Raw genomic sequence first — 72,089 nt, 5'->3', positions numbered from 1 at the left:
AAGTCGTGGGAAATTCATCACTGGTGTATGAAGAAGGAAGCAGAAGAATAGAAAGGAGTGAGGCAGGGGCTATCTGCGGAGGAGAATTCTTGTTCTCACTGGCAAGACTGAAGCAGGAGTGATATGTGTTCTAATGCCCATGATAGGAAATCTGAGTGCAGGTCACTGCAGCTCTCAGCTCCTGCAGTGCAGCCACTGCCTGCCCCATGAGCTTCCCAGACCGTGTCCAACCTCGAGCGCACCTTAATTGCCATGAAGCCACACGGTGTGCAGTGGGGCCTTCTGGGCAATGTCATGAGGCACTTTGAGCTGAAGGGATTCCACCTTTGGGCCTCTGAGGAACACCTGAAGCAGCGCTACCCTGAACTGAAAGACTGTCCGTTCCTCCCTGGGCTGGTGAAGTACATGAACTCATGGCCATGGAGGAGGGACTGAGTGTAGTGGAGACAGGCCGAGTGATGCTTGGGGAGACCAATCCAACGGATTCTAAGCCAGGCACCACTGGTGGTGACTTCTGCATTCAGGTTGGCAGGGACATCATTCATGGCAGTGACTCAGTAAAAAGTGCTGAAAAATAAATCAGCCTATGGTTTATAGCTCCATGTCCCCAAATACCCTCAGCCCTGGGAAACCAAGACAGTTGATGGCACTAAATATTTCCAAGGTCAGAGTCTGTAGGTGGAAAAAACTTAACCTGAAGAGCTGGTTGATTACAAGTGTTGTGCTTATGACTGGGCCTATGAACAAGAGGTGGACACAGCAGCAGTCTCCATCAGCACCGCTTGGAGTGTCCCTGGACACGGCTCTTCATTCCATTGACTTGGAAGCAACAGGATTGATCATTCTTTTCTGAAGGATATTTACCAATAAAGCCTTTGGAAACTGGAAACAAACAAACAAAAAGGAATCTGAATGCATATGTGATGTAAATGGGTCAAAGATGGGCCCTGTTTCTTGGTCCTCATGTGTTCACTTCTTCGCAGCAGGCTAGGACCATGAACTCAAAGCCCACCAGCACCAATTAAAATTTTTACACATATTACTTTAAATATAGCCCCAATAAGCCTATTTTTAGACAATTAGAGCCTGACTTCTTTGCACACCCCACAAAACTGCACCCAACACCTGCTAGCCATATATAAGATACATCCTGTAGCTACTAAAAACCCCAACAGACCTGCTGCTCTTCAGAACTCTCTGACCCAGAAACTCCCCACCTTGCTGCTGAATGACATTGCCTAGACCCGTGTACCCCCTCTCCCATTTTCCTCTCCACTCAGAGCTCCCTTGCCCTCTTCCCTTCCGGGTGGTGGCCCCATGCCCACAGCTCTCTCTAGACCAGCTCTTGGTAGGAGGAACTTCCTTTCTTTCTTATGCAACCCTGTCAGAGCACTATTGAATAAGCTTGTTGTGCAATACTGCCATCTCATCTTTTCCTTAATCAGTCCTGAAATTTACAAACTTACCAGAGTACCTGTCTTATCTTAACCATGATCCAGGACTAAATTTCAATTATATCAAGGATTAATTAGGCTTCTGTGAACTAATCTGGAAACATAACCATCAGATATATGTCGTGTCTTCAACTATCTTGGTTTCCCAGGACTGAGAGTATGTGGGGACGTGGAAATTTTAGTACTAAAACTGGGAAGGGGCGCAGGCAAATCGCAATGAATTGATCACCCTAGGAATAACTGTTTCTAATAGCTGCACCCCCAATGACTGATTTCAAGTCAACTTAGAACCTTTGGAAACAGACTGTTGGAAAGTATTTGCGCTCACTTTACTCAACGCAATCCAGCTTTTAAGTACGGCAGATATGTATATCTTAATATGATTTTCTGAGAGCTTCTCCTGGAAATCTTTATGTTCAGTAATATTTTATACAGACCAAAGCTGGGATACCAAGGACATCAAGAGAATATTCATGACTTGGCTAAGAGTCAAAGAAAGATTTTATAGTGACCCAAGAAAAGAGCCGATAAATAGCCAGAGTCTTTCTTTAGAAATTCTTCTTTAAAAGCTTATTTCTGGTTTCTGGTCAAAATTTACTCCAGGAAGACTAGACAGGCCACGCTGGCCAAAAGCCCAGTTGTCAGGGCAGCTGCCCTTGAAGTTGGGAGAAATTTTACTAACAATAAAGTTCCAGGGTCAGAATCTGCAGGTGGGAAAAACTCATGGTTGAAAATTGCCAATAAAAGACAAGTTCAGTGGTCTGTGCCTGAAATCCCAGTGACTCAGGAGGCTGAGTTTGGAGGATCGCTTGAGTTTAGGAGTTCATGACCAACCTGGGCAACATATTGAGACCCTGTCTCTAAAAAACAAAAAGAAAAAGAAAAAAGAAAATTGTAACAAACACCAATGAAATCAAACTGAGTCATGCATATCAATTTGGGTGAAGCTTTCAGGAATCTCTAAATCTATTTTCTTCGTAGCCAGGAAAAACAGCAACAACAACAAAACCTTATAGGGGTGGACTTGTTCTCTAAATTTAAACTCCTTGGTTAATATGCTTTTAGCAGGAGATCATCTGAATCTGTTAAAAAGGCACACTTCTCATGATGTTTGTGTTAGTTTGGGTTCTCCCCAAAAACAAAGCCTGAGAAAAGAACTGAGGTGTAGAACATGGGAGGCGATCCCAGGAAACAGGAGAAAGGGAACTGGAAGAACGAGCAGGGAAGGAGAAAATCAATATAAGGAAGGGTACATTATCAGGGTTGCTGGCATGGGCAGTGTGGGCTCAGTTCTCTCAGGAACACTGAAAAAGAAAAAAGTTCCTGTGGGTCAGGAATTTGGGAGCAGCTTGTCTGGGCAGTTCTGGCTCTAGGTTTTTCACAGGTTGCTGTTAGATGTTTGCAGGGGCTATGATCATCTAAAGGCTCGTCTGAGGCTGGGGGATCCCTCTCTAAGGTGACTCACTAATGTGGCTAGCAAGTTAATGTTGGCTTTTGGCCTTAGGCCTCAGCTCCTCTCCACATGAGCCTCTCCACAGGGCTGTTTGATTGTCCTAGCAATATGGCAGCCAGCTTCCTCCAAAACAAGTGATCCAAGAGATAAAAATGGAATACACAATGCATTTTATGATGTGGCCTTGGAAGTCCCACACTGTCACTTCTTTCATATACCATTGATCACACAGACCAGCCCTGATTCAATGTGGAAGAGGCTATGTGAAGGTGTGAATTTCAGGGAGATAAGATTCTTGGTGGCCATCTTAGAGGCAGGCTGCCACCTAGCCTCAATTTCCTAGCCACCATTTTCTTGAGAGGATTAAATGAGATAATGCATATAAAGTTCTTGGTTCTTTTTTTTTTTTTTTTTTTTTTTTTTTGAGATGGTGTCTCGCTCTGTCGCCAGGCTGGAGTGCAGCAGCGCAATTTCGGCTCACTGCAACCTCTGCCTCCCAGGTTTAAGCGATTCTCCTGCCTCAGCTGAGATTACAGGCATGCACCATCATGCCCAGCTAATTTTTGTATTTTTAGTAGAGATTGGGTTTCACCATGTTGACCAGTATAATCTCTATCTCCTGAGTTTGTGATCCTCCCGCCTCTGCCTCTGAAAGTGCTGAGATTACAGGCGAGCCACTGTGCCCGGACTGCATATAAAGTTCTTAATACATTACCTGGTATAGTAAATACTCAATAAATGTTAGTTATTACAATTGTTATGAGCTTCTCTTTTCTTTTATCTTCTTCCCACCCAGAGACAGACCATCTTCATAGTAGCTGCCATGATTGTAAATTAGTGTACAGCTAATTGTTTAACTGAATTGAATGTTTAGTTTCAAAGCTTAATCTGAGCATAATATCTGAGTAGAAAACCCTAATGCAACATTTAAGTTTTTGAAGGGCAGCAGGTTATCTGAAAGCTTGAGAGCTCTTTCAGCTTGAGAGCTGTTGTCTGATCATCACCCTTTTCACTTTCGTAGCTCTGGACCCAATTGAAGCCCAAGGACTTAGCTCTACTTCCTCCTCCCCTGGCACATGCTTGTCATGCTAAGAATTGATCTTCTGAGAGAGGCTGAAGGCTATAAAAATTCACCTGTGTCCCTCACACCCTGGGGTGTTTCCTGGTGGGACTGAATCCCCCTCCCTAACCTACACCCCTAGCTTTCACCAGGACTCTTTGGAACCAGAAGAGCATTCTGCATATTTCTTTGGTTTGATTCCTATGTTTGAGGTCTGGCTGTGCGGACAGATTTTATTACTTTATGTCTCCCAAACTACTCAATTCCTCACCTAGGTGGCATTTTAATCTAGTTTCCTTTTTCCCATCTGGTGAAGCAGTGGTGTATGAATAAATCCAACATCCTTGGCAGGAGAAAAACTTTTTGTCTGATTACTAGAGCTACAAAATATCCCCTTTGTCCTGTTGTACTTTTGGGGTAACATGATAGTCCACTCTTTCCTGCTCTTATGTCTGTATTTGCTGTTATGGACCATATTTGCTTTCTCCATCCTTAGCCATGGCCGTGTTTGTTTTGACATCCATAATATCCTTAGACTAGGGCTGTGGTTCTTAGCCTTGGCTGCTCATTAGAACCACCTGAGAGCTTAAAAAATTCTCAATACCCTGGCTAAACACCAGAACAATTATATAGGGATCTCTGGGCGTGGAATCCAGGCACCAGTATTATTTTCAAGCTTCCTATGTTGATCCCAATGGGCAGCCAAGTTTGAAGACAGTGATTCTCAGACTTTTTAAACTTAGAACCCCTCACGTCTCTTAAAAATTATTGAGGAGCCAGGTGCGGTGGCTCACGCCTGTAATCCCAGCACTTTGGGAGGCCGAGGTGGGTGAATCACAAGGTCAAGAGATCGAGACCATCCTGACTAACACGGTGAAACCCCGTCTGTACTAAAAATACAAAAAAATTAGCCGAGTGTGGTGGCGGGTGCCTGTAGTCCCAGCTACTTGGGAGGCTGAGGCAGGAGAATGGCGTGAACCCAGGAGGTGGAGCTTGCAGTGAGCCAAGATCTCACCACTGCACTCCAGCCTGGGCGACAGAGACTCCGTCTCAAAAAAAAAAAAAAAAAAAATTATTGAGGAGCCCAGAGTTTTTGTTTATGTTGATTATATTTAGATATTTACTGTATTAGAAGTTAATACAAAAAGTTTAATTCATTCACTTAAAAGTAATAACAAACCTATTACATGTTAATATAAATAACTTTTTAAAAATGAGAAAGAGCTATATTTTCAAAAAAATTAGAACAGCAGCTTTTTTGTGTGTGTGTGTGTGTGTGTGTGACAGAGTCTTGCTCTGTCACCCAGGCTGGAGTGTAGTGGTGTGATCTTGGCTCACTGCAACCTCCACCTCTCAGGTTCAAGCTATTCTCCTGCCTCAGCCTCCTGAGTAGCTGGAACTACAGGCATGCACCACCACGCATGGCTAATTTTTTTTGTATTTTTATTAGAGATGGGGTTTCACCCTGTGGTCAGGCTGGTCTCGAACTCCTGACCTCAAATGATCCACCCTCCTTGGCCTCCCAAAGTGCTGGGATTACAGGCGTGAGCCACCGCGCTCAGCTACATTGTTTTTAAATAACTGTAATGTCTGGTTTAATAAAAAAAAGTTTGGATTCTCATATCTGCTTCTATATTCCATCTGTTGGGAATGCAGCATGTCATGTGGCCTCTGGAAATCTCTGTATATTCATAATGAGAATATAAAAGGCAAATTTTTATATTATCATGAAAATAGTTTTGACTTTGTGGCCACTTCTTTGGGTTCCCCAGGCCACATTTTGAGAACTGATGGGCTAGAAGACTATAGAGTGAATGATGCCAAGGGAGTTAGTTAACAAGCCTCTCTTTTCACCTCACTTTCAACTACCTTTCAGTTCTCCGTGACCTTATTACTGTCGGCCTCTGGAGGGAGCGCGAGGTCCTTTACTCCAACATCCACAGCTGCTGCCGCTGAGGCCAAATTTAAGTACCTGCAGGAGCTACAGGATTACGGAAGGGGGATCTTGGGTTATAAGAAAAGGAATGAAAGTTTTTATTTCTTTTCCTCCTCCTTTTTGTTCTCCTTCTTTTTCTGTTCCTCGCTCTCCCTCTTAGAATTCCTGAAGCATTTGACATTTTTCTTTGTTGAGCTTTCCTATTATTCCCATTCAGTTGGTGCCATAAAGAGCAAGACAAGCAGAGATCTGAGAGTACAGGCTAGAACCATGGTTCTCCCCCTTCATATTCAGCAGAACCACCTGAACAGTTTGTTTAAATGTAACTTCCGGTCGGGCGCGTGGCTCTTGCCTGTAATCCCAGCACTTTGGGAGGCCGAGGCAGGCGGATCACGAGGTCAGGAGATCCAGACCATCCTGGTTAACACGGTGAAACCCCGTCTCTACTAAAAATACAAAAAAATTAGCTGGGCGTGGTGGCGGGCGCCTGTAGTCCCAGCTACTCAGGTGGCTGAGGCAGGAGAATGACGTGAACCTGGGAAGTAGAGCTTGCAGTGAGCCGAAATCTCGCCACTGCACTCCAGCCTGGGCGACAGAGCGAGCCTCTGTCTCAAGAAAAAAAAAAAAAAGAAAAAGTAGCTTCCGCCGTCCCTACCACAAAAGCTGTTGATTTCATAGGACTAAGGTGAGACTCATGAATCAGCATTTCTAAGAGGACCCCAGGTGATTCTAATCCAGGTGTTCTGAGGACATGGTTTTGAGAAACAGTTACCGGACAGAAGAGGTCACCAGGGCCTACGTAGCTCAGGTGAAAGGATCCTAAAGCTAAGTAAACTTCGCGGGAGTGTAGAGTAAGCATGGCCCTCACCCAATGTGGCTAGAACCCTCTAGAACTCAGTATCCTGAATTTTAAACACATATCTCTCATTATGCCTAGAAAATTGCCTTTAAATTTTGCTTTTATCCCTGCTTCATCTAGAGTCTCTTCTTTCCAGTGGAAACACTGGAATATGTTCATTGGGACCATCTAAGAATCATCTGAGACCAAGCTGCATGACAAAGCAGCATCAGGTAAAGAAACCGGTGATATTTAACCTGTAGAAAGGAAAATTTGATACAGATTAGGGAGCCATCTTTCAATATATAAAGGCCTACAAATGTTTTAAATGACTTTAAAGGTAACATTCAGAAAGTCATTGGAAACTTGGAGACAAAACAATGTTATTTGTTCTACAGAATTTTCTGCAATCACAGCTGCCCAAACAAGAAATGGACTGTCTTGGAAAGGGTGAGTTTATCATCACTGGAAGTATATGAACACAGCTTGGATAATGACTTGGTAGGGATGACATGGGGGTGATTCAACCACAGGTTAGGTGACTGAAGAAGACTTTGAAAGTCCTTTCCAACCTGAAATATTTGATCTGTGCACTGAACAAAATGGAACGTTTTTGCTCCCTTGTTATCCTGCCTATTTCTCTGTGAAAGCCTCCCAGGCAAGGGACACACAAGACCAAGCCATGCTGCAGGTTTCAGTCATGGTGGCTGTGACAGATCTTGGACCTGAGTTGAACCAGAATCTATACACGCGGTTTGATTTGAGTCACTGAATTTCTTTTAACCTGAGAGTGCATGCATTTGTTGGTTACCCTGTTCTATCTTTTATCCCTACACCTGCAGAGTCCCTCAGTTCCTTATACTCATAGTGTGGTCTCGGGACCAGGAGGAGCAACGTCACCTGGGAGCTTCCTGGAAATGCAGAATCTCAGGTCCCACTGAAAGAGACTGCAATTAACCTCTACCTTTGAGGTTAGAGGCAAATTCAATATATTCCCAACACAAAGTAGTCTATAAATGGAAGGGTCTTTCAAGAGGGGAATAGTGGTTTGTTGGTCTTTGAGGGCCTTGCTCATAGCCAGCTCTCAGAGTGTGTTGATGTGAAGTGGTTTATCAAGCTAGATAAAGGAAGGAGGGGTAGCACTGCACCAGGAGAGGGTAAGTTGAAACGTCTCTTGGGAGTCTGGGAGGACTTACAAAGTAGTAGAAGGACTCTGAAGATAGTCTCCGATATAAGCTTGACCCACTTCTCTACTTGTCTAGAGCACATCAGGGTCTCCCTTGACATTATCACTTATGGCAGGCTGTCCCATAGGGCTCACCAGGTACACTCACTTTACCAATTTGTATAGATGTGAATCAGATCAATAGCCACCATGTGGCAGAGCCAGGACCTAGTCCTTGTGTGCTCTGCTCTGTCTCCTATACCTAGAACCAATGCCTCTCTTACCCTGTATTAGTTAGCTACTGCTGCATAACAAATTAGTTCAAAATTCAGAGACCTAAAACAATAATCATTTATTATCTCACATACTATCTGTGGATCAGGAATCCAAGGGGAACTTAGCAGGTGATTTTGGTTCGAGATCTCTTTAAGATGTTTGCCAGGGCTGTCATTGTCTCTACAGAAGTTGGAGGATCTCACTCACATGATGATTGGCAGGAAGCCTCACTTTGTTATCAAATGGACACCTCCATAAGCTGCTTGAAAGTCTTCATGATGAGGCAGCTGACCTTCTTCAGAGCCAGGGATCCACAAGAGAGCAAGGCAGAAGCTGCAGTGTCTTTTTTTCCCCACCAGAATATCCTATCAATTACACAAGTCAGCCCTATTCAGTGTGGGAGGGCATTTTACAAGCTCATGAATACAAAGAGGCCATTGGGGCCCATCTTAGAGCCTGGTGACTACACACTCTTAGACTCTGCTCTCTCACTTTGGTCATTAAGACAGACCACTTCTTCAACACACATGTCTACACATATATAAACAGTATGTTACACAAGCATGGCTCATGACACAATCAAAACACAATTTTATAGTAGCCTCCTACTATTCCTATAAAATTATTCCACAAAGGTGATCTTCCTAGCCCTTGGTAGGCCCATGACTTAACAGCTCACTCTTACACAACATTGAGAGCTACTGTCACTTTACAAGGCAAACATAGTTAATTCATAAGTTAGAATATCTACTCCAAAACAAATTAAAATGTCGAACTTGATTTAATTTTACTTTTCCCCAGATGTCATCTGGTCCTACTTTAGGCTGAAACTTATAGTTTAAAAAGGAAGTGTATCATACGGTGTCTGGTCAGAAAAATAGACACTGCTGTAGAGACGTCAAGAGAGAGGGATTTAATGCAGCACATTGGCTCCAAAGGGAAAAGGCTGAAGGAGCGAAAGAAGGAAAGTGATGAGGAAACTGTGAGCTGGAGCGCATAACCCCACACTTGCTGTTCATCTGCTAGAAATGGGACTGCTGCTGCTGTGGGACCTGCTGGTTCTGCTGAGCAGAAATTCAGAAGGCTGCACTCCCAGCGATGCTGCCAAAACCACTACCAATGCTGCTCAAGGTCACAGTTAATGCCAAAGCCTGGGGTTGTCCATTGCTGCTGCTGCTGTTGTTGCTGCTGCTGCTTCAGGTGTTGCCAGAGGAAGAAAAAATTGGCTTCTTCCCATTTCTCATTTCCTACTAATGCCTCCAGTTGACAGATCCTCACTGTAGGCTCCTAACAAGGGTATCTAGGAGATGTGGTTTGCAGAATTTCAACATGGAGGAATGGTAGAAATGATACTGAGGGTCAACCGCCAAATAAGTTTCTCTCTCCTTTTCCTAACCCCCTATTCTGACTTGCTAGTCATTTTGAGTGCCTTTTAGGGTTGGTGGAGAAAAAGAAGATTAGAAAAGGGAAGGAAAAGAAGTGGTCTTGCTTGAACTAGAACCGTAGAAAGCTGGCGTGCTGCTTTTTGGACCTGGCAATGTTTAAAGATGACTTTTTCTTTTCTGGAGTGGTTTTGTAGGCTTTCTGCAAGTCCTCTGCTGGGCTCTGCTTTCCTGAGTTTGTGAGGCTGAGCAGATGTTACTCTTTTCTGTATATAACTCATGGTTTCTCCAGTCCCTGGTATTTGCCCCAGCTTTTCAATACCATGGATCCTGCCCTCCTCATGGCAGCTCAGTTAGAAAGGAACCAAGATGACCCTTTGCCATCTCTGAGTCTTGTGAGGCCCACCTCTGGCCCAAAGGAAACACTTATTTATCTATGAGCTCAATAAATTTTGAAAGCTTTTGCCATTCTCCAGGAAGGCTACAGCCCTTTCTTGGCATGGCCACCAAAGCAGTTGGGCAAACTTTTTCACCCATTAATGTTCTGGCAGGAGTCAGACCCAAGTCCAGAGCACCCACAGACTCCCAAGAGAAACATCTTGGGTCTTCTGAGATTTTCAACTGAAGAGTCCATTGCCATGCTAGATTTGTCAGAAGAGGGCGTGTGGCAAAGAGTCCAGCTTTCTTCGAAGACAGCCTCTGCATCTCATGCCTTCCCCTGTATTCTGGAGTCTTGTATATCCCTGTTCTCAAAGTGGTGTGAGGTTGTAAGAATCATGTAACGAGTTCTCATTCATTCCTTCTAAACTCTGTACATGGTGATGTAGCACCACACATTGGAAATTCACAATTATATCTTGAGGTCTATCAGAACTTCAACTTTAACCTTCCGTTACATACATAGGTCTGAACTACGATTGTGGAAAAGGTCATGATCTTCCTGTGGGACTGTAGGACCCCAGACAAGTCAGGATATTTAAGTAATCTGCACAGATGGGCAGAAGGAGGAGTGGAAAAGCAATGAATGGGAAAGGTCGTTCTTGAACTAGGACTGTATTTTAAGGAGTGTTTGAGAATTCCCTGAGAGTTAAAAAGCTTTTGTCAACACAAGGTACACATAACACCACATCAGAGCTGGAAATGCGAATAGGATAGTGCTGCCTTTTCTGAGACTTGGTTCTGATCTAGTGAAGTCACTTCTCATAGGTGCCTTAGCATTCAACCCCAAAAACACTGAGTTAGTGCCCACTAAGTGTTGGGTACCGTGTCTGACACAAGGGGCTACTAAGTGTAGCCCACCTCAAGGAGCTCACAATCATTTAGCACAACCCTGAGGCCAGGTGTGAGCCTAAGCCATTTAGTGGAGGAGCCATGAACAAAATTCTTTCAACCCCAGTCAGACTTAGATTATTTTCCAAAATGGCTGCAGCATTTTGCATTTCCAACTAAAGTATTAGAGTCTCAATTTCTCCACATCCTTGCCAACACTTGTTATTGTCTGGGTTTTTTTGTTTTTTTTGTTTTTCTAAACCAAGTCTTGCTCTGTCACCTACGCTGGAGTACAGTGGCACAATCTCGGCTCACTGCAATCTGCACCTCCCGGGTTCAAGCAGTTCTCTCCCTCAGGCTCCCGAGTAGCTGGGATTACAGGTGCCTGCTGCCGTGCCCGGCTAATTTATTTGTATTTTTAGTAGAGACAGGGTTTCACCAAGTTGGCCAGGCTGGTCTTGAACTGCTGACCTTGTGATCCACCTGCCTTGGCCTCTCAAAGTGCTGGGATTACAGGCGTGAGCCACCTTGCCCGGCATTTTATTTTTTTTTTTTTGAGACGGAGTTTTGCTCTTGTCAACCAGGATGGAGTACAATGGTTCGATTGTGGCTCACTATAACCTCCACCTCCCGGGTTCAAGCAATTCTCCTACCTCAGCCTCCCCAGTAGCTGGGATTACAGGCATCTGCCACTACACCTAGCTAATTTTTGTAGTATTGGTAGAGATGGGGGTTTCACCATGTTGGTCAGGCTGGTCTCGAACTCCTGACCTCAGGTGATCTGCCCGGCTCGGCCTCCCAAAGTGCTGGGATTACAAGTATGAGCCACTGTGCTTTTTTTTTTTTTTTTTTTAATTATAGTCATCCTAGGAATGTGAAGTGGTATCTGTTGGTGGTTTTGATTTGTATTTCTTTAATGACTAATGATATTGAGCATCTTTTCATGTACTTAGTGGCCATTTGCTTATCATTTTTTCAGAGAAATTTATGTTGAAATCCTTTGCCTATTTTATTTTATTTTAGAGATAGAGTCTTTCTCTGTCACCCAGGCTGGAGTGCAGTGGCATGATCATAGCTCACTGCAGCCTTAAATTCCTGGGCTCAAGTGATCCTCCCATCTCAGCCTCCTGAGTAGCTAGGGCTAAATGTGTGCACCACCACACTAACTTTTTATTTTTTGTGGACATGGGGTCTCACTATGTTGACCAAGTTGGTCTTGAACTCTTGGCCTCAAATGGTCCTCCTACCTCAGCCTCCTAAAGTGCTAAGATTACAGACTCAGAACTGAATCTCAGAAAAGGTAGCAGTACCTTATTCCCATTCCCAGCCCTCCAGCAGTTTATGTGTACCTTGTGTTGACAAAACCTTTTTAATTTTCAGGAAATTATCAACTATTCCTTCAAATACAGTCCTAATTCAAGGATGACCTTTCCTATTCGTTATTTTTTTACTCCTTCTCTTGCCCATCTTACCCTGAGAAGGTAAATAGCCTGACTTGTCTGGCCTTTAACAGTCCCATGGAAGACTATGACCTTTTCCACAATTGTATTTCAGACCTATGTGTGTAACAGGAGGTTAAAGTTGAAGTTCCTCAAGATATAATTGTGAATTTCCAGTGTGTGGTCCCAAATCACCACGTGCAGAGTTTAGAGGAAATCTGGGCTTTGCCTATTTTAAAATTAGTGATTTATCATCCTATTGTTGTACAAATCTCTTATCAGACATATTATTTTCAAACATTTTTTCTTACCTTGTTGGTTGTCTTTTCACATTTTTGTTGGTGTCCTTTGAAGCACAAAAATTTTAATTTTGGCCAGGCGTGGTGGCTCATGCCTGTAATCCCAGCCCTTTGGGAGGCTGAGGCTAAAGGTCAGGAGGTCGAGACCAGCCTGGAAAATATGGCGAAATCCTGTCTTTACTAAAAATACAAAAACTAGCCGGGCGTGGTGGCAGCTTCCTGTAATCACAGCCACTCTGGAGGCTGAGGCAGGAGAATCCCTGGATTCTCTACTCGGGAGGCAGAGACTGCAGTGAGCCGAGGTTGTGCCACTGCACTCCAACCTGGTAACAGAGAAAAAAAAAAAAAAAAAAAAAAAAATTAATTTTGATGAAGTCCATTTTGTTTATTTATTTATTTAATAACTTGGGCTTTTGGTTTTGTGTCCAAGAAACCACTGCCTAATGCAAGGTCGCAAGGATTTACTTCTGTTTTCTTTTTATGCTTTTATAGTTTTAGCACTTTCATTTCAGTCTATGATACATTATGAGTTAATTTTTTATATGGTGTAGAAGTCCAACTTCACTCTTCTGCATATGGTTACCCAGTGGTCTCAGTACCATTTGTTGTCCCAGTACCACTGAATGGCCTTGCACCCCTGTTGACAATCAATTGACTATAAATGTGAGAGTATTTCTAAACTCTTTATCCTATTCCATTCATTTTTCTGTCTACCTTTATGCCAGGACCATACTATCTTCATTACTATAGCTTTGTAGTAGGTTTTGAAACTGCGACGTCTGAGTTCTCTGGCTTTGTTCTTTTTCAGGATTGTTTTGGCTATTGTGAGTTCTTTGAATTTCCGTATGAATTTTAGGATCACTTTGTCGATTTCTGCAAAAAAGGCAGCTGGAATTTTGATAGGGATTGCATTGAATCTGTATGTCAATTTGGAAAATATTTTTATCTTAACAATATTAAGTCTTCTAATTTGTGAACTTGAGGTGTGTTTTCATTTATTTCCATCTTCTTTCATTTCTTTCAGCAAGGTTTTAAAAGGCAGCTATGCTCACCGCTATACCATCAACACCACATGACAATAGTACTTTCTAGTTTTCAGTGTACAAGTCCTGCCCTTCTTTTGTTAAATTTATGGCTACGTATTTTATTCTTTTTGGTGCTATTATAAATAGAATTATTCTTTAAATTTCTTTTTCACATTGTTCATTGCTAATGTACAGAAATATAAGTGTATCTTGTATATTGATTGTACATCTTGCAACCTTATTGAACTTGTTGATTAGTTCTAATAGTTTGTGTGTGGTGTGTGTGTGTGTGTGTGTGTGTGTGTGGATTCCTTATCATTTTTTATATACATCATCATGTCATCTGCAAATAGAGACAGTTTTATTTCTTCCTTTCCAATCTGGATGCCTTTTTTTTTTCTTGCATAATTACTCTGGCTAGAACTGCAAGTACATTGCTGAACAGAAGTGGTGAGAGAAGACATCCTTGTGTGTTCCTGGTCTTAGGATGGAGCAGCTAGTCTTTCACCATTGGGTATGATATTAATTAAAGTTTTTCATAGATGTCTTTTGTCAGGCTTAAGAAGTTCCCTTCTATTTCTAGTTTGTTGAATGCTTTCATTATTAAATAGTATTGAATTTCATCAAATTTTTTTCCATATCTACTCTGATGATCATGTAATTTTTGTCCCATATTCTATTAATATAGATTATTACATGACTGAATTTTCAGATGTTGAACATTCACGGAAAAAAAATCACACATCATGGTGTATATTTGTATATGTTGCTGATTTGGTTTGGGTTTGCTTGTGTTTTGTTGAGGATTGGACATGGAGTCTTTGATCATATTTGTTGAATGAATGAATGAATGTTTAGAGAGGGAAGGCCTTACTCATATAGGCAAGACCTACAATACATGCACATCATTTTGGGAAATTCAAGGATATCAGATTAAGTAGCCCTGAAGAGCTTAGCAAGACACATTATTGCAGAATCACCATGTGGAAAGGAGGTAGTTATATTGAAGCAGACAGAACAGTGATCAGAATCAAAAGATGGGGATGATAGCCTTACTTTGCTAATTCCTACCTAAAAAAAACTTATGTATTTAACTTATTTTAACAGGCTCCGTTTCTTCATCTATAAAAGGGAGGTGACATGTTGGGGGTAAGCTTGGGAAAGAATTATATTTAATTTAATAATCTTGCAGATACCTTCTAGCTCTAATAATTTGTAATTATCTAAAATGCCAGGTGAAAAATAACAGATGTTGGTGAGGATGTGGAGAAAAGGGAACACTTGTGCACTTTTGGTGGAAACGTAAATTAATATAACCTCTGTGGAAAACTATACAGAGATTTCTCAAAGAACTGAAAATAAAACTGCCATTCAATCCAGCAATCCCACTACAGGGTATCTACCCAAAGGAAAACAAATATTATATCAAAAGATACCTGTACACATATGTTTATCATAGCACTATTCACAATAGCAAAGATACAGAATCAACCTAAGTGTCAATGGATGATTGGCTAAAGAAAATGTGGTAGATATACATAATGAAATACAATGCAGCCATAAGCATGAATGAAATCACATCTTTTGCCACAACATGGATGGCACTGGAGGCCATTACCTTACGTGAAATAACTCAGAAACAGGAAGTCAAGTACCACACATTCTCATTGACAAGTGGGAGCTGAATAATGTGCACTCATGGACATAGAGTACAGAATAATTGACATTGGAGACAGAATGGTGGGAGGGTGAGGTGGATGAGGAATGAGAAATTATTTTATTTTATTTTATTTTGTTATTTTTTTTTTGAGACGGAGTCTCACTCCACCGCTCAGACTGGAGTGCAGTAGTGCAATCTCGGCTCACTGCAAGCTCTGTCTCCCAGGTTCACACCATTCTCTTGCCTCATCCTCCTGAGTAGCTGGGACTACAGGTACCCACCACCTTGCCCAGCCAATTTTTTGTGTTTTTAGTAGAGATGGGGTTTCACCGTGTTGGCCAGGATGGTCTTGATCTCTTGACCTCATGATCGGCCCGCCTCGGCCTCCCAAACTGCTGGGATTACAGGAGTGAGCCACCATGCCTGGCCAGAATAAGAAATTATTTAGTGGGTACAATGTACACTCTTTGGGTGAGTTATACTAAAAACCTGGACTTCACGACTATGCAATATATACATGTTACAAGACTGCACTTGTACCCCTGAAACTTACACTAATAATAATAAAAAGAGAAAACAGCTTACGATGCATCTCCAAAAGTAAAATAAAAATAAAATGCCATGTGAAACTCAATTTTAAGGAGAACATTTTATATGTTTTTGTAGTTCTCATTTAATGCCTCTGGAGTAGTTATGGGGAGAAAGATGATAAATGATTTTAACACAGTATAAAAATGTAAAGTCTATTTATAGGAGCACAGAAAAGAAAGTGGCTAGTCCTCTTTAAGGGAGTATGATTAAAATTAAAGAAAAGATGGCACTTGAGTTGGGTCCTGAGACATGAATAGGAGTTTGCCAGCTAGAGAAGGCGGAGTAGAGAGACGATATTTTTCTATGTTTCTGCTACTACATCTCCTAAGTTCTTATTTTAAAATTTTTAAGAGGTAAATAATTTACTTGCCACTGAAACATTTTTATAAATACTTTGTGAAAGAAAATCCCTTGGTCTAGAAAGGAATTTTGTATCTACAGAGAACTCAATAATGTATTCTTATCTTGCTGCTGAAGTCTGAATTTTCTGGACTGGGTATGTGATGGAAGTAAATTTGAACAGGCAGTATATAAGTCCACTTTCATACTGCTGATAAAGACATACCCGAGACTGGGCAATGTACAAAAGAAAGAGGTTTATTGGACTTACAGTTGCACATGGCTGGGAAGGCCTCACAATCATGATGGAAGGCAAAGAGGAGCAAGTCATGTCCTACATGGATGGCAGCAGGCAAAGAGGGAACTTGTGCAGGGAAAGTCCTGTTTTTAAAAACCATCAGATCTTGTGAGACCCATTCATTATCACAAGAACAGCACAGGAAAGACCCACCCCCATGATTCAATTACCTCCCACCAGGTCCCTCCCACAACTTGTGGGAATTATGGGAACTACAGTTTTAGATTTGGGTGGATATAGCCAAACTATATCATTCCGCCCCTGGCCCCTCCCAAATCTGTTATCTTCACATATCAAAACCAATCATGCCCTCCCAACAGTCCCCCAAAGACTCAATTTATTTCAACATTAACTCAAAAGTCCAGAGTCTAACGTCTCATCTGAGACAAGGCAAGTCCCTTCCACCTATGAGCCTGTAAAATCAAAAGCAAGCTAGTTACCTCCTAGATACAATGGGGGTACAGGCATCAGGTAAATACAACCATTCCCAGTGGGAAAAAATGGCCAAAACAAAGCGGCTACAGGCCCCATGCAAGTCCAAAATCCAGCAAGGCAGTCAAATCTTAAAGCTCCAAAATGATCTCCTTTGACTCCGTGCCTTATATCTGAGTAATGCTGATGCAAGAGGTGGGTTCCCATGGTGTTGGGCAGCTCTGCCCCTGTGGCTCTGCAGGGTACAGCCTCCCTCTTAACTGCTTTCATGGGCTGGTGTTGAGTGTCTGCGGCTTTCCTGGGTGAACTGTGCAAGCTGTCAGTGGATCTACCATTCTGGGGTCTGGAGGATGGTGGCCCTCTTCTCACAGCTCCACTAGGCAGTGTCCCAGTAGGGACTCCGTGTGGGGGCTCCAACCCCACATTTCCCTTTCGCATCTCCCTTGCAGAGGTTCTCCATGAACGTCCCACTTTTGCAGCAAACTTCTGCCTGGACATCCAGACATTTCCATACATCCTCTGAAATTTAGGCAGAGATTCCCAAACTCCAATTTTTGATTTCTGTGTACTGGCAGGCTCAACACCATGTGGAAGCTGCCAAGGCTTTGGGCTTGCACCCTCTGAAGCAACAGTCCGAGCTGTATCTTGGCCCCCTTTAGTCATGGCTGGAGTGACTGGGACACAGGGCACCAAGTCCCTAGGCTGCACACAGCAGAGGGACCCTGGGCCCAGCCCACAAAACCATTTTTTTCCTCCTAAACCTCCAGGTCTGTGATGGGAGGGATTGCCATGAAGACCTCTGACATGCTCTGGAGACATTTCCCCCCATTGTCTTAGGGATTAACATGCAGCTCCTCATTATTTGTGCAAATTTCTGCAACTGGCTTGAATTTCTCCCCAGAAAATGGGATTTTCTTTTCTTTTATTTATTAATTTATTTTTTTGAGATGGAGTCTCGCTCTGTTGCCCAGGCTGGATTGCAATGGCACAATCTCATCTCACTGCAACCTCCACCTCCCGGGTTCAAGCCATTCTCCTGCCTCACCCTCCTGAGTAGCTGGGATTACAGGCACCCACTACCATGCCCGGCTAAGTTTTTGTATTTTTAGTAGAGGCAGGGTCTCACTATGTTGGCCAGGCTGGTCTTGAACTCCTGACCTCGTGATCCACCTGCCTTGGCCTCCCAAAGTGTTGGGATCACAGGCATGAGCCACCATGCCTGGCCAGGATTTTCTTTTCTATTGCATTATCAGGCTGCAAATTTTCCAAACTTTTATGCTCTGCTTCTCTTAAAAAACTGAATGCTTTTAACAGCACTCAAGTTACCTCTTGAATGCTTTGCTGCTTGGAAATTTCTTCCATCAGATACCCTAAATCATCTCTCTCAAGTTCAAAGTTCCACAAATCTCTAGGGCAGGGGCAATGTCACCAGTCTCTTTGCTAAAACATAACAAGAGTCACCTTTGCTCCAGCTCCCAAAAATTTCCTCATCTCCATCTGAGGCCATCTCGGCCTAGACCTTATTGTTCATATCACTATCAGCATTTTTGTCAAAGCCATTCAACAAGTGTCTAGGGAGTTCCAAACTTTCCCACATTTTCCTGTCTTCTTCTGAGCCCTACAAACGGTTCCAACCTCTGCTTGTTACCTAGTTCCAAAGTCGCTTCCACATTTTCGGGTATCTTTTCAGCAACACCCCACTTTACTGTTACCAATTTACTGTATTAGTTTGTTTTCAGCCTGCTGACAAAGACATACCCAAGACTGGACAATTTACAAAAGAAAGAGGTTTATTGGACTTACAGTTCCATGTGGCTGGGGAGGCCTCACAATCATGGTGGAAGACAAAAGTCAAGGAGGAGCAAGTCACATCTTACGTGGATGGCAGCAGGCAAAAAGAGAGAGCTTGTGCAGAGAAACTCCCATTTTTAAATCCATCAGATCTTGTGAGACCCATTCACTATCACGAGAACAGCACAGGAAAGACCCGCCCCCATGATTCAGTTATCTCCCACTGGGTCCCTCTCACAACACGTGGGAATTATGGGAGCTACAAGATGAGATTTGGGTGGCGACACAGAGCCAAACTATATCAGGAAGTAAGACATATAATTTGGGGGGGCCTTCATTTAATTTATAATTTTCCTTTTTTCAAGATGGGATATCACTGTATTGACCAGGCTAGTCTCTAACTTCTGAACTAAAGTGATCCTCCTACCTTGGCCTCCCAAAGTGCTGGGATTACAGGAGTGAGCCACTGTGCCCAGCCTAATTGGTGGTGGGGAGCGGGAGGCTCTTTAAATGATAATAAGGAGTTATCAGGTTGGTAATAAATAAGAAATAATAATAATAATAGTAATAATAATAAAGAGTTAATGATAATAAAGACTGTCAGGTTGGTCTTTAACAGAACGACATAGTTCTTTCCAATTTTATTTGTCATGTCGCCACTATTCCAGCAGGGGGCAAACTTTTTAAATGAAGTTCCTTCATAAATAAGATTTCATGTCCTTTTTCATGGACTTTAATTTTTGTGTATTTATCACTGTCATAATTTGCTTAGGGTGGAGGAAGTAGAAATTATGTAAAAGAAGGCTACTCCTTAAATCATAAAGAACAAGAAATCAGAGAACACGTTCCCCACCAGAATGAAAATAGGTAGTAATGAATGCTTAGCAGTAAGGCACCATCCACAAAAGCTGTGTTCAGGCATGAAGGGTAATGTGGAGATAAGGCAATGACTTAGAAAACCTAGAAAACAGAATGCCCTTTGAAAGCATTTTTGGACCATTTATGTTCAAGTGAAGATTGCTTTGACTTGGACCAAATACAGTAATTGCTTAATTTTTTTTGCCTTTAGATAGCTTTCCATAGATAAACAAATAATGAGCAGTGTATTAAAACTACATGCATTAAAACTACATCCATTATGACTACTTGTATACATCATGGTGGGGTAAGATGATTAGACAAGAATTTAAGGGACTCAACTTAGATTTTTCTCTTCCCTCTCCTTACTTGTCATTAATTACTTCCCTTTGCTGGGTCTTATTTTTCTCAAGCACGAAATGGAGATTTTGTCATTTGCTGACCTCACTGGGTTGTTGAGCTAATCGAGTGAAATAACACATATCAAAGAGGCTATTAAAATAAGTAAGTTGCATACATGTAAGTTGTTTTTAAAACAAGAAACACTTGATGTCGCAACCATCCTCTTGCTGGTAGGAGACCATACTCTCAAAGGCCACAAGTAGGAGTGCATTGCATAGCCTTGCATTTCTTGGAGGGATGCCAGTGGCACTCAACACTTTCATGTAAAAAACATTTCTCACTGAGGCACAAGATCTCAGCTAACCAAAGACTTTTTCTCATTGGAATGGCAAGTGCAGGTCTTGTTAGTGAACCGTGTAAGAGTCAGAAACTAGTCCCCCAAATTATAGCGGTATTTATATATACATTGTAATTCATGAGCACTTGTTCTGTGTCAGGCACTGGGTTTAGGCACAAGGAATACTTCAGTGAACAAAATAGATGAAAATTAAATGTTTACGAGGTTTCTTGTTTGCTCATTTAAAAGCCTATACTTTAGGGAAGTTTGCAGTTTCTCTATGTACATATTTACTTAGAAATAATGACATTTCTGAATCTTTAAATACAAATATTGATATTAAAAAATTTATCTCACTCTTGGGCAAAGTTTCATGAAGAAGTCAGTTTCATCTGTGCTCAATGCTAGTTATTCAGCATCCATTACAGAGGGTCTAAAAAGGTGGATATTAAATGGAGTAGCTTCTGGTTTAATCTGCATCTTCACCATTTTCCAAGATTTTTTCTCTTTTTTTCTGAAAGTTCTTCTCTATCCCCTTCTTACAAGGACTTGAGAATAAATGGCCTCGTTATAAGCATTTAATAATAACTAACACCAGATGCAGCGGCTCATGCCTGTAATCCCAGCACTTTGGGAGGCTAAGGCAGGAGGATTACTTGAAGGCATGAGTTCGAGGCTGCAGTGAGCTATGACTGTGTAACTACACTCCAGCCTGCGCAACAGAGAGAAACTTTGTCTCAAAAAACAAACAAAACAAACAATTTGCACAGTGCTTTTAATTCACAAAATACTTTTTTCATTCATAATCTCACTAGAGATGTCCAACAATCTTGTTCCTAGACAATATTTCCATTTTGCAGTTGAAGAAACAAAGGTTCAGGGATAGTAAGCAACCTACTCAAAGGTGCATAGCTAATGAGAGGCATTGCTCAAATTCAACATGCATTTTCTGTATCCAGATCTCAAGACCCTTTCCCAAGGCCACCTCTTTCCTGTTGCTTTAGAAAGTAAACACATCACCAGAGTCTTTGGTGTTTCAACTTCTTTTTAAGCATGCCTAAGGTCAGATTGTCAAGAAATTTGTTATAGTTATTAAAATGTTATGAGCAAGCCGGGCGTGGTGGCTCACGCCTGTAATCCCAGCGCTTTGGGAGGCTGAGGCGGGTGGGTCACCAGAGGTTGGGAGTTCAAGACCAGCCTGATCAACATGGAGAAACCCCATGTCTACTAAAAGTACACAATTTTTTGTATTGTGTTTAGGGTGTGGTGGCGCATGCCTGTAATCCCAACTACTCAGGAGGCTGAGGCAGGAGAATCGCTTGAACCCGGGAGGCGGAGGTTGTGGTGAGCCAAGATCGCGCCATTGCACTCCAGCCTGGGCAACAGGAGTGAAACTCTGTCTCAAACAAACAAAAAAAAGTTATGAGCAAGTTTTAAAATATTTCCTCCTTTAAGTTTGAGTAAGTTCCTCAATCTGAGAGTCTAAAGGTTAATGGAATCAATAATTAACACTGCTGGTATAAGCTATGCCCCAGATCTACTTCCTTATTTACCCTCCTCTCCAACCCATACTGCAAAAATGCATCAGTGTAAGAAGATTAGGAAAGGGAAGATTAGGAAAGGGAATTTCTTCCAGGTATTCTGTATGAAAGCTATGTTTAAGTGGAAGAACTTTTAAAACTGACTCTGGTTTTTATTTTATTATTTACAGTAAGAGATATTAACAGTCAATGAGGCAGCAGATAGAGATCTAGGAGCGAGGAAGAGCACTGATCATCCATTAAAATCACATATTGAGCAAACTGTACTCCAAGGCTAGGAATGGCCAACTTTAGAAAAAGACTCAGAAAACTAGGAAAAAAAAAAAAAAGGAAAACAACTGAGCTGGTTTAGAACGTGAGGCAGAGCTGGGCATTTACCTACCTTGGGGAATGTGTCGTTGGGTAATTCACATTTTTGAAATTCTGAGTAACTGGCTGGGTGTGGTGGATCATGCCTGTAATCTCAGCAACTTGGGAGGCCAAGGAGGGTGGATCGCGTCAGCCTAGGAGTTCGAGACCAGCCTGAGCAACATGGCAAAACCCCATCTCTACAAAAAAATACACACACACAAAAAATTTAGCTGGACATGGTGGTGCATGCCTGTAGAGTTACTCAGGCGACTGAGGTGGGAGGATCACCTGAGCCTGGAAAGTCGAGACGGCAGTGAGCTGTGATCATGCCATGGCACTCCAGCCTGGGCAACAGAGTGAGACCTTGTTGAATGAAAAAAAAAAAAGGAATTCTGAGTGACTGTGAGTGATCTTCACACACTTACTGGTGAGCACCTGAGCAATGCCCAAGGTGGACATTGGATGTGCATGGAAGAAATCAGATAGTAAGGAAGAAAATTAAAGAAAGGAAAGAAGAAAGAGAACAGAAAGACATAGGATTAGCCACGCACTCAGCGCTCACAGCTCCCCATCTCTGCTATGGATGTCCTAGCCCTGGATTAAGAGGAGATGGGATTGAGAATTTTATATCCTTGTCCTTTTTGCTTCTGTCAGACTCTTATGTTTCCTGGGCCCACAGCAAACATTTACAGGCCCAGGGCAAGAATACAAAGGGGAACCATATATGGCCAAATATGTTATGTCTATATATTTAAAATTTATAAATCAAGTGGACACCTGACAAATAGCATATCTTGAAAAATACACCTTTTAATGAACTAGCAGGTCAGGTTTGAATTGAGAATTGTCAGAATTGTCAAAGTTTTACGTTACAACATGGTGACATAGAGAGAGCTAGCCCAGGCCCTCACTAAGGTATAATGTTTACCTCCCTACTCCTGAACCCTCTGTCCTGAATCAACCATGAAGGAGAAGGACCCTATGTGAGTGGCATGGATACCCTGGACCATGCATTCGAGCTCTGTCTACACCACACAGGCAGCACCATCTTGGTTGTGCTATGGCTAGGGGTTTTTGCACCAGTGGCGCAATCTCCTCTGCAAAGGACAGACGTGAGGACAAGGTCTTCAGAGGCCCTGTGAGGGGACTTACGACATTTGGCCAAGGGTGGCAGGAGAGATTGCTGGATTCCAGGTGGGCACATCCATTTGGCCTCATTAATTTCTTGCTCCATTAGGAGAGATGTGGCTTGGGGAGAGCCAAAGCAGAACTCTCTAAATTATGTGGCCCAGGACAGGAACCCTCCTTGCCTGGCTCTAAAAGTGATACTGCTATGTCCTGGTGTCCACTTGATTTTCAAATCACACAAAATGCATAGAACGTTCTGTTTCAAATGGCCCTGAAGGCAGGAGCTTATGTGCTGCCATGCAAAATATGCTACCACGCGTGTCCTGCCCTGCTGCTTTAGATGGACGGTGCTGGAACAGCATTCGATCAAGAAAACCCAATTCCCGGCATTCTACATGGTCATACATCACCTAGTATAACTGCTTTTTATTGTCATTATTATTGTTTGACTTTTGCTGGTAGAGTGTTTAAGGTCAAGAATGATTCAATCTTAATTTGTTTTCAGCCATCATGGCTGGCTTCTTTCTTTTGTCTCATTTTTAAACCTTTGAACTAACGTCATCATTGGGTTAATGTAAAATTAACTGCACAGTTTCTGTTTGCTCTGGTAACATGTAGCCTATTGTTTTTAGACACTTTCAGATGTTAATATGTAAAAGCACACTGAGAAACAGTGGTACATTTCTATTCTCCCCAAGTATTCTTAAGTTGTTTTGAACAGAGATCCTTGGGCTGTGTGTCAAGATATTCATTCTTTTCAGCTCTTGAGCAGCTGGTGAGGCCTGGGTTGGTTACAGATCTGTGGCTGGTGGCTGTTATCTTCTAAAAGCCTCATTCATTTACTCCAATTACCAACAAAATCTTACTGTTTTCTAAATGTTCAGTGAACTTAAAGAGGTTAACGAGCTTTGCAAAAATAATTTTGCTCTGCATTTATCTGTTAATATATATATTTAAGGCCACTCTATATTAGTAATATATAAACGATATTGATATTTCCTCCAATTTATCAGTTCATTTGCTTACCTCAATCTCCCAAAATGCATTTCCTCCCTCCTTCTCTCAGTTTTTCCTGATTCTGCTTATCCTTCAATGCCTGCCTAATGTATTCGATCATCAAACATGAAGCTCCTGTGTTCCAGGCTCATGCCCACCTTCTTCACGATGCCTTCCTTGACCACGCTAGTTCACCATGGGCTTTCCCACTCCCTCTTCGGAACTCATAAGGTAATTCATTTCCACTATTTATTTGCACTCAGTGCCTTGTAATTTTAGTTCTGTTTTCACATGTATACACATCTTCCCAATAAAGCTATAAGATCCTTGGGGAAAAAAAACACTACTTCACACACATTCTTGTATTTCTCACTCCACCTACTAAAGTGTATTTACCATCTATATAAAATATGTTGACTAATTGATCGTGACTGATAAATATCACTTACTGGGTACAGTGGTTAAGAGCACAGCCTGTTAAGATCAAATGGAACTGGTCCTAATGCTGACAGTGCCACTTGATAACCATGCAGTCTTGGGCTACTGACCTAACTGTTTGCTCATCTGTAAAATAGAGATCAGAATGGTATCTCTCTCATGGAATTGTTTGAGAACTAAATGACATCACACCTAAAAGAAATACCTGGAAGAGTTAGCATTTGGAGAATGTTTGATGACAATGACTCTAATCATAACATCCCAGGCAAGGTGATAAACCCTTTACGTGAACAGTAGTCCCTCCTTATCTGCAGGGCATATGTTCCAAGACCCCCGGTGGATGCCTGAAATCATGGACAGTACAAAACTCGATTACATTTTGAGGTGCAGCAGCAAAACTAGCATGAATTTTTTTTTCCCTTCAAAATTTTAATGACAGAAGATTTATTGTTACAGTAGAACTTAGCAACTTCAGCCAGCAATTTTTTCTTTCTTTATTAAGTTGAGAACTTTCACCTTTTCACTTACAGGAAGCACTTTATCACTTTGGTATATCCAAATTGCCAGCATCACTACTCTTGTTCTTTAGGTCCATTAGTAAGTAAAACAAAGTAACTTGAACACAAGCATGATGATACCTCAAAAGATTGGTTGATCTGATAACTGAGAGGGCTACCAAGTGATCACGGATGTGGAGCATACACGGAGTAGACCTGTTGGACAAAGGGACGATTCTCGTCTTGGGGTGCGAGATTCCATCACACTACTCAGAATCACAAGCAATTTAAAACTTACAAATTGTTTATTTCTAGAATTTCTATTCGATATTTTCAGACCTCATGGACTACAAGTAACTGAAGCCTTGAAAAGTGAAATCACAGATAATGGGTGGGGAGACTACTGTATTAATGATTTAACTCATTCCTACAAGGTAAGAAGTATTATTATACCTATTTTATAGGTAGAAAAACCAATCACACCTGTAATCCCAGCACTTTGAGAGGCCAAGGCAGGCAGATCACCTGAGATCAGGAGTTCGAGACCAGCCTGACCAACATGGCAAAACCCCATCTCTACTAAAAATACAAAATTAGCTGGGTGTGATGGCACATGCCTGTAATCCCAGCTACTCGGGAGGCTGAGGCAGGGAAATCGCTTGAATCCGGGAGGCAGAGGTTGCGGTGAGCCAAGATTGCACCATTGCACTCAAGCCTGTGCAGAGTAAGACTCGGTCTGAAAAAATAAAAATAAGGTAGGTAAGTATGCAGTCCGAGGTCACAGAACAGGATTTAAACCCAGGCAATCAGACTTCAAAGTCTATTTCCTTAACCAGCACAGGATGCCAAGAAATTTTAAAAAGTAGTATCAGGAACTAATGTCATTGTTCCCTTCAAGGCGCACATCGAACAAATATGTCAAGAGAGTTCAAGGGTTTATATGTAAAAGAATCCCACCCACCGTAAACTGGAACTGGGATTCAGATTTGTCTGAGCATGTGAATGACCTAAAAGAAGGTCGTGGCCAGAAGTCAGAATCAATGAGGTTTTTGGCTGAACCTGGAGTGGGGAGGAGTAACATGCCCTAGTCCCTGATGCTAAGAGATAAGGGGAAGGAACAGAGCATGTCATTTGGTTCTACACTATCCAAACCCTGTAAGGAAAGGGGCTGTAGACAGATGATGAAGCAGCCGTTTTCACGAGGGCCTCGGAGGCACAGAGGTATACGCAGCCTGGCTGGAGGCCCGGTGACTGGATGAGACATGTTGCAGAACAAGTGGTGTTCTCCCCACTGGAGGGGCCTGGCTATGCTGCAGTGCAGGCTGCAAAGGGGACATCCTAGGCGCTAGGTAGAGCACCCTGGGCACAGACACTCAGGTGCCCACTGGGGTCTCAGGCAGGGCTGGTGGTGGAGACCGATCCCAAAGTGTTTTCCTGGCAGAGCAAGAGTGGAAAACCCTGAAAGTCTTGAGCACCTGAAAGATACTTCCTGAGATTGATATTGAGCCCTGAGTTATGCAGATGAATGTGAGATGGTGAAATCTGGGTTACAATCTGTCATGGGCTGAATTGTGTTCACCCCTTCAATTCATATGTTGAAGTTGCCATCCAAGTACTAAGCAGGCCTGACCCTACTTAGCTTCTGATATCAGACGAGATCGGGTGTGTTCAGGGTGATATGTCCAGGACATAGGTTGAAGTTCCAACTCCCAGTACTTCGAAATTTGAAGCTAAGGCTTTAACAAACGTGATTAAGGTAAAATGAGGCCATTATGGTGGAGCCGTGATCTAATATGACTGGTGTCCTTATAAGAAAAGAGCAAGACACCAGGGACGTGTGCACACACAGAAAAAACACAGTGAGAACACAGCCTGTGCAAGTCAAGGAGAGAAGCCTCAGGAGAAAACAAAACTGCCAACCCCTTGATCTTAGATTTCCAGCCTCCAGAACTGTGAGAAAGTTAATTTTTGTTGTTTCAGTCACCCAGACTGTGATCTTTTGTGATGGCAGCCCTAGCAAACTAATGTACTATCCCTAAGAAGATCTGTTTCATGCTGTGAGGCTGGTGAGGCCTGGGCATGAAGTCATGGTGAGGGCAACTTGGGCTAACCCCATTTGTAACTCTCACCACGTATATTTGAGCCAGGTAGTATCACTCTTTTGTAGAGTAGGAAATCAAGATTCAGAGAAGGTAAATAACTTGTCCAAGGCCACACAGCTTCTAAGTGATAAAGCCTGGTTTCAAATCCAGGTCTTTGTGACTCCCAAATTCATACTCCCAAATTCTACATGAAACTGCCTATTTATTATCTCCCACACTGTCAACAGAGATGTAATTTACCTACATACTAATCACTACATGATAACAGGACTGGCACATCTCATATTGCTCTGAGAAGGCAAAGAAAACTGGTTCTTCATTTACAAATTGACTACAATTGACTGTGAGGTAACATAAAATCCAGCAATATGTACTAGCAAACGAATATTTGCTTTCTTAAAAACACTTTTTAGGACTCCTAAACAATTGCTGCTTATTGCCACAAGATGATCTTACCAAAATGATGCACAGTGGAGCTTGAGGAAGGAAATAGATAAATAGGCCCATTCCTGAGTATGCGTGTACTGGGCAAACAGGGGAGAAAAAGGACATGGGGCAAGGGAGGCAGGGACATCGGGATTCCTCCACATTCCTCAAAGTCAGAGACTATGTCCTTATCACTGTCACATTCCCAAGGGTCTCGGAATATATGCTCTTTCTAGGTATACTTGCTGACTGACCGACGAAACAAATGATCACGCAAATGAATGAATTCAGTCTTCTAATAAGAAGAAAAAAATTCTTAGGCCTTCAGTGACCTAAATTCATCACAGCATTTTGGACTTTCCTAATTTACTTTCTGTTTCATTTATCAAGTGAGATGCAGCTTCAGGGGAAGTAAAGAATCAACTGAAGAATTAAACCATAGACTGAAGCTGGGCTGAAAAGGCATTCTTGCCTGTATATCTGAATAGTATTTGATATGGGTTGGTATTTGTCCCTTCCAAATCTCATGTTGAAATGTAACCCCCAAGGTTGGGAGGTGGGACCTGGTAGGAGGTGTTTCGATCATGGGGGTGGATCCCTCATAAGTAGCTTAATGCTCTCCCATTGGTGATGAGTGCGTTCCTGCTCTGAGTTCACACAAGAGCTGATTGTTGAAAAGAGTCTCCCATGTAACATGCTGGCTTCCCTTTCGCCTTCCACCATGAGTGTAAGCTTGCTGAGGTCCTCCCCAGGAACAGATGCCAGTACCATGCTTCCTGTACAGCCTGCAGAACCATGAGCCAATTAACCTCTTATCATTATAAATTGCCCAATCTCATGTATTCCTTTATAGCAATGCAAGAACAAACGAATATGGTGCTACTGAGAATGTGTCTCCTTGTCACCCCTTACAGTCATCAGAATAATTAGCTCTACCCTACTACCTCAGATGAGTGTGGAATGTATTTATTTCAGGCAGGTGTTCTTGGCCTGTATATGGTGAACTACAGAGACACCAATGCCTCAGAAGATGGAATACAGCAATAGTAAACACGGGCAGAAGTAATACAAATCTTGTAAGCCAAATGTAATTTCTTCAGGCTGCTGATTTTCAAGAACTGTCTTCAGAGCTTCTCTATTATTTTAATTATGTTAAAAATAATTATCTACTGAAAAAAATGCCACCGAGCCCCTGTCCCCACCTCAACCAAGAAAAGTGTCTAGTAAGGTTACAAACAGGGCAAAACAAAGCAAGATGTTCTTAAAATTTTCAGGACTTTACTTAAGTAAACACTTGAATATCATTTGCTATAATAAAATGCAACTATTCATGAGCAATCTATCTAGATTTTGATATAATACTGCAGGAAGAAGGAAAGTGTTTTCTCTCTCTACCTTGGCTTATTATAATTATTACTTATTGCAGTAGCAATAATATGTTGTTTTTCTTAGATGTTATTTATCAGTTAGCATGAAGAATATAATACTTTTTTTTTTTTTTTTTTTTTGAGGCTGAGTCTCACTCTGTTGCCCAGGCTGAAGTGCAGTGGTGTGATCTCTGCTCACTGTAGCCTCCACCTCCCGGTTCAAGTGATTCTCCTATCTGAGCCTCCCAAGTAGCTGGGATTACAGGTGCCCACCACCACGCTTGGCTAATTTTTGTATTTTTAGTAGAGATGGGGTTTCACCATGTTGGCCAGGCTGGTCTGGAACTCCTGACCTCAAGTGATCCACCCACCTCGGCTTCCCAAAGTGCTGTGGTTACAGGTGTGAGCCACATACCTGGCCTATAATACCTTTGAGTGAGTTACTTTGTGTTGATATCCCCCATTAGTCTTTAGGGACAGAGAGGTTCTAGTAATTGAATAATTTTAATAAATATTTTTCCATTTTTTCCCAATAAACTCATCAAGTGATTATCTTTTAACTCCATCTGGGAAATTTTTAAGGGGCTTTCAATTACAATGTATGTTTCTATTTAATTTGCAATCCGTCCTACTATCTGTTACTATTATAAACATAGCTTTAGGTCTGAACAATCCAATGCTGATTAGAGGTTTTCAGCATTAAGCATTGGTTGTGGTTCTAAAGTTTAACAAATAACACAATACATAATTCTCTGGCACGTCCAGCCTTTTCATGTCATGCAGTTGAAGCCTCCCTCTATTTACGAGACAAGCAAACAGAATGCATACTATAATCAATTGAGCAGGCTATGATTAACTTTGCACAGAGCCGTCCCCAAACTCCCTACAAACTCCACAGTGGTTCTTAGATAAAAATATGGCAAGGCATATTTCTCTAATGAAGAGAAAATTTCCAGTTAAGAGCATCTGACGTTTCTTATTTTTTAGGTGATTATAAATCAAATTAGCACAGGGCCTGTTCACAGCTGTCTGTTCTATATTATTTTCCCTTGCTTCTCCTACACAAAGAAAACATTTGTGAGGTGTTGTCCTTTATGTATTTATTTATTTTGAGAAGGAGTCTCACTCTTGTTGCCCAGGCTGGAGTGCAGTGGTGCAATCTCGGCTCACTGCAACCTCTGCCTCCCTGGTTCAAGCGATTCTTCTGCTTCAGCCTCCCAAGTAGATGGGATTATAGGGCCCTCCACCACAACCAGCTAATTTTCATCTTTTTTTAATAGAGATGGGGTTTCATCATGTTGGCTAGGCTGGTCTCGAACTCTTGACCTCAAGTGATCCGCCCACCTCGGCCTCCCTAAGTGCTGGGGATTACAGGCATAAGCCACCATGCCTGGCCAAGGTGCTGTCCTTTATAATGTGGTTGGGGCCATTAAATTAATTAATTGAGTAATAATGCAGAAAGCCCATTCCCATCATCTTAAATGCAGCACTACCCACCGATGTTTGCAAAATAAGTGGATATCGCAGTTATTTCCATGTTTCTTGAATGGCTGCAGGTAGTTCTAGGAGAAGAAGAAAAACAAGAATTTGGATTTTTTTTTTCTTCCGTGCTATGAACAACAATCAACACAGAAAAAATTTCCTTTGGGATTCTTGGGGAACACTCTTTATTAGGACAGGATCCTCAGGTTCTTGGAAGATAATTTTATCATTTACTTTTTGTTGAAAGAAAGATCTAACTTGGCTGGGCGTGGTGGCTCACGCCTATAATCCCAACACTTTGGGAGGCCGAGGTGGGTGGATCACGAGGTCAGGAGATCGTAGCCATCCTGGCTAACACGGTGAAACCCCATCTCTATTAAAAATACAAAAAGAAATTAGCCACGCATAGTGGCCTGTAGTCCCAACTACTCGGGAGGCTGAGGGAGGAGAATAGCAGGAACCTGGGAGGTGGAGCTTGCAGTGAGCCAAGATCGTGCCACTGCACTCCAGCTTGGGCAACAGAGCGAGACTCTGTCTCAAAAAAAAAAAAAAAAAAAAAAAAGAGACCTAACTTGACTGCCCTGCGTTCCTGAACATTAATAATATACTTGAAGGTACTTTGCAGAGTTGGAGCTGGTAACAGCTCTGTTAGTTGGAACTAACAGCTCTGAACTCAGGGTATCTTCACAAGTGAGGTCACTTGCTGTCTTCATGGATAGTAGACGTTCAAGTTGCAAATAGTCGGGACTGAGCTGCATTTCAGCTGCCTTCCTCTGACAGGCATTATCAACTATCTGGTGCCCCTATATACCTAAGGTCTAAGTGAGTCAATATATTCAGAGCACTTATTCCACTCCAGTGAAAACACAACCATTCTGTGTGACTCCAACTCCAAACCACTTCATTCTAATGTTAGTATTTTCATTATCAGCCCAAACAACATCCTGATCGTTATCTTTGGGCTAAAATGCTTACCTCTGTGGGAAAACTTTATCAGACGGGTTAATAAGGTGATTAAGTATGAAGCAGATTCCTGCTCAAGGAGAACCTACCCAGGAGAGCCACTCCCACCCTCCAAAAAGAAATGGGAAATTCATATGTTAGGGTATCACCAGATTAATTGAATTCCAAAACCTTAAATAATTTCAGGTGGTGTAGACACTGTGCACTGTGCCACTCAGATCTCTTTTTCAGGACTGAAGGATTTATTCCTCCAGATGTTTTGGGGAAGAATGCCAGCTGACAGTCTTCAGCACTCCCCCAACAAAGTCATACCCCTTCCTGGGGCAGTCAGCACCCCATGATTGGTCCATGTGGAGTTAAAAGCTCTAGAAGTCTCTTCCTGACTCAGAACAACTCTGAAAGGCTGTGCCAACTTCAGTGCTCCCTGAGGAGTGACCTCAGGTCTGGATTTAGACTGTCTCAGGCACTACTTCTTTTCCTACCCAGGCCTGGCTTCTTCCCTCCCACAGGTTTTGATCCTGGAACACTCTCTGATACACTATTTGCATACTAATCTCCGTGCTGGAGTTTATTTCCCTGGGAACCCAACCTACAATATCTGGCTTCTCCTTTTCCTTGTGTTATACATACCTATACTTAGCTTTCTTGACATTGGAATTAGCCAGTGGAGAATGTGTTGATCATCTATACGTGTTTTTCTCTTATGTAATTTCTAAGGGCATAGATCTTGCCTACTTTATAGTCTGTACAATACGTAACATCTAGTGCCAATTTAATAAATGTTAACTGAATGGAGAAAGTCCCAAGGTAGGGTGCGGTGATGGGAGTAGAGAAAGCACATGTTTTTCCCATTAAGTGGTAAATGTCTGATTTGGGGTTAGCTGGTAACTTCAGAGAACTGTGAATGAGTTACGTTCACGGAAGCCTAGCATTTTGCACAGGCAACCGCATTAAGCAAAGCAAAGTATATGCATTTTGCTTTCCTTTGGGTATGTTTGGCTTTGGGAAGCAGATTTCTTGCAAATCAGTAAAGTGAAAGAGTTTGTTAATTTTGAAGTTCCTTATTTCAAGACATTTTTGAAAAATATTTTACTATTATCTGTTTCTCACTCCCTGTGTAGATTTTTATTTGTTTGCTTTTTTGGTTCCTGTTTAACCAACCCAAAGTTAGAATTGGCTGAGAAAACTCTTACTAGCAAGTAATGTTATTGTCAAATAAATAGACTTAGGGATAATGTCAGCCCTAGTTAGTTGGGGTCACCCTGCCCCTTAAGATCTAGAGGAGATAGGCTCAACCCCCCATACCAAGACTTGTGGAAGTCCAACTCATTCTTCAACAATTCTATGCATTGCCAGAGGGCTTACATTCCCATGATCAGTTCTGGCTTCAAACTCCTATTTTGCTGAATTTGTTGAGTTTAGAGATAATCTTTTCATTGCCTCTTGTGTTCCTTATTCTGTATCACCTCAATACAATGTAGATCCTGGCCAGCCAGCCAGCCTGCCTTCCTCTCCTCCTCGTCCTTCTTCTTTTCCCCCATCCTCTCTCTTCTCTTCTCTCTCTCTCACACACACACACCCACACACACACACTCACACAGGCATTTTTATATGTAGTCAACTTTGCTGGAATTTGGGAAAGGTGAAAGTAGTTTGCATAAAATGTAAAAAACATGAATACAATATCCATCATCCTTGTCCTTCTTCTTAAAAAACAAATCTTTCATTCCTTTTCTGCCACAATTCGGGCTCCAGCCTCACTCTCTTCCTTTGCCCCTCCTTTCTATGCCCACTCTCTTTTAAGAGAAGAAAAAATTCCTCTCATTCTCTTACAGGGGACAACTTAGCCCTCCCAGAAACTTACTGGGTCATTTTGACTGCAAGTGACAGAAAACAAAGTTCAAGCTGCTTGACACAAGAGAATCTACTGAGCCTTATAACTTAAAAGTCCAAGGGTGGATCTTGTTTCAGGTGTGGGTAGATAAGAGAGCTCAGCTGTGTCAGCAGATCTGATTTCTGTCTCAGTGTGTTGGCTCCACCCTTCCTGATTCTGGCTCCCTGTCTCAGCGAAACTCTCCTTGCTTTACATTGGGCCTACCCCTAGGCCTGTCAGTGTGGGCTGGGAACGCAGCACGCTCATTGGCTTAGGCCTCGTTCCCATCATCCAACCCTGGCGCCAGGAGGATGGGATTAGTGTGACTCAAACACGTGGAAAGGAGTGGTTCTTCTGAGGAAAACCAGCTAAAGTACTACAGAAAGAGGAAGTGCTGCAGAGACACAGCGGGAAACAGTGCTGGCCAGCTCACGCCTGACCCACCCTCATTCTAAGCATAGGGTCTGCCTCTGAAGAGCTAAAGACTTCCTGAAATTTAAAAATTAGTGCTTTTATTTGCTTGTTCGGGTAAGACCGTAGGCAAAGGCCATCCTCCTACCCGTTGATAGTTTAGAGTGGGTAAGTTTGTTTTTACAGATATTCTAAAATGCCCTGCAGTTACCAGAAACGTTTTATATCTTGATGGTAGGGGTTACATGGGAATACATACGTTAAAATGTATCAAGCTGTACAGTTAAGGTTTGTGTACCTTACTGCATATGTAGTTTAGTGTACAAGCTGTACCTCAGTTAATTTTATTTTGTAACTTCCTGCAAGATTAGCAGCAAAAGTGCATGTGATTTCGAGTGCAATACTCAAACCCATGATCTTTGGTTTGCCTTTATACTAAGCCTTATTCAGCGAGAAGCCAAGAAATAGCTCAGCTGAGGTCACCAGGGTAGAAAACCCATATGGGTTTGGGGTTAAGTCTTATTTTGTATTAATATGGGTATATTTGCCTGAAGTGACTTCTGGAGCATCTTCTGGAGCATATATTTAATTTGTGTCCCTCAGAAACTGAGTATATTGACACAGGAAACATTTAGAGACTGGGGATAGCCTGAGAGTCAATGTCTATAACTAAGGCTTCTAAACATTCCCCGAAATTATTCAAGTGAACATTACAGTAGTCCCCTCTTATCTGGGGGGATACCTTCCAATCCCCCCATTAGATGCCTGAAATCAGATTTTACCAAACCCTGTACATACTATGTTTTTCCTATACATACATAATAATTATAAAGTTTAATTTATAAATTAGGCACAGTAAGAGATTAACGATAATAATAAAATTAAAAAATTACAACAATATACTGTAATAAAAGTTACGTAAGGCTGGCATGGTGGCTCATGGCTGTGAGCTTTGGGAGGGAGAGGCGGGAGGATCCCTTGAGCCCAGGAGCCTGGGCAATTTGGCAAAACCCCATCTCTACAAAAAATAAAACACTTAGCCAGGCATGGTGGCGCATGCCTGTGGTCCTAGCACTCAGGAGCTGAGGCAGAAGGATTGCTTAAACCCAGGGGGTTGAGGCTGCACTGAGCTATGTTTGTGCCATTGCACTCCACCGTGGGCAACAGAGCAAGACCCTGTCTCAAAAAAAAATTATATAAATGTCTCTCTCTTTCTTTCAAAATATCTTATTGTACTGTACTCACATATTTTCAGACCACAGTTGGCCTCGGTTAATGGGGAACTATTGTATTCAAGGCAGAAAGATAGTTTGCCTTCTAACATAAAATGGTGCTATTCAAAGTCATCATTCCTCAGCGAAACACCACATTTGACAGTCCTTTAGAGCAGATTGTAATGGATTTAGAATTGGAAGATCCACGTTCAAGTTCTGGCCTTGTCCTTTACTGGCTGTGTGGCTTTGGGCAAGTCACTTAATTGTGCCTGAGCTTCAGTTCCACATCTATAAAATGATGACATGGGAGGTTCCTGTCTTTCAGGGCTGCTCTGCAATACAGAGATGACACATGCAAAGATCTTTTGTGAAATGGTAAAGTCTCATTATTATCCTGATCCCCCCTGCCCATTGCCTTTGAGAGCATTAATCACATTTTTTTAGTGCCTCTTTTGCATTTATCTTCTTAGGCAATCTCTTGAATGAATTTTTCACTCCATAATTACCTCTAAGGTTAAGTGATTCCCAGGAGATTGTCCAGCAGCATCTTGCATGTTGCCAATACATCAGAACACCTTGCCTGAATTTCATCTTTCATCATTTTTTAGATGCTATCTTTGTGTAACTTAATCTTGTCTTTCTGGATCTTTTGCAGTTCAATCTCCTAATTCACCCTGCTTACAGTATTCCCCTTTAGAATCTCATTATCAGCTGTTGCCAACCTAAGCAAAGGCAGAGTTTCTTGATGTCTCTTCATCTGTTACAATGTTTGTATTATTCTTTGATTATATAAGTAAAATAGATAAGGAATAATTGTTGATGTTACAGAGAAATGGCAATTTTCTTTTTGAAAGGTGAGATTATTCTTACATACAGAAAAGCTTATTGTTCTTCATGAAGTTACTGGAGAAAATGATAAAAGGGGAAATTTAATGGGAATTGTTCAAATATTTGAGAAATTAACTTTCACCTGGTAGACGCTCTCTACATAAACCTAAAAATAATTTTAAATTTGGTTAAACCAAGTAATTGGATTACAGGCATGTGCCATGATGCCCGGCTAATTTTTGTATTTTTAGTAGAGACGGGGTTTCCCCATGTTGGCCAGGCTGGTCTCAAGTGATCCATCTGCCTTGGCCTCCCAAAGTGCAGGAATTACAATTAATGGGAATTGTTCAAATATTTGAGAAATTAACTTTAACCTGGTATATGCCCTCTACATAAACCTAAAAATAATTTTAGGTTTGGTTAAACCTATAACAATTTTAGGTTTATGTAGAGAGCGTCTACCAGGTGAAAGTCACTATTTTAGGCACATTACTTGCATTTCTTATCTAATTTAATCTTCATCACCATTCCATTAGTTAGCTATTGTTTTCTTTCTTCTACACATGTTGAATCAGGTTAGCTTGTCCAAGGTCACAGTAGGTAAAATGGAAGAGCCATACTGGAATAAAAATGCATTTAAATCCAGGCCAGGCACGGTGTAATTCCTGCACTTTGGGAGGCCAAGGCAGATGGATCACTTGAGACCAGCCTGCCAACATGGGAAACCCCTTCTCTACTAAAAATACAAAAATTAGCCGGGCGTCATGGCGCATGCCTGTAATCCCAGCTACTCGGAAGGCTGAGGCAGGAGAATTGCTTGAACCCAGTAGAGGGAGGCTGCTGTGAGCCGAGATTGCACCACTGCACTCCAGCCTGAGGGACAGGGCGAGACTCCATCAAAAAAAAAAAAAAAAAAAAAAAAAATCCAAAGCCTGGGCTTTTTCCATGAGATATTCTTCCGTGGCACTTCATTTTATAGAGTTTGGGTGAATCTCCAACCAGGTAAAGATAAAAGTTTTAAGCCTTGGTAGTTGAATATTGACTTGTTAGCCACATAGCTTGTGCTCAGGATTCATATACTTCCCCTTAACTGGAATGTAAATTAGGAAGAAAGAGAGGTTGAACACATGGCTCAGGCCTGTAGTCCCAGTGCTTTGGGAGGTTGAAGTAGGAGGATTGCTTGAGTTTAGGTGTTCGAGATCAGCCTGGGCAACATAGGTAGACTCTGTCTGTACAAAAAAAAAAAAAAATTAGCCAGGTGTGGTGGTGCACACCTGTGATCTCAGCTACCCAAGCCCAGGAGGTGAAGGCTGTGGTGAACCATGATAGTGCCACTGCACTTCAACCTGGGCAACAGAGCAACCCTGACTCTAGTAAATAGATAAAAATAAAATAATTAGGAAGAAAGGAATGAAGGAGGAAATGAAGGAAGGAGCAAAGGAAGGAAATGGTCACTTTTCTGTTTCCATTGAGGACTGCTGAAGAATAATAATGCCAGTCTTACGTTGCTTCAGTAAGAAGTTCCATTGTTTTAGGAAGATAGCCTAGAAAATGGGTTACTCAATATAAGGATGGACCACCAAGGAATTACTAGAATTAATCTTAATGAAAATTATGAAGTTAACAGTCTACTGAAGAAAAATAATTGCCACCTTTTCGGACAATAGGGATCTGGACTCAAAAATCTTTTGGGAAACTATAATTTTATAATGTAATTACTTATTTTAATATTAATTTAAATGTAGGCAAGTTGGAAACTATGAGAAAGCCATCTAAGTATGTCCTCATGGGGGCACATCTGTTTTATGCGTCTGCAAACTCAAAGGACTAAAATGGCACAGTTATCAGCATGTTAACATGACTAAAATTATTGACATGTTGAGAGACATACAGCTGCTGATGAATTAAATTAGCATATTGCTAGAAAAAATATATGATTAAAAGTGGATAACAGGGCTTTCCATCTTTATTCCTTTGGGAAAGCAGACATTATTATGCACTCTCAAGTCAAAGATGACCCTGATCCTTGACTCAGAGCCACCTGGGGAGTTTGCTGGGTCAGGCAGTGACTCAGATTTACCGTCCAAACTCGTCCCTGGTCTGAGCAGCTCTCTGCATCAGCTTTCATGACCCTGCTGTTGAATCATGGCAGCCAACAAACAACTACCACATTTCTGGGACCTTTTTTTAGTCCCTCTCACCTGTGGCTCCCAAGATCCATCACCTAAGATTTACAAAATAGAACACACAAAGATCAAAGGTCAGCTTTGAAATATAAAAGCATTGTGTCCAAATGTTAAAAATAAGGTCAGCCATAAATCATGTTAGAAAAAAGTAGAATGTCCTAAACACAAGAGATTACAAATCATAATTCACAGCCTGGAGCTCCACAACCCTAACAGAATTAACTTAAAAGCAACAACAACAGCAAAGTTGATGACCACAAATAACGCAGGTCAGAGATCTGAGGTTTGGCAGGAAAAAGCCAGATGTGTTCAGAGTTCAGTGGAAAAGGTCACAAGCCTAGACAGACTAACTAGGTATCATAAGAATGTTTGTTTACTTTTTTTATGTTGGTAAACACTATATTTATAATTATTAGACTTTTTGCTTGTTTGGTTACTGAAAGTCATGCTAGGATGCGAGAGAATGAGTTATTTGGAGGACCCTAAAAATAAAATTCTACATGCTTAATTCAAGACATTCCTACTATGTTAGAGATAAAATACTGGAAATCTTAAAGAAGACAAGAATAAACTTGTATCAGGTTCTTCTGCTATCACTTCGCAATGCTGAAATATCACCCAGAATCCTTTCAATATATGATAGCACATCAGTGGCACCAAAAAGAATAATGATTTGGCCAGGTGCGGTGGCTCACGCATTTAATCCCAGCAATCTGGGAGGCTGAGGCAGGCAGATCATGAGGTCAGGAGATCGAGACCATCCTGGCTAACACAGTGAAACCCTGTCTCTACTAAGAAATACACAAAAAAAATTAGCTGGGCAGGGTGGTGGGCGCCTGTAGTCCCAGCTACTTGGGAGGCTGAGGCAGGAGAGTGCCGTGAACCCGGGAGGCCGAGCTTGCAGTGAGCCAAGATCGCGCCACTGCACTCCAGCCTGGGTGACAGAGCAAGACTGTGTCTCAAAAAAAAAAAAAAGAAGAATAATTTAACTATAAGTTAGATATAAGTTATAACCACAAATCTAAATATCAGCTTTCTTGGTCAACTGCACAGCTAATAATGACTTAAAACTTACTAATAACTATGTGTCTTATTTTCTTGCAATAACACATAATTACAATAGGTTAATATTTATGAATCACATTGAGGTTCTCGGATGAAGTGATAAGCAACTAAGTAAATATTACATAAATAAATAATTACCTGAGCAATTAATGCCCCTCAAGTTGTGGATTGTAAATTTGAGAATATTAATTGCTTTATGAAATTTTGGCTCACAGATAACATGGGAAGTAGTGCTGTGTAATATGTAATCAACTCCCCTCTAATTTGATTTTGGAACCAAGTGAAAGAGAAAGAAGAAAATTAGGTTAATGTCTACCTATTTTTTTTTTTTTTACATATGATTGGGGACATTCTGAACACACAATGTCAATTCAATATGGTTGATTTAAGAACATGGAAAATTAAATGGTTTGATCTTTTTCCATTACATGTTCATATGCAGCCAATATATGAAAATAACCTTTAAATAGATTTAAAGTGTCTGATGGCCGTTATAGGAAGAAAGAAATATATGTGGAAGTAATTTGTTCTTTGAATCATACTCAGAAAAGATGGAAATATTAAATACTGCAAATATCCAAAAATGGTGTAGATATAACCTGATTTTTGCAATTTTCTTTTTTTAGGTATAACATTTTAATCCTTTATAAATAGGAAGAAAAATGGAAAAACAATGAGGGGTAGGAAATCACATTTCTAGTTGTCTTTTTAAACCATAGCTTTGAAAGCTCATTTGAAAGCTCAGAGAAGGCAAGAATCCAGTTTGCTATACAATAGAAAGCACTGAAGAATGTCATAGGCTTACTTTTTCCCCCCAACATTTCTCTAGATACTCACCCATAACAATTAGGAGGAGATGAAAAAATTCTTTTCTAACTTGACTTCTTTAAAATGACTTATGGTAAAATGTCTTTTTTTTTTTTTTTTTAGATGGAGTTTCTCTCTTGTTGCCCAGGCTGGAGTACAGTGGCGCCATCTTGGCTCACTGCAACCTCCGCCTCCCAGGTTCAAGTGATTCTCCTGCCTCAGCCTCCTGAGTAGCTGGGATTACAGGCATGCACCACCACACCAGGCTAATTTTGTATTTTTAGTAGAAATGGGGTTTCCATGTTTGTCAGGCTGGTCTCGAACTCCTGACCTCAAGAGATCTGCCTGCCTTGGCCTCCCAAAGTTCTGGGACTACATGGCCTCCCAAAGTGCTGGGACTACAGGCATAGACCACCGTGTCCCACCAGTAAAATATCTTAAATTACACTAGAATCCAAAGGTTTATCCTTGTAGTCCCTCACAAAAACAACTCTGAATTTTATTAAGAGCCAAATTAGCTTTGAATCTGAGTCCAGATCAAATGCTAAGAAATTTGGTTCATGTGGGTGGCTTCTTTATACACACCTGCATTTTCTAAATTTTCTATAATGGACATATACCGCTTTTACAATCAGAGGAAAAAACAAAACAAAACAAACATTACGTAAAGAAGTTTAGTTCAGATGTCAAACTTGCTCAGGGCAATAGAAATGAGAGGATAAGTTGGGCGCAGTGGCTCATGCCTGTAATCTCAGCACTTTGGGAGGCCGAGTGGATGGATCATTTGAGGCCAGGAGTTCAAGACCAGCCTGGCCAACATGGTGAAACCCCATCACTACTAAAATACAAAAATAAATAAATAAATAAGCCAGGTGTGGAGGTGCATGCCTTTAATCCCTTGAACCCGGGAGGCAGAGGTCGCTGTGAGCTGAGATCGTGCCACTGTACTCCAGACTGGGCGACTGAGTGAGACTCTGTCTCAAAAAAAGAAATGAGATGATAGACTAGAGTTCATGGCGTAAGTTTTTGCAGAAGCACCACTGTGTGAGTCTGTATATGGCTTTAAGAACTGTTTCTTATGTTTTATAGCAAACATTGTGGATGATGTAAATGAACACTATTACTTCTTCCCCTTTTATTTTTGAGCACTGAAGGATGTATGCACTTACATAGTTTTCTTCTGCATGGTGGTTAAAAAATAAATTATCCATCAGTTTCACAAACAACGTGAAAGTTGCTTTACATAGATCTGAAGCTAAGTTTGCTCTGGACAGTGTTAAGCCATCTGAGAATTCTGCTAGGGGGAGATGTTCAGTCCTATTAAAGTGAGCAAGGACGAACTTCTCAACTGAACATTATTATTTTAGGAAGTTTAAAGAGGAGCATCACAGGCTCATAAGAATTAGAAGAGACTAAAGCCGCATAATGCAGTAGACTCTCAGTTTAGTACCAGCTCTCATTCGTACAAGCTCTGTGACTCTGAAACATTCACTTAACCTCTCTGAGACTCTGTTTTCATTTATAAAATGATGATGGTAATAATAGTACCTATTCAGAAGATTACTGAAAAGATTAAACTAGATAAATTGCTTAGGACATCTATTAGCACGTGCAAAGTGCTCCAACAAATATTTACTCTTATAAAAACTTGTACTGTCTTCTCTGCTGACTTGACGGTGGTGTTACATGAAGAGCAGAGTCTGAATGGTTTTATTATTATTATTATTTATTTATTTATTTATTTTTGAGGCAGAGTTTCACTCTTGATGCCCAGGCTGGAGTGCAATGGCGTGATCTCAGCTCACTGCAACCTCTGCCTGCCTCCCAGGTTCAAGTGATTCTCCTGCTTCAGCCTCCCAAGTAGCTGGGATAACAGGCATGCGCCACCATGCCTGGCTAATTTTGTATTTTTAGTAGAAACGGTGTTTCACCATGTTGGTCAGGCTGGCCTCAAACTCCTGACCTCAGGTGATCCACCCACCTCGGCCTCCCAGAGGGCTGGGATTATAGGCATGAGCCACTGTGCCCAGCCTGAATGTTTTAAAATATCTTTACTACTTGGTATAGTAGGTTGGAAATATCAAGTACCCTTACTTCTGTGCTAAGAGTATTATTTAGGATTAGAACCTTCAACCAGGTCCTAAAATGATGTCACCTAATTAGTTACTCATCCTAGGTGTGGCAAGTAGAACTTCCTAGTACAAATTGGAGAGAGCCTATGTTTGTGTTTAAGACACCTGTCTTAGTCTGTTCGGGCTGTTATAACAAAATACACACACTGGGTAGCTTATCAACAACAGAAACTTATTTCTCACAGTAATAGGGGCTGGAAAGGCCAAACTCAAGGAGCTGACAGATTCAGTGTCTGGCGAGGGCCCTGGTTTCTGGCACATAGATGGCACTTCTTGCTGTGTCCCCGTAGAGTGAAAGGGGCAAGGCAGCTCTTGGGAGCCTCCTTTATAAGAACACTAACCCCATTCATGAAGGATCTGCCCTCATGATTTAATCAGCCCCCAAAGGGCCCACCTTCAGTTACCATCACATGGGTGATTAGGTTTCAACCTACGAATTCTGGGGGACACGAACATTCAGACCATAGCAGTGCTAGATCGTGTTTCTAGAGGAAAAATAGTGCTCCACTGGGGCATAAAAATCTGTTTATAGGCTGGGTGCAGTGGCTTATGCCTGGAATCCCAGCACTTTGGGAGGCCAAGGCGGGCAGGCAGATCATGAGGTCAGGAGTTCCAGTCCAGCCTGGCCAGCATGGTGAAACCCCGTCTCTACTAAAAATACAAAAAGTTAGCTGGGCACGGTGGCGCATGCCTGTAGTCCCAGCTACTCAGCAGGCTGAGGCAGGGGAATCGCTTGAACCCAGGAGGTGGACATTCCAGCCTGGATGACAGAGCGAGACTCCATTTAAAAAACAAAACAAAACAAAACTGTTTATAACATTAATAATAAATAGTTCCTGAATGTTCACTTGGAGTCAAAGAGCTGCTAACAACTAGGCCCATTCTCGTTGAATTCTCACTACCGCCTTATGCAGCAGGTACTGTTTTAATCCTGGGAGAAAACTGGGGCTCAGAGAGGTTAAGTAACTTGCTCACTGTCACATAACAAGTAGATGGTGCACTGGGCACTTCAGTGCCTACTGACTCCTTTACAAGGGTTCTGAGCCACGATTTTTGTGTGGTAAAGATGAGAGGCAGACAGCTGTTTATAGAACTGGAAAATACTTCTATCTTTCCTTGATACCTGCACCCATCCCCCTTTCATCCACATTGCAGTTTTTGCAAAGTCAAGTCAGTTAGGAGGGAAACATCCATTTAATTGAGGGGAGGGGGAGTATTAGCCTCATCCTTTTTTCTAAGTGGTGGGGGAAAAACCTCCACTAAGAGACAGAAGAACAAAAAGGAAAAATTCAACCAGCAATTTTGTTCACTTGAAGGCAGAAACAACCATGGTTACCCTAGCAATAAATCCAGAGCTGCGGGACGCTGGAGGACAAAACCAATCTTCCAGGGAAGCCAAGGAGAAGTCATGCCTTCAAAAGGTATCTGCCATTTTTTTTTCACCCTCTCTCCTCTAACCTGTTTGTAACTGGGAAATGGAATAGTTTTGGTTTGCAAGCTGTCGCCAGGGAGTGGAGCAAGACTTTGTAATAAACAAGAGCAACTGCCAGAGCCCCCAGCGAGCCTCTCCAAGGCCAGACTGCCAAGAAAACCTGGCAGTGTGACAGCAGTGTGGCCGGTGGTCACTGAGGAGCGACCATGGGGAGGATGGCCAGAGGGGGCATCCCCCAGGCTCAACTTGGGGAAGAGTACAGCCTCCTGTTAGTGAACTGTGTGGGCTATTAAAATTCCCCCAGGCTGAGTGTTTCAGGAAGCACCATAAATAAATAAAATTGTCTGTGTGTGTGCGTGTGTGTGTGTGTGTGTGTGTGTGTGTGCAATTCTCTAGAGAAAAGATCTAGAGCTTTCACCAAATTCCCAAGAGCCCATGACCCTTACAGCAGAAGCCAAACTCAGAATTAGCACATGCTCGGGTCTTCTGGAAAAGAACACCAAGCTCACCACTTTTATTTCTGGAAACTGAGCCTAGGCGGTCAGCCCACTCTCCTCTTACAAAACCCCTAGGCACTTAAGAGACCACAGGGGAAAAAAAAGAACTCAACCCCTTTTCTAATCTAAACCTAATCCTTCTTAAACCTTGCCTGACCCGGGTTACCAGGAATCCTGCCAGTGCCAAATGATACGATGTTTATTCAGCTCATGTCTTAGCCCGCTGCTCCTGAGCCACAGAAATCAAAGGGGAACGTTCAGCCACCACCTGCTGATCAATGTGTAAACAAAGGGGTAGTCAAGACTGAGGAGGACCAGCTTTTGAGGACAATCCCTGCGTGTTGCTCCAGCTCAAATAAGGGCACGGCTCGTAAGGAACAGGCTCGAGACATGCACAAGTGCTGCGCCAAGTAGTTCAGGAGCCTGGTACAGCTGTTCCCATATGCCCTTTACCTCCTGTTGCCTCTTCTAACCACAATAGGGTGTGGATGACACAGTGCCCCTGCTCCCAGAAGAAACTGGGAAAGTTACAACTCATTAACCAGTTAGGTTAGTGTTGGAACAGTGCTTGCCACATTATTCTGAGAAGCCTCAGATCTGTGAGGGTGACGTGGAGCTCAGAACACATGGCCTGACCCCACGTCAGGTTTTACTGGAGCAGTTGTTTTGATCTGTCTTACATCTGGGGGATCTGCATGAGATTTCGAGGGATGAGGGCCAGTTCCCTTGCTAAAACTTAGAATGTTTTAAAAAAAAAAAACTCCCTTGTACTATTGAGCTTGGTACATCTTTCCTTGAAAGGAGCTAAAGTGAAATATCTTATAGATCCTGACATGCAATGAGCTGGGTTTATTTCCAATTTTCTCTGCTTCTTGTCTCTGAACATATGCCTCCTTATAATTCTTCCTATGTGTGTTTGACAGCATTGTTATCTGAGTACTAGTAACCATGAGAAGAATAGCTAACATTTATTCCATGCCTATTGTGTGCCTTGCCACATGCTGGGCACTTTATGTGCCCTTATCCTACCGGATCCCGCTGCAGCCCTGTGAGTGGATGGTCCCTCTCTTCAGCTCTCAGGTGACACAAAAACAACAACAACAACAACATCCGCAACAGCAACTTCTTCGGTTCATTTAGTTGGTAAATGCTGGACTCAGAACTGCAAGCTAGGCAGTAACTGAGAGGTTGAGTTGACTTGATGTATAGTATCACCTTTAATGTCTACTGAACAAGAGATGTGTGTGTATAAATGAGACGTAAATTATTTTTTCATCTTGAAAAGGAATATGCTCAATAAAGTCTGAAGTTAAAAAATAAAAAAACAGGAAGAAAAAATTACCCATGATTTCCCAACTCTAAGACCACCAACTGTTAATGTGTTAATGTTTGGGCATATTTCCTCCCAGTCTATTTTTATGCATAATTTTTAGCCCTGCATATTTAAAACAGCTGTGATTGCGCATATTTTATTTTGCTTTTGTCACTTTGTATGACAATATAATGTATGATGATGTTTTTCATAATATTTCAAATTCTCTATAATTTTTACTGGCTAAATATTCATCTTTTAAATGGAGTAATTCAGGTTGACAAATATTTATTGAGCACTTAATATGTCCCAGACCCTGTGCTCCACCCTGGGAACACACAGATATATAAAATTCTGTTCTTTTCTTCAAGAACTAGCAGTCCAGCATAGAGCAAAGAAGGTAACTAGGTAACTATGTAGTTATAATAATAGCTACCACTGGCTGGGCGTGGTGGCTCACACCTGTAATCCCTGCACTTCGGGAGGCTGAGGCAGGCAGATCAGCTGAAGTCAGGGGTTCGAGACCAGCCTGGCCAACATGGTAAAACCACGTCTCTTCTAAAATACAAAAACTAGCCAGGTATGGTGGCGGGTGCCTGTAATCCCAGCTACTCGGGATGCTGAGGCAGGAGAATCACTTGAACTCAGGAGATGGAGGTTGCAGTGAGCTGAGCTCGTGCTGCTGCCTTCCAGCCTGGGTGACAGAGCCAGACTCCATCAATAATAATAATAATAATAATAATAATAGCTACCACTACTGAACATATATGATGTTCCAGGCACCATTCACATGTATGAACTCACTGAATCCTCAGAGCAACCTTATGAGTAGGGATGATCACTCTGTTCTTTTTAATAGCTGTTGAGACTGAGGCACGCCTTGCTAATAAGATGGCATTGCCCAGTATGGCAGGTTGAGTAATGGCTCCCTGAAGATGTCCACCTTCTAATCCCCAGTACCTGCAAATATTACCTTGCATCGAAATTGCCTGTAAAGTAAAATGGTAAAAATGGAATATTATCTTACATGGAAAAAAAGGGATTTTGCAGGTATGATTAAGTTAAGGATTTTTTTTTTTTTTAAGATGGAGTCTCACTCTGTTGCCCAAGCTGAAGTGCAGTGGCGCAATCTCAGCTCACTGCAAACTCCACCTCCCAGGTTCAAGAGATTCTCCTGCCTCGGCCCCTGAGTAGCTGGGACTGTAGGCATGTGCCACCATGGCCGGCTAATTTTTATATTTTTAGTAGAGATGGGGTTTCACTATGTTGGCCAGGCTGTTCTTGAACTCCTGACCTCAGGTGATCCACCTGGCCTCCCAAAGTGCTGGGATTACAGGTGTGAGTCACCATGCTCGACCTAAGTTAAGGATCTTGATACAGGAAGATTATCCTGGATGATCTGGGTGGACCCAATGTCAAGGAGAGTTCTAATAAGAGGCAAATAGCAATGTCAGAGTCAGAGAAGGAATGTGATGATGAAAACAGAGAAAGAGAGAGAGAGGAAGGGCAGAAGAGAAGGAAAGAGAGGCTTGATGCCACACTGCTGACCTTGAAGACTGAGGAAAGGACCATGAGCCAAGGAATGCAGGCAGCCTCCGGAAGCTGGAAATGAATTCTCCTCTGGAGCCTCCGGAAAGAACAGAGTCCTGTTGATGCCTTGATTTTACGACTTTTGACTTCTAAATTTATGTTATTTTAAGCTATTAAGTTTGTGGTAATTTGTTATAACAGCAACAGGAAATAAATACATGAGGATTAAAACCCAGGCAGTTTGACCCTAGTGCCATCATTCTTAACTATGGTCATATATGAGGTTATTAGCTATGTCCAGGGTGCTATGTGAATCTAGAGAAAGAACACTTAACAAACAGAGAGATAGGGAAGGACAGTGTCAGCAAGATGACAATCTAGCTCTCTTAAGTGGGGCAGGAGTTACGAAGGCAGTGAAAGAAGGAAGGATAAGGAATTGAATTAACATAGAAAGATATGCACGATATCATAGGTGAAACTATTCTACTATTATATATAATTGTTTCCCCATTTCTGTTTTTAAAAATATATACATGAGTTTATTTATATTTATAATCGTATGTGCAGATAATATGGTCTTATAGTGCTCTTTGGGGAGTGGGTTTCTGGGTAAATGTAAGAGAAGGCTTTACTTCTTGCTTATAAATTTTCACATTATTTGAAAATTTCATCACACATGTATTATGTTGGGTTTACTTTTTTGTAAAATAAAGTATGTGTAATATGTCATTTTTTAAAATTGGAGAAAATGATATGCATCGCTGGGATGCAAATTTTTATGTATAATATAAAGCTTTGTGCTTCTTTAGTATAATTTCCTTAGTATGAAAATTTCCTAGAGGTAGAAGTGCTGAACCAATGGATACAATATTTGGAAAATATATTTTAAAAAAAAGATATGGTAGAAAATGGATAAGCCAAAATGAATGTATGAAGGGAGAGAAGATGTTGAAGTTGGTAAAGAGAAGACATGATAGTTGCCTACTTATGTGTAAAGGCAGAAACATGGTATATTAGTTTGCTAAGACTGACATAACAAAGTACCACAAACTGGGTGCCTTATACAACAGAAATTTATTTTCTTACAATTCTAGAGGGTAGAAGTTCAAGATCAAGGTGTCACCAGGATCGGTTTCTTCTGAGGCCTCTCTGCTGGGCTTGTAGATGGCCGTCTTCTCCCTGCGTCTTCACATGGCGTCTTTCTGTAGGTGTCTGCGTCCTAATTTCCCCTTCACACAAGGGTACCAGGCATTTTGGATTAGGGCCCACCCCAACAACTTCATTTTAACTCAGCGACCTGATTAAAGACTCTGTCTCCAAATACAGTCACATTATGAAGTTTTCGGGTTAGGATTTTAACCTGTGAATTTTGGGGGAACACAATTCGCCTTATAACACATGGAAAAGAAAGCTCCAGAATCAATACTAGTGATGAGAATTTATCTTCACTATGAGAAGGAAACTTTGTTATATATATATCTATATGTATATATAGATATATACAAACACATACATATACATATATATACACACACACATATATATATATATTTTTTTTTTTGAGATGGAGTCTTGCTCTTGTTGCCCAGGCTAGAGTACAGTGGCACAATCTCTGCTCGCTGCAACCTCTGCCTCCCGGGTTCAAGCAATTCTCTTACCTCACCCTCCCAAGTAGCTGGGACTACAGGCGCACACCACCACACCCGGCTAATTTTTTGTATTTTTAGTAGAGACAGGGTTTCACCATGTTGGCCAGGCTGGTCTCAAACTCCTGACCTCTGGTGATCTGCCTGCCTCGGCCTCCCAAAATGCTGGGATTTTGGGACTCTGTCTGAAAAAAAAAAAAAAAAGGATGGACTGGATGTGGGAGGGAAGTCCCATAAGATGATCATAATGGAGCTGAAAAATTTCTATCGCCTAGTGACACTGTAGCCATTTTGACATCATAGTGCAATGTACTACTCAAGTGTTTGTGGTGATGCTGTCGTAAACAAATCTACCACACTGCTAGTCACATAAAAATATAGCACAATTGGCCAGGTGCAGTGGCTCACGCCTGTAATCCCAGCACTTTGGGAGGCCGAGGCAGGTGGATCACAAGGTCAAGAGATCAAGACCATCCTGGCCAACATGGTGAAACCCCATCTCTATAAAAATACAAAAATTAGCTGGATGTGGTGGCAGGCACCTATAGTCCCAGCTACTCGGGAGGCTGAGGCAGGAGAATCGCTTGAACCTGGGAGGTGGAAGTCGTAGTGAGCTGAGATTGCACCACTGCACACCAGCCTGGCAACAGAGGGAGACTCTGTCTCAAAATATATATATATATATATATATATATATATATATGGCACAATTATGTACAGTACATAATACTTGATAATGTAATAAACAACTGCTGCTGGTGTATGTATTTAATATTATATATATATATGTGTGTATTTTTTTTTGAGGCGGAGTCTTGCTTTGTTGCCAGGCTCACTGCAACCTCTGCCTCCTGTGTTCAAGTGATTCTCCTGCCTCAGCCTCCCAAATAGTTGGGATTACAGGTGCACGCCACCATGCCCAGCTAATTTTTGTATTTTAAGTAGAGACAGGTTTTCACCATGTTGGCTAGGATGGTCTTCATCTCTTGACCTCGTGATCCACCTGCCTCAGCCTCCCAAAGTGCTGGGATTACAGGCGTGAGCCACCGTGCCTGGTCCTATACCATACTTTTAATCATTATTTTATAGTGCACTCCTTGTACTTATTAAAAAAAGTTAACTGTAAAACAGCCTCAGGCAGGTCCTTCAAAATGTACCCAGAAGAAGGCATTCTTATCATAGGACATGACAGCTCCATGTATGTTATTGCCCTGAAGACCTTCTAGTGGGACAAGATGTGGAGGTGGAAAACAGTGATATTGATGATCGTGATGCAGTGCAGCCCTAGGCTAAGGTGTGTGTTTGTGTCTTAGTTTTTAACAAAAAAGTTTAAAAAGTAAAAAACTAGTAAATATTCTAGAAATTTAAAAAAAGCTTATAGAATAAAAATATAAGGAAATAAAATATTTGTGAGCAGCTATACAATGTGTGTTTTAAGCTAAATTTTATTACAAAAGAGCAAAAATTTTTAAAAATTAAATAGTTTAAAAAAGTAAAAATGTTACAGTAAGCTAAAGTTAGTTTACCTTTGAAGAAGGAATAGGTTTGTAGCATAGGAGCAATAGGCCATACTATATAAGCTAGGTGCATAGTAAGCTATACCATCTAGGTTTGTGTGAGTACATTCCCTGAGGTTAACACAAGGACAAAACCACCTAACAACACATTTGTCAGAAGGTATCCCCAATGCTAAGTGACACATGACTATAGTTTGCCAACCCTGATCTAAAGCTATAATTCAAGAAAACTTAAAATATTTACTAGTTTGAACATAAGTATGTAGTGAGCCCAGACTGATTAATTATGAGTTATACTCATTTCTTGTTTTTTTTTTTTTTTTTTTTTTTTTTTTTTTTTTTTTTTTTGAGATGGAGTCTGGCACTGTCACCCAGGCTGGAGTGCAGTGGCTCGATGTCTGCTCACTGCAAGCTCCGCCTCCCAGGTTCATGCCATTCTCCTGCCTCAGCCTCCCGAATAGCTGGGACTACAGGTGCCCGCCACCACGCCTGGCTAATTTTTTTGTATTTTAGTAGAGACAGGGTTTCACTGTGTTAGCCAGGATGGTCTTGATCTCCTGACCTCGTGATCTGCCCGCCTCGGCCTCTCAAAGTGCTGCGATTACAGGCGTGAGCCACCGCGCCCGGCCTGAGTTATACTCATTTCTTTGTTGATTTGTTTAATAAATGATGTATTTCTGAGTGATAATCATACATTCTGGTCCCTTTCCAATAACTTTGTACCCATATTTTTTTATGAAGATGTAAACTCTGAACTTTAATAATAGCATATTTCTGAACCAGGAATTTAGGTTTTTAGAAAGTTTTTGCCACAAATACTTAGGTTAAATCTGTCACAGAAATGATGTATCACATGCTATAACTGCAAAATAAGGGACAGAGAGATGAAGGTTAAGATGATGCATCCCAGAGAGTTGGTCTTTCATTCTGTTATTCATTCAAACAATATTCACATGTCGACATGTGCAAGGCACTAGAATGTATTCCTTGAAGAATTCCAGGATGACATAGACATAAACATGATCTTCCAAGTCTCCAGTCCTTTCTTTGGATAAAATGAGAATAGAATCACCCTGGCCTTAGGAATTAGTTTAGGGGAGAGCACATGACCAAGCTAGAATAAGTGGACTCTTGCCATGAAATTTTAGCCTCAAGTGGAATACCTTCGCTGGAAGAGCATGCAACTATGTCATTGAGGAAACAGTTCATTCGTTCCTGCCCTGTGCTACGTAGAGTTGCCCTTTTTCCAAGGATGTTTGGTTTGCAAAGGGGATTAAAAAGAAATCATACTGGAAAAGTAAGTTGGAGTGAGTTGTGGTGAGCCTTCAAAACCAGAGGGAGGAGCATGAACTATATTCTATAGATAAAAAAGCTTCCTGTAATACCATAATTGATTTTAGTGGGTTAGCAATAAACCAGACGAATATAACATCCATGTCCATGATGTGCTAAAGACCAGCCTGAGTTATGCTAGGTAGAAGGCTGATTACAGATTGGAAGTATTTGGCATTCCATGCAGATTTTCCTGTCCTGCTGCTCTACAGCAGGGTTTCTCAACCTCAGCACTGTAAGAATTAAAGAAACAGGAAAGAAACATGAAGGGTGGCTCGACAGTCAACAAGGACAGGTTTATTTTAGAAAACAAACCTGAGAGGGGCTTCTGGCCGAGTTAGGTCAGAGCCCACTCTCTTACACACTAAGAGGTTTTAAGGATTCAGGGTGGAAGAGTTTATCAGAGGCTTGGACTGCTTCTGTGTCTCTTTGTTGTGCTTATCTGGGAGGGAGAGTTGTGTGTCTGTTCCCATACATCTTTCTGCAGCTGCAGGCATACCCTCCAAGTCTGCTTTAGCTTCCCTAACTCAGTGCACCTGAAGGGAAAGGAATGTGCTTATTAGGGCCCACTGTTTTACTGGGGCCCATTGTATGAGGATGAAGTTTGGCAGTTACCCAAGAGACTTTCCTCCCACCTCTGTTTATCTGTGTTTTACTGTCTGCTCTTTCTGGCTGCTTGTAGTTAGAAGAGAAGTGATTTCCTTGAAACGCATGACACTAGAAAGGGAGCTGGAACTTGAAGTGGTGGTGTTTGTCCAACATGACAGTGCTCCTGCTCTGTCAAGAACTGGTGACATTTGGGCTGGATAATTATTTGTTGTGGGAGACTGCTCTGTGTCTTGCAGGAGGTTGAGTCTCTACCCACTAGATACTGCCAAGTGGTATCACCTCTCCTGCTACAATAGGAAAAAATGGCTCTAGACACTGACATGTGTGCCCTGGAGAGTGGTATAGTTTCCTATTGCTGTGGTAAGAAATTATGAAAAAGTTAGTGACTTAAACACAAATTTATTCTCTCACAGTTCCAGAGGTCGGAAGTCTGAAATGAGTCTTAGGAGACTAAAATCAAAATATTAGCAGGGCTGGTTCCTTCTGGAGGCTCTGAGGGGAGAATCCATTTCCTTGTCTTCTTTCAACTTCTAGTAGCCACCTATATTACTTGGCTTGTGGCCTCATCTACATCTTCAAAGTGCATCTTTCCAAACTCGACTTCTGTCATCCTATCACCCTCTCCTCCGCTCTGACTCCTTCTACCTTCCTCTTAGAAGCACTGTCGTGATTCTCTTGGGCACACCTGCATAACCCAGGCTCATCTCCTTATCTCAAATCCTTAACTTAATCACATCTGCACAGCGTTTTTGCCATGTGAGGTAATGTTCACAGGTTCTGTGAGTTAGGATGTAGACATGTTTGGGGGCCCATTATTCAGTCTACCACTAGGGCAAAATTGCCCCATGTTGAGAACTACTGCCACAGAAGAATGGGGTTAGATAACATAGATTTGAGTCCCAGCTACACTTACCTACTAGCTGTGTGACATCAGTTTTCTGTTTTTTCTTTTTTTTAGTGGGTGGGGGAAACAGAGTCTTCCCCTGTCTCCCAGGCTGGACTGCAGTGGCGAGATCTTGGCTTACTGCAACCTCCGCCTCCCAGGTTAAAGCAAGGCTCCTGTCTCAGCCTCCCGAGTAGCTGGGACCACAGGCGTGCACCACCACGCCTGGCTCATTTTTGTATTTTTAGTAGCAATGGGGTTTCACCATGTTGGCCAGGCTGGTCTCAAACTCCTGACCTCAGGTGATCCACCCATCTCAGCCTCCCAAAGTGCTGGGATTACTGACGTGAGCCACCACACCCGGCCAACATCAGTTTCTCATCTGTAAAATGGGGCTAGTAGTAGTACTTACCCCATGGAATTTTTTTTTTTTGAGAAATAAATGAGATAAAGCACACAAAGTCAAGCAGTTATCAAAGTCCTTGTGATATGGTTCTTAATACTTGTTACCTATTGAAAATAAAAGTAAAGTTACATCTAGGATTTGTAAATATGTGGATTAACTTCATGGACAAATGTAGAAAATGACAGTGGTCTCTAAGGAACAAGCCCCTGGCTAACTTGGAGTAAACAGCACAATCATAATTGTTTAATTATGAACATGCTCTAATTCTTACGCCATTCTTACAAGGTATGTGAGGTCACACAAGAATTTCTCCAATAAGTTTTTATATATATGTATTGAAATGTACTAAAAGTTTCTATTTTATGCTTTTTACATGTAGTAACTCATTTAATGCTCACAACTACTCTGAGACATAGATAATATTGTTATTCCCATTTTACAGATGAAGGAATGATGGCACAGAGAGATTCGAGTTATCACCCAAGCTCACATAGCACCAGTGACAGAGGTAAGATTTGAATCAGGCAGCCTCTGTCTAGAGTTCCCTTCCTAACCTCCATTCTATACTGCTTTCAAAGATCCATCCCTTCCCTCAAATCAAGTTTTCTTACTTAGACTGGGGTTTGATTCATATTTACTCACTGGGAATAAAGTTAGTTAAACAGAATGAGAGAACAGGAAAGTCTTTCAAAATGATGCTTCTGTCTATTTACCTTGTCTGTTACTTTAACAACTTGGGGATTCTTGGAGCAAGTAAAGAACCAAATATAAAGACTGCTTTGTGGGAGGTAGCTTGGATCCTTCATCAGCTTTTTTTCCCCCGTAACTCCTGGGTTCCACTGGAGACACAGATTCTCTGGGGGTAAGATTAGCGGATTCATATTGTAACAGAACCCTGGCAGTTCTTCTCTATGCTAAAGTTTGAGAACACTGCTTTCAGCATTTCTAATCTCATCTCGAAATCACCAGGGAGCTGTTTCCTCCTTCATGAAAAAATCTTTGACTTAATGATAGCTACCCAGGCCTACCTTATTAGCTAAAGGGGGCATAGAGACTTAGCTCTCAGTGGTTGACAATTATTGTAAAGTAATTCTTGCCATTATTTTGCTCCCCTAAGGGTAAACTTAGCAGCAAATGGCATACTATTAACCAATTGAAAGGGTAACAACAAAACTAACAACCAAGTTTGCTTTTGATAGGTAGAATTGACTGCCTATAAGGTGTGACATGAAAGTTAAAGGAAGGCTCACTTTTGCAAATATCTTTCCCACTGTTCTGCCAGGGGGAAGCAATTTTTTGGTTTGGGTTCTCCTAAATTCCAAATATGTTACCTAGGAGGAGTAATAAGTTATACATTAAACTGTTATGATTCAACCACAGCTTTAAAAAGATTGCAAAATTAGCTCTCAGGTTACTTAGCAAATAACCAATTAAGGTCTTGAGAGGATAATATTTGGGGTGGGTAAATTTAGGTGGGTAGAAAAAGGCTGAGCAAAGTCAAGAACGTAGGCTGTTACCAAAGGCCAAATGGCTATACTGGACCAGCATATCTTCCTCTGCTGTTTCCTTTATGCCCCTGAGGGTTCTTCTGAAGCAGGAGTTGGCAAACTTTTTCTTTTCTTTTTCTTTTGAGACAGAGTCTCACTCTGTTACCCAGGCTGCAGGGCAGTGGCACGATCTCAGCTCACTGCAACCTCCACCTCTGGGACTCAAACAATCCTTCCGCCTCAGACACCTGAGTAACTGGGACCACAAGTGCACACCACCACACCCAGCTAATTTTTTTGTATTCTTGGTAGAGACAAGGTTTCACTATGTTGCCTAGGCTGGTCTCAAACTTGTGAGCTCAAGCGATCTGCCTGCCTTGGCCTCGCAAAGTTCTGGGATTACAGGTGTGAGCCACCACACCTGGCCGCAAACTTTTTCTATAAAAAACCAGATAGAGGCTGGGCATGGTGGCTCACGCCTGTAATCCCAACACTTTTGGAGGCTGAGTCGGGCGGATGACCTGAGGTCAGGAGCTCAAAACCAGCCTTGACCAATATGGTGAAACCCTGTATCTACTAAAAATACAAACATTGGCTGGACATCGTAGCATCTGCCTGAAATCCCAGCTACTAGGGAGACTGAGGCAGGAGAATCGCTTGAACCTGGGAGGCAGAGTTTGCAGTGAGCTGAGATTGCACCATTGCACTCCAGACTGGGCAACAAGAGGGAAACTCCATCTGAAAAAAAAAAAAAAAAACCAGATAGAAAATATTTTAGGCTGTTCAGTCGTATGGTCTCTGTCGCAACTGCTCAACTCTGCCACTGTGGTGTGAAAGCAGCCATGGACAATATGTAAACAAAAGAGTGTGGCTGTGCTTACTTATGAATCCTAATATTTGAATTTAATATAATTTTCATGTTATAAATTTTTAATTATCTTTTGTTTTTTCTCAACCATTTAAAAATATAAAAATTATTCTTAGTTCAGGGCACATATAAAAACAGATGGTGGGCTGGATGGGTCAGTTTATTGATCCCTGTTCCAAAGCAAAATCAATTTGCTGTTTTCAATACATACTCCATGCTATCCTACTTCTTTACATTTGCTCTCATTATTCCTTCCACTTATGTAGAAGGAGCCCTACACACCCCAACCTACATGCCCATATGTACCCATCACCTGGTTTAATTATTAGCTTATTTTCAAAGTAAACTTTCATCCTCTAAGTGCCTTCATCTATACTTCTCTGATGGCCTTGATCATGGCAGATTTGTATTACTTTGTGGTCTGTGATTTTTTTTTAATTTTATTTGTTTATTTATTTATTTTTGAGATGGAGTCTTGCTCTGTTGCCCAGGCTAGAGTATAGTGGCATGATCTCTGCTTACTGCAACCTCCACCTCACGAGTTCAAGTGATTCTCCTGCCTCAGCCTCCCGAGTAGCTGGGACTACAGGCACACACCACCGCGCCCAGCTAATTTTTGTATTTTTAGTAGAGACGGGGTTTCACTACGTTGTCCAGGCTGGTCTCGAACTCCTGAACTCATGATCCTCCCGCCTTGGCCTCCCAAAGTGCTGGGATTACAGGCGTGAGCCACCGTGCCCAGCCAGGATGTTTTATTTTTATATCCTCCATGGCACTGAGCCTAACAGAGTTAGCAAAGTGTCCTAAGTCAAGGAAGAACCATCAGCATTTAGGAAACAGCATAAAGATTCTACCCAGCCAAAAGTAGAATGAAAGTAGTTAAAAGAGAAGTGAAAAGGTTGCTGAACACCTATAATGGTTTGAATGACAGCCTCCCAAAAGATAGGTCCTTGTTCTAAAACCTGAACCCGGACAGGTGTAGTAGCTCACGCCTGTAATCCCAGCACTTTCAGAGGCCAAGGCAGGTGGATCATGAAGTCAGGAGTTCGAGACTAGCCTAGCCAACATAGTGAAACCCCGTCTCTGCTAAAAATATAAAAATTAGCTGGGCATGGTGGCATGTGCCTGTAGTCCCAGCTACTCGGGAGGCTGAGGCAGGAGAATCACTTGAACCTGGGAGGCGGAGGTTGTGGTGAGCTGAGATCATGCCACTGCACTCCAGCCTGGGCAACAGAGTGAGACTCCACTCAGATGATAAATAAATAAATAAATAAATAAATAAATAAATAAATAAATAAAACAAACCTGGACCCTGTGAATGTAACCTTATTTGGAAAAAGGGTCTTTGCAGATGTAAGTGAGTTAAGGATCTTAAGATGAGATCATCCTGGACTACCAAAGTGGGCCCTAAATCCAATGATAAGTGTCCTTAAAGAGACGGAAGAGAAGACACACAGAGAACGTCATGTGAAAATGGAGGCAGAGATTGGAAGGATATAAGCACCTGGAATGCAGAGGGAGTGAATTCCTGCCAACACATAAATTTCAGACTTTTGGGCCCCAGATTGTGAAGAATAAATTTCTATTGTTTTAAGCCACTCAGTTTGTGGACATTTGTTACAGAAGCCCTAGGAAGCTAATACAACCCTCACCACCTGCTTTCCCAAGTTGTGTTAACAAATACCTAATATTTATTTAGCACTTGTTATATTCAGCTTTAAATAGATAATTACATTAAACTTTCACAGCAATCTTATAAAATAGGCATTATTATTATTCCTTGTACAGATGAAGAAACTGACATCTGGAGAAGTTGAAGTAATTTGCACAATGATTCACTTGGCTAGTAAGTCATGAAACCATTATTGAACCCAAGCAATCTGATTCCAGTCCTCTTCTCTTTTTTTAATTTTATATGTATATATTTTTATTATACTTTAAGTTCCAGTGTACATGTGCACAACGTGCAGGTTTGTTACATATGTATACATGTGCCATGTTGGTGTGCTGCACCCATTAACTCGTCATTTACATTAGGTATTCCTCCTAATGCCATCCCTCTCCCCTCTCCCCACCCCATGACAGGCCCGGGTGTATGATGTTCCCTACTCTGTGTCCAAGTGTTCTCATCGTTCAATTCCCACCTATGAGTGAGAACATGTGGTGTTTGGTTTTCTGTCCTTGAGACAGTTTGCTCAGAATGATGGTTTCCAGCTTCATCCATGTCCCTACAAAGGACATGTAATCATCCTTTTTTATGGCTGTGTAGTATTCCATGGTGTATATGTGCCACATTTGCTTAATCCAGTCTATCATTGATGGCCAGTCCTCTTCTCTTAATCACTGTTACCTGTTAGGTTCTTACTTATTCTCTTTACATTTCACATACCTTAACAGAGAGGAAAAAATGTTGATTAATGACTTCCTTCTTCAGGGGATGATATTTCCTAAACTGGATTTCTGCTCTCCCAGCTACTCATTCTTGGTGAACAAGGATAGAATAGTCTACTGCTCAGGTCAGGACAACAGATTCTCTCTCTGGGTCTCCTGCCCTTCATCCTTCTCTGATTCCTAAGGGGTGGCGTGGAAGCTTTATGTTAGCCTTTAAAGAGTATGGCCTTCATGAAAGTCTGTTTCCCTGAGCAGCTCTATTTAAATGCATTTAATAACTGTAGCTTCTAGTTTCCAATAAAGAAAATAAAGAAGAGGAAATGCAACTGCAGGCAGCACTGGGATGATGTCAACAATGGAAATATCAGCATGTTCCCGGAAAAGTCATGGAGAGCAAAGTGCTCAAGAGCCATTGAAATCCTTTCATAGGAATAGGTTCTGAGGACCAAATGTTGTTAGAGTCTTCAGGGAAGCAAGATAGCACAGTGGTTAAGAGCATGAGTGCACTTGGGTCTAGGTCTGAATATCCTGGCATTATCACTTACTAGCTCTGTGACCTGAGCAAATAACCTTGAGTCTCAGTTTTCTCATTTTCAAAGTGGGGAATACAAATATTATCTACTTCATAGGTAATATTTATGTAGAACACATGCACACGTAAGCCCTCAATATTATCAAAGTGTTAGCTGTTAAATTGTGTATGAAAGTCTTGAATGAAGGTTTTCACTCACTGCCTTTTCTCTCTCCACCACCCTTACTCCTTTCTCTTTTACTAAATATAATTTTGCCACTTCGGCCGGGCGCGGTGGCTCACTCCTATAATCCCAGCACTTTGGGAGGCCGAGGCAGGCAGATCACTTGAGGTCAGGAATTTTGAGACCTCCTGAAACCTCGTCTCTACTAAAATTACAAAAAATTAGCCGGGCGTGGTGGTGCATGCTTGTAATCCCAGCTACCAGGGGGGCTGAGGCAGGAGAATCACTTGAACTCTAGAGGTGGAGGTTGCAGTGAGCTGAGATCGCACCATTGCACTCCAGCCTGGGCGACAAGAGTGAAACTCCATCTCAAGAAAAAAAAAAAAAGAAAAAAAAGTTTGTCACTTCATTAACTTTTGAGTACATATATGGAGACCAAAAGTAAGTCGGCAAGAATAAAAAGAAGAATGCACAAAGGTTACACAAACTTTCCTTGAAAAATAATTACAAAAATAAAAAATGTTTTCAGAAAAAAGAAATTTTACATTACCAAAATTAAGATCATTTTACTCTATTCTAACCCAACAGATACAGGTTATTTCATAACCCCATTATGCAGAAATTTAGGTAGGGCCATTTTCATCACTTAATTCCTCTCATCCCCCACTCCTGCTGCCTCCTAGAAGCATTCATTATCTCAAGATAATTTCACTGATTAGTTAGGCATTATTATTCTGTCGCTTCTACTGTGACCTCTTCATTTCTGAAATCACTCCTTTGCTTCAAAGATGACACACTGGTAAGGATACTAATTTTCCCCTACTCTTGTATTAACCAGGTCCCATAGCCCCAGCATCTGAAATTTGAAAAACCAGAATGTATAATATAATTAATAGAAAATAGCATATGTAGCAGTCATTGCAACAGCCATTTTGCTGATAACACTTCATGCTTTCTTATCACTGTTTTCTATTACCATTACTTTCAAAGCATTTTCTGTCTGCTTGATACAGATTACATACATATGGCTTTTTTATAGTAATGCTTATGGAATATAGTATTATATACTCTTCATATTTGGTATTATTTGTTGATGGATTGAGACCCAGGGAGCATTAAATAACTGCCGAAGCTAGTGCAGTGAATTCATTGTGAAACCTTGAATCCAGAATCTAGATTTTGACTCTGCACCCTTGAGCTTATGGTAGAACTATATGCCTTAGCCCTTCCAAGCAACAAAGAGTATCACTGGGCTTTAACATAGTTACTATAGTACCTCTTTTTCCTTAGTCTGCTTAATTCTATCCCATCCTAAAGAACTTTATCTTGGTCTGTCCTGTCACTCTGTCTTCCCTGCAGTTTCCCTTCATACCTTCATTCTTTCCCTTACCCTACTGGCATCTGATTCCATCTTCAGCCACTCTACTAACTATTGTTATCGTCAAAGTCAGCGATGAACTCCTTGCCAGATCTCCATGAGGCCCCTTCTCAGTCCTTAATTGATTCCATATTATCTGAGATGATAGAGCACGGACACCTTCTCAAAATTCTTTTCACCCGCTATTTAGCCTTGCTCACCTGTTCTGATCTTTGCCCTGTGACTGTTCTTCTGAAAACTCCTTTTTGTTAGTAAAGATTTATTGAGCATTACTGTGGAACAGACATCATGTTAAACACTTTACCTGAGTAATTTAAGGGTCAGCCTTTCTATCGTGCAAGAATCATCTTTCCCTAATTATTTTTTGGGAGCTGGGTGTGTGTCACATTCCACTCCCATGTTTATCTGCACTGCTGCTTGCTTCCTGTCTGTCACCAGCCCCTAAAGATTGTGAAATCTGAATACAGATAGTTACCACTTTGATGGGTTCCAAAATGTGTAAATCAGAGATTTGGAGATTTTTTTGACTTTGGGAGGAAAAATGTGGGACATGGTAGCCTGGTCTTTACAGGGACACACAAAAGATAGCTTCCCTCATAAAAAAATTACTTCATGATACCATAGATCCCAAACAGTTTTTCTGAAAACTCAGTTATACGATCTGAGCGATGTATGGATGAGTGTTAAAGGTTTTTACATGTGAAGGTGTTGTCCTTCATTGTGGCTCTTGCATTTTGCTAGAGGCCAAAAAAAAAAAAAAAAAAAAATCCTTTTCCAAGGAAAAATTCCCTTCTTTAAAGGGAACTACATATTGAAAACTTATGTGGGAGGTTTGGGTGTCCCCAGTCTTGGGTCACTACCCAGAAAAAGAGAGCATGCTAGAAAGCCTTCAGGCATTCGACAGGAGAAAATCCCATGTTTAGGTTTTAAAGCCCCTCTATTTTCCCCCAATCCTTTCCTGTTATTCTTTGCTACCTCAGTTGTCTGTCCTCATAAACAATGATTCCAATATTCCCCAGACCTGGGATATATAGGTCTGGTTTTTTTGGAACAGAAAAAGCAATTACTCCATCACAGAAATGGTGTGTGATGTGAGAGAACCAGATTTCAACATCAGTCTTCTCTCTCTTCTCCACCCCCTCATTCCTTACAAAGGGATTGTTCTTGCTCCTTAATATCTCTGGAGTCAGCCTTTGGGTGTAGGAGAGCAGCTCGGGAGAGGCTGCTAACATGAGCAGAAATGGCTTGTCTCTGTTCAGGATTCTAATGCAATCCAGGTCTCCCTGCGTTGCTATGCTGTATACATTCTCCATCCTTACCATTATGCAAAGCCACATAAAGACCCATCCGCCTTGATGTGCTGTGCCCCCAAATACAAACATGAGGGCTTTGACCCTCATGTGTTGTGACTTAGCACAGACATCAGGCCCAGCTGAAGTTTTTTCTTTATTTAACATTTCCTTCACTTTGAGTGAGCGTTCTGTCTCCTTACATACTTGGAACTATCTAGATTCTCCTTTCACTTAAATGATCAAAAATGCTCAGGATTTTGCCTTAAAGAAAACTTGTCATTTGGCTTCTTTGTCATCTATTGATTAAGGCTGGAAGCTATTTGGTCTTAGTGACAGTCTCTCGGCTTTGCTACAACAACTAATACAAGAATTCTCCACTCATTAAATCATAACCCCCTTTGGCTGAACTTGTTCAAGGAATAAAACAAATGCTTCATCACATAGAATTGTGATTTCTTAGCCAGTATAAGATTTAATGGGCATTTTTTAGTCACGGTTATAGTTACTGTTTATCAACCTTAAAAATTAATTTCAGTAGCGTATTTCATTTAGTCGTCTGTCCCCTTTAAAAATGGCAACAAATAATACTGGAAGACAGCTTTTCTTGGGTTTGTTTATTGGATTATCTTTAATAGCCTTGTTTTTGTATTTATTGCCAGGGCTCAAGCATAGTCAAATCATCATTAATTAAAATGTGCAAGGCACCTGCAAGCAGCATAAATAAATCAGAATGGAGAGGCCAGCCTCATCTGAGTGTCTTGCGATGTGGGTTAGCCTAGAGGAAAGGCATGCTCTCTGAAAATCAGAAAAGAGCTTTTTCCACCCAGTTAAAAGCAAGGAAATATGAAGCCACTGATTGTCCAAGAGAAAGGTCTTTTCAGGCCCCTCCAAGGGTTAACTTTATGACAAAATGAAAGATTATCCTCTGCCATCTGTCGCTGAAACCCTGTCTGCATTTTATATTCAAGCCTTGGAGCAAAGAGAAACTAAAGGAAATGGAGAGACTTAAATGTAACTAGGAGCTGTTTCATAAGATAATTTCTCATTGGTCTTCATCAGAAAGATTTCAAGATTGGGCCATTTGATAGACTCTCACTGACATCTGATGGGAAGATGAGCGGTCAACTGTTGGAGATACTTGGAAGAGGAATGCATTCTGCTTTGGGGATTGATGGGAAAATAAGGAGGAGACAGAACTCTAGGTCTTAACATGGAGACTGATTAAGCTAAAAGCCCAAGAAGCCGGTGCTTCTTGGAACAATGGCTTCTGTGGCCATGTGGAGGCAGCATCCTGCATCCATCCAGGGAAAGACGGGTGGCGCTCTACAGAGAAAGGTGAAGTGGCCAAGGTGGTGCTCTTGAGAAAGGCAATTGTGAGAGTCTTCTCACATTGTAGGGATTCACTTCGGAGGAGAAAGAACATTTGTCAGTGAAACAAACTGTGAGGAAATCACAGCCTTTATGATGAAACGACCTTCTCAAAGCTTGATTCCTTCGGCTCCATCATAATCGTTTACCAGAAGTTCATCTGACTGGTGTGTTGCACCTCAGTGAATCTCAACGGTCTCCCACAGAATTTCACTTGAGAAATGGGATCTGCGGGCCTGGAGTGGTGGCTCACGCCTGTAATCCCAGCACTTTGGGGGGCCGAGGTGGGCGAATCACCTGAGGTCAGGGGTTTGAGACCAGCCTGACCAACGTGGTGAATCCCTGTCTCTACTAAAAATACAAAAATTAGCCAGGCATTGTGGCTCATGCCTGTAATCCCATCTACTTGGGAGGCTGAGGCAGGAGAATCACTTGAACCCGGGAAGTGGAGGTTGCAGTGAGCCAATATCGTGCCATTGCACTGCAGCCTGGGTGACAAAGTGAGACTCTGTCTCAAAAAAAGAAAAAAGGAAAGGAAAGGAAAGGAAAGGAAAGGAAAGGAAAGGAAAGGAAAGGAAAGGAAAGGAAAGGAAAGGAAAGGAAAGGAAAAGAAAAGGGGTCTGCAAAGAGTTTTGTTTTTTCAATTCGTCTATGCCTTATGAGGTAGATGGGCTGTTAGTTCCACTCTAGTGCGAGAACCACCCCCTCTCTCCTCTCCGCCTCAGAGTTTACCTATTTATTCCAGAAACAAAGGCACAGACGTCATTGTCAGGTTGTGCGCTTGAATTTCAACTCCAAACTGACCACAGTTAAGCTTGAAGCGAATTGAAAGATTCTGGGTAGATAGTATGGGGAGGTCTAAACAAAACAGTGGTGGCCAGGAAGAATGCCTCATGGTGACATGTAAGGAGGCCAGCCAGTGCCCAGACAAGACAAGGAGAGCCTCAGGAAAGAGAGGTTAGTGGCCACACCCTCTGAGTTCTCATTCTGTCCTATTGAAGAGGAAATGAGCCTCTGAATAAGAGTCTTTCCCCTCGTCTAGAATCCTAAAATGTTAAAGCTGGAAAGAACCTGAATATACTCTCTAAAGCAAAGCCTTCATTTTACAGGTGAAGAAAACTGAGGGTCTTAGAGGTCAAGGCACTAGTCTGTGGTCACACAGCTGCTTCACAACAGACCCAGAAGTAGCCTGCGATTTTCCTGAGGCTCAGTTCACATCTCTCTGCTCTAAGGAGCCATTTATTTTATTTTAATTATTTTTAAAAATGTATTTTATTTTTAATGGACAATTAATAATTGCATATATTTATGAGGTACAATGTGATATTTTCATATATATATGTATTCATCATGGAACAATTAAATCAAGCTAATTAAGGAAGAACAATTTATTTTTCTTTCTTTTTTTTTTTTGAGGCAGAGTTTTCCTCTGTCACAGAGGCTGGAGTGCAATGGCGCGATCTCGCCTCACTGCAACCTCCGCCTCCCGAGTTCAAGAGATTCTCCTGCCTCAGCCTCCCATGTAGCTGCTCCAGGCGCCCACCACAATGCCTGGCTAATTTTTGTATTTTTAGTAGAGACGGGGTTTCTCCATGTTGGCCGGGATGGTCTCGAACTCCTGACCTCAGGTGATCTGCCTGCCTCAGCCTCCCAAAGTGCTGCGATTACAGGCTTGAGCCACCATGCCCAGGGAACAATTTATTTCCTAATTGTCATGAAGAGAAGAAAAATAATTATTTATTCTCTGTTCATGTAAGTATGTCCAAGTAATTTATTAAGGAGTAAGAAAAGAGGACTAAAATCCTTAACTAAAAATGAAGTAAAAAGTTTAGATTTCTGGCCTTGCACATGTAGTTCCAGCTACTAGGGAGGCTGAGGTGGGAGGAGAATCACTTGAGCAGAGGAGTTCAAGGCCATAGTGTGCTGTGATCGCACCACTGCACTCCATCCTGGGCAACAGAGCAAGATGCTGTTTCTAAAAATAAATAAATAAATAGAAATTTAGATTTCTAAGAAAAATTATCTTGATTATTGACTGCAATGTTACTTTTTTTTTTGAGATGGAGTCTGGCTCTGTCACCCAGGCTGGAGTGCCATGGCACAGTCTCGGCTCACTGCAAGCTCTGCCTCCCAAGTTCATGCCATTCTCCTGCCTCAGCCTCCCGAGTAGCTGGGACTACAGGCACCCACCACCACACCCGGCTAATTTTTTGTATTTTTTTTAGTAGAGATGGGTTTTCACCGTGTTAGCCAGGATGGTCTTGATCTCCTGACTTCATGATCTGCCTGCCTCGGCCTCCCAAAGTGCTGGGATTATAGGCATGAGCCACTGTGCCCAGCCTGTTACTTTCTTTTTAATAAAATTCTCTATTATTTCTAGAGTATGGCCAGATATGGTACATAAACCTTCAAAAGTGTCCTGGCACGTCCATCTCTCCTCCTACCCAATGAATCACGTTATTCTCATCTCCATTTCCAGTTACTCTCTGAAATTTCCCAATTCTGGTATATTCCCTTTAAATGTTAGGAGAATGCAAATTCATTTTTAAAATTCCTGTATCCACTTAGCAAATTATAGCTAAAACTAAAATTTCAATACTTCATCAATCTTATTTCTAAATAGAAAACAAGTAAGCACAGGCAAGTCTGAATTATAGAACTTTTTGAAAGAAATTTAATTGACTTAATTGCAACAAATGAGTTTACAAGATTTAAAAAAAGAGATGTTGGGAGTGGGCGTCTGGATAAGAATGGGCTGTAATCACCATAAGAATTATTTTCATTTTTCTAGGCTGGCACTGTGCCTCACATCTGTAATCCCAGCATTTTGGGAGGCCAAGGCGGGCAGATCACTTGAGGTCAGGAGTTCGAGACCAACCTGGGCAACATGGTAAAACCCCATCTCTACTAAAAACACAAAAATTAGCCAGGTGTGATGGTGTGTGCCTGTAGTCCCAGCTACTCGGGAGGCTGAGGCAGGAGAATCGCTTGAACCTGGGAGGCAGAGGTAGCAGTGAGCCAAGATGGTGCCACTGTACTCCAGCTTGGGTGACAGAACAAGACTCCATCTCAAAAAAAATTTTTTCATTTTTCTGAAGGAAGAAATTGGCAAAGTTTGTTTGCAGCTGGAGCACAGTCTTAAAATCTTTGCCACATTATTGTCATGCTTAGCAAATACAAAGTATTCCCACCTCCACCAACTCCCTTAGGACTCAGAGTTTGTAAGATTTACAGAGCTCTGAAGAAATGTCTTCTTTTCAAGACTATGAATTTATGGAAGCATCTGAAAATTAAAAAGCACATAAAATAGTCATTTGCTAAATGCATCAAACCCTCAGGGGCTCTAATGAACAGTTGTGTTGAACTGGACACATAAAGCTTTCCATTTGTTGTCACCTCCAAAATCCTTGTCAAAGTTGTCATTATCCTGAAGGCCTGACTCATTTTTAGCGTATCTGAGCAGGCTGTTCCTATCTGTCAGTTATAATTATTCTTCTCATTTCTCTAGTCATTTTGGTGAAGGTTCCCCCGGCTGCACAGCCCACCATACCTCCTCCCCCAGTTGTCCCAACTGACATACCTGGATTTGGTATTTGCTAAGCTGTCCAGTCGTGACACTTCATTCTGGATGTGGCTCGTCACAAACTGGCCACTGCTCTAGATTTGCTAGATTGGTGCCACTGAAACCTTTTTCCTTTTTTAAGAATTTTATACGAACTGATGAGGTTTCTTCTAGATGATTTTCCCCATATATTGTTACATTTTTTGTGAATAAAATAACCAATAATTCCTGGTGGACGATGTAGGATGTTTTGCTAACTTTATTAGCTAGTTTCCCAACTTTGGAGTACATAGTTACTATTTTTTCCTCTAAAGTAGGTCGGGCACATTGGCTCACACCTGTAATCCCAGCACTTTGGGAGGCCGAGGTAGGCAGATCACCTGAGGTCAGGAGTTCGAGACCAGCCTCGCCAACATGGGGAAACCCCGTCTCTACCAAAAATACAAAAACTAGCTGGGTGTGGTGGCATGTACCTGTAATACCAGTTAGTCAGGAGAGTGAAGCAGGAGAATAGCTTGAACCCAGGAGGCAGAGGTTGCAGTGAGCCAAGATCATGCCATTGCACTGCAGCCTGGGAAACAAGAGCAAAACTCTGTCTCAAAAATAAATAAACAAACAAATAAATAAATAAATAAATAAATAAATAAATAAAGTAAATATGTTCTGCCTGTTTAACACCAGAGGGCTTGGCACATGGGAGTCACTCGCTGCTTTTTGTTGTTGTTGTCACTGATTTTTCTCTTTCTTTTAAGTATTTAAGAAAATAAGATGCTGGGCCAGGCGTGGTGGCTCACACCTGTAATCCCAGCACTCTGGGAGGCCTAGGCAGATCGCTTGAGGTCAGGAATTCGAGACCAGCCTGGCCAACATGTGAAACTCCGTCTCTACTAAAAATGCAAAAAATTAGCCAGGCATGGCGTGTGCACCTGTAATCCCAGCTACTCAGGTGGCTGAGGCAGGAGAATTGCTGGAACCCGTGAGGCGGAGGTTGCGGTGAGCCGAGATTGCCTTGCCACACTCCAGCCTAGGAGACAGAGTGAGACTCCATCTCAAAAAAAAAAAAAAAAAAAAGAAGAAGAAGAAAATAAGATGTCAAATAATGAGTTTTCATTACAAGTAGTATAATGGGCCAAAAAAAATTACTTATTTTTGAAGAAGATCACTTTCCGATGTAAAGAAAAACAGTGCTGGGTGCAGTGGCTGACGCTTATAATCCCAGCACTTTTGCAGGCTGAGGTGGGAGTATCACTTAAGGTCAGGAGTTGGAGACAAGCCTGGGCTACATAGCAAGACCCCCATCTCCACACAAAAAATTAAAATTTAACTGGGCATGATAGTGTGTTCCTGTAGTCCCAGCTACTCAGGAGGCTGAGGTGGGAGATTTCTTGAGCCCAGGAGTTCAAGGTTATAGTGACTGTGATTGTGCTACTGCACTCCAGCCTGGGCAACAAAACAAGACTCTGTCTTAAAAAAAAAAAAAAAAGAAAAAGAAAAGAAAAGAGAGAAAAACAAGCATGGTGATGAGCCAGGCACTGTGAAATGTGCTGGGGAATACAAAGATGAGCACATCACAATCAGTCTTTGATTCCAAGGGCTTTAAATACACATTTGGTTTTCTTACAGTTAGATGATGTTGTAAACTTGCATGATCCGTAGCCTGCATTAGGGAACTGGGCCATGAAGCAGTAACGCAGTAGAACCTCATCCATTTATTCACATCGCACTGGGTAGGCTCTCCTTCCTCTGATGACTATGCCACTGGAAAAGGTGGTCTCAGAGTCACTCTAGCAGGGAAATGAGAGGAAGGAGGTTCAAGCGGAACGTTTTCAAGGGTCAAACTTAGAAGTGACTTACGTTCATTCTACCCACCATTCCTGGCTCAGACTCTGACACACAGCTAACTGCAAGGAAACCTGAGGATTGTTATCTTACTATGTGTGGAAGAAGAGGAACTGGGGTGATATTAAAGAAAAAATGATTTGCGACATTTGTGAAAATGGTAAGGTGGACTTTATTCAGGACCATCGTGATATTTATAGCAACTACCAAAATGGAGTTGCACAGCAGTGGAGGGAGATTGGACTCAACTCTGTGTACAATAAGGAAAAGTGGGAATGTATAGCCAAGAAGCACAGTGGATGGAAAAAGAAATAAAAGGAATGGTTACTAAGAGGAAACATCAGAGGTAAGAGGGGATTCTAGCTAACCGACCTAATAGGGTTCTTGCCGAAGGGAGATCTTCAGCAAGAAGGGTTCTTGCTAGGGTGATCAGAAATCACCTGGGGGATGGAGAGAGATGAATTTGGTCAGAAATTAAGAGTGATCAGATATCAAGGATGAGGGATCATGGCTAAACTAGCTTAGCAGAATTCTTGCTAAAATCAGGCTCTTGAGGACAGGCCCAAGCGTGGGCCCTGTTGAAACAGATCTCAAAGGGGCTTGCTAGAGTTTTGTCAAGAAGAGAGTCTTTGTCAGTAGCAAGCACTTAGCATTGTTTCTGTTGCATAACCAGAGATCGTTTCCTCTGAATGTTTCATAGTATGTATCAACATGTAAAATCAATGTCAATATTTCCCACAACCATGGTAAACTAAATGTTTTTGTGGTCATAATGGTACTTCTCAAAGAGAGCTATTTATTCCTTTATTGAATCTGTCACATCAAAGAAGTGGTGCACATTGACAAAGTTTTTATCTGTGGCTAAAATCTTTGTAACTGATATTCATGTAAAAGCATACCTGAATTATAGTCAACATAATTGTTCTTTCTGTATCATATTTTAATAGTTAAAGCAAGATTCTTTGGCCACACTTTCTAGTTCTTGTTGTGTCCTCAATGTGGTTGGTTAAATTGTGTCTCCCAAAAAGATATGCTGGAGTCCTAATTGCCAGTACCTGTGACTGTGACTTTATTTGGAAATAGGATTGCAGAGATAATCAAATTAAGGTGAGGGTACACTAGAATAAGGTGTGCTTTAAATCTAATGACTATTATCTTAGTGAGAGAAAGAAGATGGAGATTTGGATACAGAGACACACAGACTCACAGGAAGAAGGCCATGAAGACAGAGGCAGAGATTGAAGATATGTAGCTGCAAACCAAAGAACTTTAAGATTTGCCGACAACCATAAGAAATTAGGAGAGAGGCACGAAATGGATTTTTTCTTAGAGCCTCCAGAAGGAACCTACATTGCTGACATCTTGATTTTCTTTTTCTTTTATTTTATTTTACAGAGAGGGGGTCTTGCTATTTTGCCCAGGCTGGTCTCAAACTCCTGGGCTCAAGTGATCCTCCCACTTCTCTCTTCCAAAGGGCTGGGATTACAGGTGTGAGCCACCACGCCTGGCCAACATCTTGATTTCAAACTTCTAGCCTCGAGAACTGTGAGAGAATAAATTTCAGTTGTTTTAAGGAGCCCATCCTGTGGCGATTTGTTACAGTAGTCCTAGGAAATTTGTGCTCCACTTACAAAGAATCGGGTCTTTAAGTGAGAGAGATGCCATCTTTAGGGTCTTACTTTGTGCAAGGCACTGTTAGACACTGGTGATTCAAAGAAGGTGCAAGGAGCTTATAAACTACTGAAAGGGAAAGATATGTAATTAGATATATTTGAATTCAACTGTGGAAAAAGCATTTTTGTCTTTTAGAATCCCCAACCCCGAAAAAGAATATTAAAGATTGTGTTATACGTTACTACTTCTTATTCTTCCTCTAATAGTCAAACTATCCACCTCAATTCAATAATTATCTATTGCCTACTATACTTTTTTGAGACATTAAGTATATTACTGATATCGCACAAACTGTGATACAGGAAACATCCTATTGGTTTATCCTCAGTCTTAAGGGAAAATTATTGATGTGTTTATTAACACTTTTATGATTTAGAATGTTGCTACAAGCTAAAAAGTGTGTAACAGTTGATAATTTTTGGAAATCAATTCATATCAGGAAAACAAGGGCAAATAAAAAACAATTATTCATGATGCAGGTTGGTTTTTGAGGTCAAACAAAACAGTTGTTTTGTGTTTGAGATGGATGTCCAGCTTAGAATATCTCTGCCTTAGTCTGTTCAGGCTGTCTTAACAAAACACCATAAGCTGGGTTGCTCATTCGCAACAAAAATTTATTTCTCACTGTTCTAGGGGCTGGGAAGTTCAAGATCCAGGCCTCAGAAGATGTGGGGTTTGGTGAGGGCCATCTTCTCACTGTAGCCTTACATGGTGGAAGAGGTAAGGCAGCTCTCTGGAACCTCTTTTATAAGGGCACTATTCCTGTTCATGAGAACTCAGCCCTTATGACCTCATCACCTCCTAAATTCTCTACCTCCTAACACCATCGCTTTGACAATCAGATTTCAACATATACATTTGTGGGAGTCACCAGCATTGAGACTGTAGCAACCCCTTATTATAAATCATTCATGAGGAACTGAAACTGTTAGGAAACCGCTGTGTAAATGCTGGGAAACAAAGTCAGATAAATAATGCTGATAATTACCTGACTGCTTTTGGAATTGTCCTTTTTTGTGGCATCTGCTGAACGTGAGACTAGATCATTGTCAGCTGATTGCAGAAGAACCACTATGATATTATAATGGGGTCCTGACTCCATGACTGTGTAATTCATGGCTTTCTAACGGTTTATTATTGACCTAACTTTGCAGCTCCCCTAGATCCCCTAACTCCACCATCTTGGGTTGCAACCAATGACCTGTTATTGCAAAACAGGTAATCTCACTTAGATAAGTATTAATCAGAGGGGCTTCATTTCCAGAGTTCATTTCAATGGTTTTCAACTCATTTCTAGAGTTTAATATCAGTAGCCCTTTCTCTTCCATAGGAGGGAGATGAACCATCCTGTTTTTTCAATAATCAGTGAGAGCGTGGCTTTAACGTCTCTTCCACTCCTTTCCAGCTCAGGTCTTTCTTAACTTGACGGAGATAGCTTGGGCCAGGGAGGGCAGAGTGAAGATGAGATGGCAAAAAAAAAGTGTGTGAACAGTTTTGATCAGCAGCATTGACTCTGTCCTAAATACTGTGCTCAGCTCTTTGGATGTTATTTCATTGAAATGGAAAGAACAGTGTAAAGTTGTCTTGTGAGGCACACTTTCCTATTGAGGAAATAAAAGCATTAAATAACTTGCCCCCAAATACAAAGCTATTAGAATCGAAACAAAGACTTGAGGCCGGGCGCGGTGGCTCACGCCTGTAATCCCAGCACTTTGGGAGGCCGAGGCGGGCGGATCACGAGGTCAGGAGATCGAGACCATCCTGGCTAACACGGTGAAACCCCGTCTCTACTAAAAATACAAAAAATTAGCCGGGCAAGGTGGCAGGCACCTGTAGTCCCAGCTACGCGGGAGGCTGAGGCAGGAGAATGGCGTGAACCCTGGGGGGCGGAGCCTGCAGTGAGCCGAGATAGCGCCAGGGTGAAAGAGCGAGACTCCATCTCAAAAAAAAAAAGAAACAAAGACTTGAGCCCAGGATCTATCTAATTTCAAGGTCCTCGTTTTTTTCTACTACATTTCTCTTTGAGATACAGTTACTCAAAGGTGCCCAAACTTCAGTTAATGTCAACCTCTGCCTCACTCCGGGCCTGGTGCCTTTCCCATGTTCCTGAGAAGATCATGTGGCACACTTCTCTAAATGTCTCTGTGCCATATCTCTTGGGATCAAAAGGCCACTCCAATAATTCTTCTGCATTTCTTAATGTATCCTCAGATGGTCCTGGTTTGCATTTAGAGAAATGAAGCTAAGACCTTGGTGATAACTAAGTATTTATATCTATTTTTTGATTATGTGCTTGTATTTAATTAAGTGGATGCCTACT

The 72,089-nt window shown here is 41.6% G+C and overlaps 1 long non-coding RNA gene and 1 pseudogene across 1 annotated transcript; both read left to right on the top strand.

Annotated features, from left to right (window-relative positions):
- Positions 1-819, top strand: part of LOC100580946 — a 1,308-nt pseudogene extending 489 nt beyond the window's left edge.
- Positions 820-33,796: 32,977 nt separating this feature from the next.
- LOC101178466 lies at positions 33,797-43,838 on the top strand. Its single transcript, XR_177743.3, has 2 exons — positions 33,797-33,987; positions 43,368-43,838. It is a non-coding gene; the product is annotated as an uncharacterized LOC101178466 (long non-coding RNA).
- Positions 43,839-72,089: the final 28,251 nt, after the last annotated feature.

Source organism: Nomascus leucogenys, chromosome 1a, assembly GCF_006542625.1.
Source record: "Nomascus leucogenys isolate Asia chromosome 1a, Asia_NLE_v1, whole genome shotgun sequence".
NCBI lineage: Eukaryota > Metazoa > Chordata > Mammalia > Primates > Hylobatidae > Nomascus > Nomascus leucogenys.
This window is presented reverse-complemented; position numbering and strand designations above follow the sequence as displayed.